Here is a 60948-nt window from a genome sequence, read left to right as displayed (position 1 = left end):
CATTGCTAGGTAACACTGAAAAAGTCAGCAAGAGTAAGCAGGTCTAACCAAAATAAACACTACCTATTTTTTCCAAGGGAAAACTAGCAGCAATAAAAGCCATTGACTTATTATTACACCAACAGTTAATTCATTTATTCTATAGGATTCATGTGTTTTATGTTGATGTATTAAATGCAGTTGGGATTTAAAGAGTAGTTTAGTCTAGATGAATACATATGTTTAAAACAAATCTAAAATACATAACCAACCCTTGGTGTAATGTAAAATATGTAATCGTGTTAGAAAAGGGCTGTAATAAAGGAAGTATTCAATGAAACCTTGCCCAGGGCTGCAGTCTGCCCCTGGATCAGTTCGGCTATAAATAGACACAGTGACTGTTCTTGGGCAGACCACTGTACTGTGTGCTGTTTGTATGTGCATGCGAATGTGTGTGTATATCTTTAAGAATTCAGCTGTAATTTGAGCCCCGGAGGAGAAAGAGAGAGGGTGCCCCCCCCCCCCCACACACACACACACACACACAGCAACGCCCCCATGGATTCTATAATCGAGCGTCGAGCTGCAGGATCCGCGTTAATGCACGCGTCTCCTCGGATGGGATCCTCGGTAAACACCGCATAGCTGCCTCCGACGCGGAGCTCCAGCCCTGCATCGTCCCCCACAAGTTGTTAGCGTGTGTGCGTATGTGTGTATGTGTGTGTGTGGAGCAAGAGGCGGGCTTCTCTTGTTTATCAAAAAATGACTCGACATGACTCGAAATACACGGAAAACGACCCTGGGAACCGTAACCGGCTGCGAGAGTGAGGCGCAGATCATCTGAATGAAAGTCAGAAGGTAGGTGATGTATTTCCTCCTCCTAGAAGGCTGGTCCCAGCCACCAGGCCAGTGTTGTTTTTCCCAACACATTTCCCGTAGCTGTGGCGTCAATTGGCCTTGTGCGTGTGCTATGAGATGCCTTGCGTAAAAGAACCAGAGTTCCCCTATAACAACATTATTTAGCGATCCTCCTCTCTAAAAGGCAATCCGGTGATGCACACGGTTATTTTCGTTTCATCGTTTCCTCTTTAAAACAGGTCCAACCGTCTTACGCAAGCGCACCTTGGTTGCATGATATGGAGCTTGCAAAACAATCTTACAGGAAAAACCTGTTAATTCCAATTCACTGGAAATACACACCACTTCCAATAAAATGTAAAGGCATTTCTTCAAAGCAGGTCCAAACTAAATCCTTATCAGACAACACTAAAACAGTGGGTGCTGGATAGCACTCATTAGTTTGGAGTTAAATACTCTAAAGTTATTATTTCCACCTTGTTATAACTAGATACATCTGCCCGAAGGACTGCTCTTTGTTTTTTGGAAATGGGATTTTCAAAATAATGGTTGTTGTGATGCCTTGCATGAGCCTTGATTGAAGGTGTATGTCCTTGTTTGTTTATTAGCACTGGTCCACCTTGATTTTGACATTCATGTTGATTCACTGATTGAAAAAAATGATAAGATCTTTGATAAAGAAACACTTCACAAGGCAAATGTGTTAGAAAGCAGATTGTTTAAGACTGCTGGTGCTTGGTTCACCATGAATCTTCTGCTGTTTTGTATCCTTAAGGCGACCTCTGTAACCATTTGCCCTTGGCAGTTCTGCATGGGAACTTGCACAACTACAACATGTGTGCACCTAAAATGACCCCACTTTGTGAGAATGGCTTTACTTATCCAGATGTATCTTCAGTTATAGATTGTAGAAGTGTTCCTCTCATAACAAAAAGTATGTGTGCCTTGCAGCATGCTACAATAAAGTACTTCGGATGCATTACAGGCAGGGACTCTGGGGAATTGGCCTTTCAGTTCCCTGATGACTTTCTCTTGGCAAGTGAGGTACACACTGTTTGTCCTCAAGCATTTATTTCGCGTAGCAAAGGAACAAAGGCTGATATAAAATAACCAAGGCCAGAGCTCCAGGGAAAAATATGTGTTTTATTTTAGGTTGCCTGTCCTGGGATATATGCTGTGCGTGGGAGATGTAAATACGTCTATAAAGTTAACGGACTTGGCTTCTTACCAAGAGCTTGCGCAGCCGAATCAGGCCATATGCAAAACAGCTCCCGGCAACACTCATAAAAACAGTTCAATGGCTGCAGAGGAACTCTCACTGACATACATTTATCGGCTGCATGCCATTGTGCATGCAGAGCTGATCACTTTTTTTCTAAATATAGATATGACGAAATAGATCTATAGCTTATTTGAGGTCAATGTACAGATTTCTTTAATACATCATTATCACTTCAAGGCCTAGTTTTAGAATCAAATAATTGTCAAGATCAAATGGATTTTATTGAACCCCCCCCCCCCTCGCTAATGACCCTTTATACCATATTCCACTCACAATTTCCAAAACATTGATTACCCGTGTCCATTTAAAAGGCTCTTACATAACAGCTGGGGTACAAGTCTCCAATAGCTGTTAGCATGCAGTACAGCTGTGTAATGTACATGTATTTCATGTTGATGATGTGATGGCAATATCTACCCCACTGGTCATGGTACATGTGTTGTGGTCTTAGAAAAGCTACAGTAAGCATTTCCAAAAATGTCAGCATAGTAAATATTATCAATGTTTATTTATTTATAGCCCAATATCACAAATGTTACATACACAATATTATATTTGATCCAACACTTAATTTGATCAAAAGCAATAACTTGCATTTACGCATACTGGACGAATACAATGAGTAGAGCTTTTGATTTTGTTTCTTTAAAATGTCCTTTTGTACACGGTGGGATTATTGCAATCCAAATAATGGAGCAGCTTTAGTGATGCTCTGACTAATGGTGTGTACAACTCAAGCACGTAATCGCCACATGGGACATTTAGTATGGACCTTTGTTCATGTTTGTAATGAGACGTAAAAAGATCCTCCAAAGGTTGAAAGAAAGCTACGTTTCAGCATTCAGTATTAGACCTGCAGCTTTTTGCTGTAGAGCTTCCTGGGGAAGAAGGTGTGTGTGGTTTTAGAAGGTGTGTGTGGTGTGAAAACACTAACTGCTTTCAGCACACGGTGTGACAGTGTGTCCTGATTCTTTGGTCTTCTTTCTGAAGACTTCCACTTCCTCTGAGAAGAGTTCCAGGAAGTAATACATAAGCGTATCTTTGCCAAAATGCAACTTAATACTTTGTAGATCCTTGTACAGGAGCTAAATATATAAAGAAGCTGATGGAGCAGAGTTATTGTTAGAAGTCATAATCACAAGTCTAATCATGATTCTATATACAAATCAATGATTTGTGCTACAAGACAATACTTGCTGACGTCACAAAGTCTGCCACGTTATCATTTTGATTTGATTTAATTTGGGTCCTACAATCATGAGACATTATTACTTGCTAATTTAAGCCAGTCAGTTACATTAATATCAACTCACAAAAAAACTTTTAATTAGTCGTTTCTTCAAGACTTCTAATTGTAATTATAAACAAACTTTACCTATGAGCTTTAATATACCTTTTATTTGTTATGACCAGTGGCAGCCTTTCTTCTAGAGTTTAGCAAGATTGGAGTTGGCCTATAATGGTATAGGTTTTGTTTCAGATGCAATTCTGAATTCAGTAATGAAACAACAGAGCATGTCTAATTTCCCAGTTATATTTCTAATTGTTTCTTTGTAGCATTTATTTATCCAGGTAAAAAAATCCCATTGAGATCAACGATCTCTTTTACAAGGGAGACCTGCCACACATTGGTTACACATGTAACAGAAATACAACAGGAAAAAAAAGGACACATACAACATAATGACAGGGGTTCCATTTACAAACTTCTTCACAAAGACAGGTACCAGAACTATCAAATATCAATTCATCCAGCTGTGCTTTAAAATGATGCAGGGGAACCAAAATGTGCTTTCAAAATGTTTTGCAGAGTGTTCCAAGCTAGAGGGGCTGCACACATAAAAGCTTTAGTGCCTAAAACAGTCCTAGCACTTGGTACATGTAATAAAAACACATCCTGGGATCTTAGGCAATAGCTACTTGCGACTCTCTGTGATATCAGTGAGCAGATGTAAGATGGTAGTTTACCCAGCATGGCTTTATAAATGAACATGTACCAATGACTGAGTCTCCGAACAGTAAGTGATGGCAGACTTGCTCTGGCATACAGGGTACAGTGATGAGTAAGTGCTTTACAATTTGTAACAAATCTCAGCGCTCTGTGATAGGCGGCATCTAACTTGATCAGGTAATGGGCAGGTGCATTCATATATATCAAATCACCATAGTCCAGCACAGGTCAAAAGGTCACAGAGACTAGCCTTTTCCTCAAGTGAGAAACAGGACTTGTTTCTGAAAAAGAAACCTAGCTTCACCCTCAGCTTTCTAAGCAGATTATTGACCTGACGTTTAAAAGAGAGACAATCATCAAGCCAGATACCAAGTTATTTATAACCGGTAACCTCTTCAAGTACTAATCTTAACCTTCTTCTCTCCCTCAGTGTGGTTGGGTGGCCATGGACCCATTCAGCCTGCTCATCCTCACCATCGCGGTGATCAGTTTCTTCTCCTTCCAGTGGCTCTTCCACTGGCTCAGCCCCTGGGTGTCCTCACGCATCAGCTCCAGCTTCCTTAGCCTCAGTGACAAGCAGAAGGTGGAGTGGAACTCAAGGTGACCCGACAAAACCGTATTATCCCCATGAGTCTTTGTTCAGGCAAACTACATATTTCCTGTAACACTTACAGTATCTCTAAATTCCACTTTTCGATGTACGGGGCAGCAAGTCACCCTCTAAAATTTAACAAGATCCTATCTCAGTCTGACAGCAAGGCCAAGCCTGTTGTTATGTCTATTGCCATTATTAAAATGTTCTTCAATGAAAATATTAAGATGCGACAGGGACACAGCGTTCACTTCATTGTCATCTGTGGTCACGTAGCTGTTTAACTGCTATCCTGTTATGGGTACATTGCAGATACAAGCCATGACAACTACGTTTGAGTAAAAATATTGAGTGTGTGTATTGAGTCAGACAGACTGTGACTTGCATGAATCACACATTTTCTCTCAAATTCATTTTATTACTCATGAGAGCACTTGTGAAAAAGAAATTGTCACATGGTTTCTGAGAAATTGAGTGACTAGCGGAGATGGATCCAGGCTATATGGATTCCCGGTGAGGCCCATGACTTTACAGATTCTAGTGAAACAGTCTTACAGGACGTGTGGCTATCACTGTGGCTCTCTGATTGATTGCTGTAGGACTGTCTCACCTCCTGAGTGACTGACCTGGAGTCTGCTGCTCTGCCTGACCTTGCAGCAGTGTTTAATCTCTTTGTCTAATTGGTCTGAATCTGTGTGCAGCCGCGACAGGCAATCAGTTGATTCGCTGTGAGAACTCAGCGCTCTAAACCACAGAGCAGCTCCAAGGCACTATTCCTGAACAAAGACAAATACTCACTGTACTCTGAAATCAGAACAAAATAATCATGGCTGTGTGTCTGGGTTGTAATTCCAGGACGGTGTCGACGTTTCACGCGCTGTTGGTGGGAATCTTCTGTCTCTACATCTTGTTCTTTGATGATCCCGTCAATGAAGACCCAGTCTGGTGAGAATTTACTGTGAATAGCATGTTTTTAACCTTTGCTTCCCATACTGTTTCACTTAATATGTCAAGGACTATTAAGTTCCAAGAAGTTTGGTTCATGGAAACACCAAATGTCACATCTGAATGCTTCCTTAGTTGAAAACTAGCCGAGTATACTGTACATGTACTGTACTTCATTTTCTTTTCTCGACTCGACTGACTTTTATTTATCACAAAAGAACTTTATTTTTGTATAGTTTGGCAGACTCTTTAATATTATCTGCCTGGTCAGGTTAACCCAGAGACACTAATGCAACACTTTTTATAGAGACCTTCAAATAAAATGATCAAATGGATTTATTGTTTTTATATAGCAGGTTGAAGACTTAAAACATTAAATTAAATCAAACTTACTGTGACAATAGGAGGGTTAACAGAATGTACAACTGGTTTACAGAACCTGAAAACATAGATACTACATACATACCTAGCATTGCTGATCAAATCAAGACCTGAGCAACCGGTTTAAGATTGAATCAAACATCTATTTTGTCGCACATGACAGCCATAGCAACAGTAACCAAGGGGGTAAATACTTGGCTCTGATTTATAGCAATGGGAATTCCCCTGAAAGTTTGGAAGAGGTTTACTTACCTCAGGTTCTTTTGAAACCATACTGCTGACATTTTCAACACCTACACATATTAAGAGCTTTAAAGGGGCCATATGATGCTCATTTTCAGGTTCATATTTAATATTGTGTGTCTCTACTGTGACATGTTTCCATGCTTTATTTCTCTTATACTGCCTGTGCTGCAGCACCTCTTTTCTCCCTCTGTCTGAAACCAGAGCCCAGTCTGCTCTGATTGGTCAGCTGGCCGGCTCTGTTGTGATTGGTTAAATGCTTAGAGATGTCTCGCCCCTTAGCCTATCATGTACAATGTGTTGGAGCGCTAGCCAATAGAAGCGCAAGTGTTACATAGTGATAGGAACTTTGGGATTGTAGCCTTTGCAGACCATTTACATTCACAGAAAAAGCACATTAGAGCCCCATTGACATGTAATCACACAAACCTTCTCAAACCAAATGTGGTTTTTTTTCAATAGGGGAGATCCTACACTGGTGAAGACTAATGTTGCCATCACAACAGGCTACCTCATATCTGGTAAGAGAAACCCTCAGTTTGCCTGGGATATGTTTGAGAAAGTAGAAGAAGATGCATGTACATTGTAAAAAGATGTTGTAAACGTATTGCTTCGATAAATCAGTGTATTCTTTATTGTGTGGGTCAGATGCCAAACAGAAGTTTAAAAATCAAACACGTTCATAAAAAACGTTAGTTTACCCTAGTCTGGTCTTCAAACGTTTGGATTACACCAGTGACGTGTTAACTGTGTTTCCCCTGTGCTTCTGTTTTCCAGATCTGCTGCTAATATTTTACTATTGGAAGGCGATAGGCGACAAGTTTTTTGTAGTTCACCACCTGGCAGCGTTGTATGCTTACTACTATGTACTGGTGAGTGCCTTATTGTCCAATAGCAGAACATGCAGGCAAGATGGGAAGGAGACAACCAAGAGTGGGCAGCTGTGTCCTGTCAGGCTTTCACCTCAGATAGCCTCCACTCACTTAGATCTATGAGTGTTGTCATGCTGCTCATATCTGGTTTAGTTGAATATGTTCAAGGCCAAATTAATAGATGACTCACACCACCAATTGTACAAACACATCAGATGAGTACATATTATGGATGTTCAAAGCCCACTTTTTGAGCTTCTTCATTTCACAGGTCTTTGCTGTTTATGTACCTGTGAGACCTAGCCCGGTCCAGCAGGAGGCGTTGTTTCCCTTCCTCTCGGCTTTCTCAAGATATACAAATATTAAGTGAAGAGTGGCCAAAAGTGCCATGTATAAACACATTTTATATGGTGCGAATACTAAGAAATGTAACTCATAATCATCAGCAGTCGTAGCTAGCAAGTCAACCATTTTTGATAGGTGGTGCAGCGTGATTGATATACATGAAATTAGCTTTATTTATTTTTTAACTGCAGGTATTAGCCTGCTGATCCTTTCTCCTTTGAAGTACTAAGAAGCTGCTTATCGATGCTCCGTTTCTATACAGTTAGCTCTTGTCTAAACATGCAGATAGTTGATATGACTCAGCATTTCTGGGCAGTGCTGTTCACTCTTGGTTCAATCTGAAACCCTCTAGGTCAACAGGATCTGTTGATAATTATTATTATGGAAATGAATGACGATGGTATTTTTTGCATGGAATGCTCAATGATGGTACTGGCTGATGACCCCCCCCCCCCCCCCTACCTTTCCCTTACACTTTCCGTGCTTTCTCTTTGTTTTACTGACCCCCTTTTTTTAAGTTGTGTGAATCTGGCGTGAGCTTAGCGCAGCTTGATGCTAATCTGTAACCACTGTGTGCATGCTGGCAGCTCTGAAGCATTCTACAAAGGCAGGGTTCTTTTATTGTAACTGTGCATGCCAACAAACAGTATTTAACTCTCAACTACTTCCCTGCCTTTCTACATAACTGGCCTTTGCCTGTCTGTTTCTGTGTTAAAATCCTAGCTCTGCCTCTTCTTTCTTCCTTAAACTTTTCCTGACATTTCCTAAAGAGGAAACTGACAAAGCCCCTCCGGCCTCTTCTGTCAGATGTACTTGGAAAGAAAACATAATTCCATTTTAGCTTTATGTTGCATATAAACCTTTAAATCCAGATTTTAAATTGTACCCCCGTCTACTGGCTGGATTTTACGGATTTGTTTTTCTTCTTAAATGAGACACATTTTACCATGTGGTTTGGATGTCTGTCTTCATTGCATTGTTAATGAGGAATATTTATTTCCCACATTTCTGTGTGCAAGTAATAATAGGATTAAATCAGTGTCACATTGTTATATTAAAAATAGGATTAAAACTTTAAATCCAGCCGTTTATTTTGAGAAACAGAACAAGCCGCTGTATCTAAAACAGATAGGATAATGAGACAAAGTAGGCCATACTGTTACTGGTCACTCGTGACTGTTCCTCAGACGAGATCTGAACTTCATGTGGGACAACAGAATGAATGCTCCGCGTTTGTCACCTCACATTACTGTACTGAACATATGGTGAAACCAGTGTAAAAGTGGTCAAAACTTGAACGTTTTCATTTTATTTTAGTTCTGTACCTAGTCAAATTTGTGTAGTTGTCTAAGTCTTATTAGTTAATGTTTTGTGTGTGTTTATCTCAAATAAATTATACCTACCCAATATGAATATTATGGGGCACACAGCCAAATTAAGGCCAAATTAACTTGGTAAATCTGTAAAAATAAAGACTTTAATCAGCCTAATGTTATGAGCTTGTTGGCATGATACGATTCTTGACTAATCAGTCACTAATGTTTGCTCATAACGGTGTTCAAATAACCGTATGATTTTTTTAAATTGCAGCATAATCTGTATGTTGTGTGTGTAGCTAAATCCATAAGACAATTTTATAACTGTAAATATTAGATGCATGCTTTCTTTTGTTACGTTTTTGTTATTGTTGCTTCTTATTTACTTCAATTGTGGCATCTTTTTCTTTCTAATATATCTGTCTGTCTGTCTCTGTGTCCTGCTGACTTTAACATAAATAGCCCCTCTTTAAACCTCCAACATCGAGTCGGGTTGTGTCATCCCCGTTCATGCAAAAACTACCAAAAGGGTTGTGTGTCATTTAGAAAATCCAGAGCAGGTCTTGATCTAGATGGGGACCTATTCCTGCCTTGTCTGCTATATGCTGTTGTGTTGCACTGAGCAGATATGATGCCCAGTCACAGTATGGACTTACCAGTTCCTAGAGGTACTAGCATGCTAATGCTTGGTGGAAACTTCATTTCATATGTTACAAACAGTGCAATGCAGATGTGTGTGTCACATAGTAAGTATGTCTTAATGTACAGCTTTTGTTTCAGCTCTGACGGTAAGTCTCCTTGTACATGCTGTGAAAGCCAAATAACCTCCAATGTAGGTTGTTTGTGGGAGAAATTGAGTGCTGTGATTTTTATCTTAGCATTGAGTTTGACCTATGATTTTTATTTGTATGATCAAGAAGTAGAGATCCAAATCCCAGCACTCAATTTCTAAAACAATCTTATTGCCGAGCCGTTAACAGATGTGTCTGATTGCAAAATATTAAAACCATTTTAGCCTGCTTTATTTAGTTAATTAAACAGGGAAGGCCATGTTTACAAGATGAGGTGTCCTGAAATCATCTTGTTTGTAAGATCATCTTCACTGTCTTTAGCAGCAGCTTAAAACGTGTGAAATTGGGATTTGAAATGGAAAATAGAGCCTTGTGGGTTATCTTATAGAGGGCTCACTCAAGGGCGTCATATTTGCTTCTGGCCATGAATTTCTTAAATTCAGCGTTCAAGTACAAACCTGCTGACGATGATCTCATACAACATGGGATTCAGGCCCTGATAAGCTAAGCCATGACTTGTAAACATATTGCTTTTCCTCTGCATGGCTTCTGATTGCTCCTTCAAGTAGTGGCTGGCTGAGTGTGTGTATGGTTGTACATTATTTGTATCAATATTTTTGCTGTGTTGATATTTGATTATTAGAATAACTGCCATGCTTTGGGTTCTTTCTTTACACTGTTCTGCTGCATTATCGATGAAAATACATGAAGGCAATTGGCAGTAGTTGGCATATGGTTCGGCATAAAGATGCATTAGTCAGTGTCACTTGAATATATGAGGTAACATGACAAGTTATATGACGCAAAACCATGTATTGCCTCACTAAAAGCAACCCCATTTAGCATTAGTATGAATGTTGCTTCATGATCTTCGGGGATGGATCCCATGATTTGAATAGTCTTTAAAGGATGAACCATTTAGATTTTTGACAGTTGGGGCCATTATCAGGCAAACAAGTCAACATTCATATATTTAATATTGAGACACATTGATTATCATAAAATATGGTCTGGAAACTCGTGCTACAAAGGGCTGAATAGATGAGGAGAATTAATCATTCTGAAGTCAAATTTAAGGACCAGTCGAAATGTAGCCAAATAATAATTGTGAGCGTGGAAGCAGAAGCCTCTTTTGTTAGATTTGGCAAGTAGGCCTGTATTTGGACTTGAGTTTCCCTCACAGTAAAAGCATGTCTTGAAATCTGAAATATCATACAGTGACTTTCAGAGCAGGCGGAGTGTGAGCTTCCTGTCTGCTGATTAAAATGACTCGGTGTCTTGTGTTTTTTTTCCCTTTCATGTTTCGTTGTCTTCCTGTTTTTACCTTGTTCTTGCAGGGCTTAGGAATGTTGCCTTATTTTGCTAACTTCCGTCTGCTTGCGGAATTTTCCACGCCATGTGTTAACCAGCGGTGAGTACCTGCTTACTAATGACCTGGGCTATGGCTCTTAAGATTAGTATCTCAATTTACAAATGTTTTGCAGTTTTATTCATTAGAAGGTTTAAAAATGGTTAGGAATAACATGTAGTTAATCTACTGGTTCTTGCATGTTGTCTTTTGATTATTACTGTAGATACCAACTCCTTGTTAATCATGCTAAAGCTGAAGTGATAGTGAGCACTCTTTCCATCATTTTATATTTGCATCTTGTTTCCTAACTCTGTGTTGTGTTCCAGCTGGTTCTTTGAGGTACTAGGTTATCCTAAGTCCTCCCGGCCCAACATGGCGAACGGTGTTGTCATGGCAGCAGTCTTTTTCTTTGTCCGCATCGCCGTCATGCCGGTCTACTACATCCGTATGTACATGGTGTATGGCACCGAGGCCTTCTACCTGGTGCCCTGGGGGGGCCGCGCGGCCTGGATCGGCTCCAGCATCTGCTTGGACATCATGAACGTTATGTGGATGCATAAGATCGCCCGCGGCTGCTACAGAGTACTGCGCTCGGCACAAAGGAGCAAAGCCGGAGCGACTCAGGAGAATGGGAAGACGGATTAAGGGAAACAAGGTGTCAGTGGTGGGAGAACTCCACAGCAGAGACACAATGACATCATTGGCAGTGTGTGGATAGCAGTTTTGACTGTCAAACCTGCGAGGTGATGTTACAGGACCGAATGTAATGAGGGAATTATTTTGGAAAGCAAGCCTACCAATGGACTGTGTAACACACTAAGCCATGGAATGACCTGTTAGCAATATGAGCATTGCAAATTTCCTCTCCACCAAACAAGGAGTTCGTCCCGAGACAATGGATTACCACAAATCGTCAAAAAGTTTACTTTTTCTTTATGCTCAGCAAAATACTTTAAAATATTTAGGTTTTTAATTTTATTATTATTATTATTACTGCTGCCTGAGTCCTGGGGTGGAAATGATGGAATATGTTGATGGTAAAGCAAAGATTCAAAGGGAACATGGGAAACATTCTCTATAATGGTTAGTGCCATACAAACATCTTTAGAGGCCTGTTGAGGAAAAGGGTGAAGCACCTCTGTTCCATCCCTCCTTTGTTGGGACTTGACTCCCACAAGATGGGATATCAAGTGCAATCACAGAGGAGAACAGTTATTGAAATCATTGAATCACTCACCCACTGGCATTAGGTTAAGAGGTTTGAATAAAAGCCAGCCTAATAAGAGGTGTATTTGATATTGTGAGTCTTTCTGCATTTGAATGGTTTGGATTAAAGTGTTTTTTCTTTTGTCTTGCTGGGGTCAAGGCAAATGGTTTTTAAACAATTAAAGATACTGTTTTAATGACAAGGAGACTGATGTATGGAGTACCTTGAAAAGGGAAACTGAATTTCACTGCAGTGTTGCTGACATTTAGCAATACAAATAATAATATTAAGGCAACACCAGATATTTAAATCCACATGATTTAATAGGAATTGGAAACAAATATCACATTGGATACACACATTTACGTTGTTGACACTGTTTGTGGAAGCCGTCATTATATTTATTTCACATCGTGCGATGCATGTAAAGGGATGCTCATTCAGAATCAGTGTTGTAGACAAAGAGCAACGGCTTTGAAATGTTGGCAGTAGATCTGGCACTCCTCCAGTTTGGTCTGACCTTAGGTTTATGTAATATTCACACTTCCTGTTTATGATATCCTCACAAATTGTTTAAATGCAACATTAGCCACAACAAGCTGCATGCGTTTACCACGACAGGACGCACATCTAGGCTATCAAACTTCATTCTGTACATGATTATAATTAATTAATTTTACTAGATTTTGAATGTTAAAATGTTAGTGGTTTGGTCAAATCAGAGACAATAATCAGTATTTTAACTGTTGATACTTCTGTATAACATTTTGCTTCTGTTCTGTGTGATTTCCAGCTGTTAAACACCATGTGCACTTCCAGAGTTATTCATGAAACTGATCAAATATTTACTGTTTTGTTTTCAGTTGAGCATTGAAAAGTTATGAGGATTCACCCCATCGTTGTTTCTTAAGCGTTATTCAACCGACAAAGCAGTTAGTCGTCGTACAACACTGAACAAATCTGTACAAGGCTTTTCAGGACAAATGTATCATTTGTTCAAATTAAAAGATGGCACTTCATAGATGATTTACAACACTTGAATTTATATTGAAAATGTATCTATGAGCTGTACATCAGAAGCTTCTGTCAAATGTGTTGCTAGTTTTCAGAGTAGGCCTTGCTATTCAGCATTTGATTTTGTTGCCTTTTTAAAAACAACTTTCGATTGCACAGTGAATATTTGTTATACCCCCACAGCACAGTTTCCCCATGTTTGATGCCTGTCTAAAGTTATCTGTTGGCCTTTGTATTAGCTCCAAATGTAAAACCAAGCGACATGTGAAGGCTGGTTGTTTTAGTGCTTTTGTTTTGTTTTAAATTCAAATTACGTGCCAGTGCTTTAGCCATTGCTTCTCCAATATACTTTATTTTTCATATCCATGAGCATTTTCAGTGCCAACCATGGTTTGTTATGTTCTCACACACCTCTCACAGTGTGATGAGGCTCAGTGAGGTTTGGCTTGGTCAAAAGTGTGAAAGACTTTTACGCCATTTTATTACAGGCACTGTTTGGAACAGGATGGACTCTGGCTATATGCTATCTCACATCTTAGATAACTGTCAGGATGTGTTCATATTTCACTGTAAATTAAAGGAAATCATAAAAGGGTTTCAGGTCCGCATGCCACTTCTGTTCAGCTGTGGCTGTATGCATGGTCTATAAGGTCTTCTTCATGCACCCTCTATAACTGCATGTGGTATTGCATGGGGATCACTGTAAACAGATATACATTTTGCAAAACAACTTTAGTTTTTTCCTTTTCTTAGTACATAATGTTTACTTAAACGTTATTCTTGTACTGTGTCACATAATGTAATCCACAGATGATGATGATGATGACAGCATCATAGAGATATTTTGTTTAATATCCAGCACAGAGAGAAGTCGTTAGGGAATACTTGAATACTAATCGGCACAGTCTTTAACAATCTGGGCAGTGCGAATAAACATGAATACTATGAGCATCTAGCATTGTATCCGTACCATTGTCTTTAATTTATTAATCCAAGAGCAGATGCTGCGGTAACAGAGAGCGCGGTGTGGTGTCGGTGTTTCTGTTCTGAATGTCGTACGGGGCAGAGATGTGAGTAGACGGAGTGTTTAGTGACATTCTATGAATGTATTGGAGAAGAGAAAATATTTGTCATTTACATTTTCACTTGTTCTTTCCAATAAATACCAAATTAACTGATGTGATGTGTTTAATTGAAGTGCTATCATGTTGAAGCTTAAAACAAATGTATTGTCTCAATTTATTTTACAATATGCTTTTTAACTAAACGCAATCTTTTTATCGTCAATAAATATTATATTAAGTATTTTTTCTTTGACAAGTGCATGGCTGACTTTTTAATGGCAGCTATAACATTGTTTAGGAGGATACAAAATCATATTTTATTTGTATTGTAATTACTTTGTATTGCATTGACTTTGGAGACAATAATCAAACTGCCACTTTACAAAGCAAAGATGATTTAGATATATTTGAAATGTGTCCCGAAATGCTCAGAAAAGTAATTAAAGATATGGATGACACTTGGGAAAGGATGGTGCATTCACTGAACACTATACATTCTGCACCATGCTGTTAAAGGAAGGGTCAATTTGTCACACAATGCCACATAAATCCTAGTCTGCTTCCTCAAGGTGTTTATGAAAGTTTCCAGTAAAGACAATAGTTGTAATTTTCCAGCTGTTGACCTTCCCTGCCACACATATGTCTTAAAAGCTGGGAGTAACAACAATGAGATCATGCTAAATGTAACAAATACATTCAATGATGCCTAACCACTACAGGTAAGGAGCACCTAGAGGGCAGTGCTGCTATGCATTTATTTAGCAAAGATTGAAGTGTTACTTTTAAGTGTTGTGTCACTTCTTTCTCTGAAAAGAGAGAGTGGAATTCCACTTATTGTAGAAACGCTGAGTGCATAGGTGTCACGTCACCTTTTAGGTAGGATAACAGATGTCCTGCACCAAACCATAAAATATAAAGTGCTCCTAAATTCTGATAGTGTTCATTTTGCAAAAAAAAGAACAGGTTGGACCAAACTCATGTTAGTTTTCTTATAATTTGATTGTTGAAATACATACATATAAGGGATTCTGTTAATAAACAATCATATGTATCAACATTTAAACAGTCACCAGAACAGTTATACATGTTGTAAATAGAAGCAGCAGCTGTAATACACTTCTAAATCCACAGACAATCATAATTGAAAGTGTATTTACGCTGCTATATGAGTAATGATGCTGGCTCCGTAGATTGATCAAAGTGCAGATATGTGGCTTCCTCCGCACTGATAGGGCCTTATTCCTTGTAAACCTAAATGACCTACACTGACAATGTCTTATGAAGCTTTAGACAATTGTGGAGGAAAAATCTGATTTATCAAGTGTCTTCTAAGATCGTAACTTATTCCTAAAACGCAGACTGGAATGCTGCATTGATTTCAGTGAATTATAGTACATCTAGTTTCAGGCTCAATCTCATACAACTCAGAGTTTTACATATATCTTTACAAAATCCAAACTTTTCCAAATATACATGTTTTAGTCTTGTACTGTTGCAGTAAAGACACCCCTTGCCCCCAAAGCATCTCTCAGGCTCAAAAACCTCATGCTATTTTTATCTTTGAAGATCATTTGAGTCTGTTTGGGCTCTATGGTGAATTGTGTAACTGAATTATAGACAGGAGGACAACGCCTAACCCTTTATACATACTTTAAAAATACACTTTAAAATGTTAACATTGCTTTTTTTATCCATCTCCTATTAATTTACAATTTGCTTTTTTATTATCATTTAATATTTATTTGATTTTATCCTAATTTCTTGTTAAGTTAATTATATGATCACACTAAATATGTGTATTCACATACTTTTATTGTATTATTATTATTTACATTATATGTGTATGATCATTGTACCTGTGAAATGAATGCATACACTTTCCCGCCTCTCCGAAAAGCAACTTATTAGTTATTCCAGGAAAGGTTCACCTGAAGGCTCTCGTATCTACCCGTGAGCAATCTCCTCCGCAAGCCACACACACCAAACTTTATTTGAATCAAATTTGAGTAAAGGGCTTTTAGAACCTCCCACTATTGCTTTCTGATGCCACCCTTTTTTGTTGTTTGTGCCAACAGTGCTATCTTGTGATGATCATCATTGCAGCATAAAGTATTTTCTAATGATAACTAAGGACCCATTATTCTGTCATCTGAGGCCAAATGCAATTATGTCATTGAGATTGAGGCTATTTACCCACAGTCTGAAGAGCATTTTGACTTTAACATCCTGATAGGATTTATTATACTACTTTCCAAGAAGTCCAAGTCATCCACTGTATAGAGCAATTGACTCCATCAGCACTGCAGGGAGTCTGAGTCACCAAACAACCTTCCAAGAAAAAGTAATTAAACAAAAAACCCAGAAACTGTAAATGATTTTAACCCCACTGCAAGATATATTTTAGTGATTATAATTCACCAAAACAATTTAAGCCAGCAAAGCAGTTCAAATATGTTACTAATATATTAATAATATTATACTATATTATATATATATATATATATATATATATATATATATATATATATATATATATATATTATACTAATATATTAATAATATTTTACATACTAAATAAAATCTCTAAGTCTCTCTTATAATCAGAGGTGGGAGAATGACTCAGATCTTGTACTTAAGTACAAGTAGAAGAAGTACCAGAGTGTAGAAATACTGTTACAAGTAAAAGTCCAATTAAAAGGTTACTCAATTAAAAGTAAAGTATTAGCATCAAAAATAAATGAAGTACTCATTATGCAAATTTACCCATTTCAGAATAATATATATGATATGTTTTTAGTATAATTATTGATGCATTGAAGTGTTATCAAAGCTGGTGAAGGTGCAGCAAGTTTGAATGACTTTGTATATTGCAGGGTGGCTTGTGAATTTACTCCAGGTTTAAAAAGTAGCATAAAATGGAAATACTCAAGTAAAGTACAAGTATCTAAAAATTGCACCTAAGTAAATATACTTAGTTACTTCCCACCTCTGGTTGGAATATGCAACTAACTGTTCAATTACATTACATGTCACTTGTTAGATGCTTTTATCCAAAGCGACTTACATACTCAATACCATGAACAATACCCACAGGAGCAATTTGGGGCTAAGTGTCTCAGGGACACAACGACATGCTGAGTGCAGTGGGGTTTGAGCCTGTGACCCCCTGACCCCACCACCAAGGCTCTATCCACTGCTCCACACGCCTCCCCTTCAATTGGCTCTTAACAAATCAAATCAAAACGTATATAAGTGAATCACTAGCCAATCCATAAAATAGTTCCTCTTCCATCCAAATGAACTGAATCAATTCAAAAAAAATTATGGTGGGGAAACAACAAGTTCAATGCAGAATAAAACGAGCCAAATGTTCACTAATAACATTTACAATTACATCATGGGCTGAACCTATTTTCTGCAGTGAAAATGGCTCATATTAAATGAAACGTGAAAAGTTGGGAAATAATTTGAATGATAACCTGGCAAATCAGTAGATGGCTCATATAATGATTTGTTGATTACGTGTTTTGATATGGATCATTTCGCCGAACTTAGCTTGCTATAAAGATTTCTTCGAAATCAAAATAGAGGCTAGAGTGCATCCGTGTCCAGATAAGTTAACCCCCCCCCCCCCAAGTAAAAGTCCAATTAAAAGGTTACTCAATTAAAAGTAAAGTATTAGAATCTGAATAAATGAAGTACTCATTATGCAAATTGACCCATTTCAGAATAATATATATGATATGTTTTGAGTATAATTATTGATGCATTGAAGTGTTATCAAAGCTGGTGAAGGTGCAGCAAGTTTGAATGACTTTGTATTTTGCAGGGTGGCTTGTGAATTTACTCCAGGTTTAAAAAGTAGCATAAAATGGAAATACTCAAGTAAAGTACAAGTATCTAAAAATTGCACTTAAGTAAATATACTTAGTTACTTCCCACCTCTGGTTGGAATATGCAACTAACTGTTCAATTACATCACATGTCACTTGTTAGATGCTTTTATCCAAATCGACTTACATACTCAATACCATGGGCAATACCCACAGGAGCAATTTGGGGTGAAGTGTCTCAGGGACACAACGACATGCTGAGTGCAGTGGGGTTTGAGCCTGTGACCCGCTGATCCCAACACCAAGGCTCTATCCACTGCTCCACACGCGTCCCCTTCAATTGGCTCTTAACAAATCAAATCAAAACGTATATAAGTGAATCACTAGCCAATCCATAAAATAGTTCCTCTTCCATCCAAATGAACTGAATCAATTCAAACATTTCTATGGTGGGGAAACAACACGTTCATTGCAGAATAAAACGAGCCAAATGTTCACTAACAACATTTACAATTACATCATGGGCTGAACCTATTTTCTGCAGTGAAAATGGCTCATATTAAATGAAACGTGAAAAGTTGGGAAATAATTTGAATAATAACCTGGCAAATCAGTAGATGGCTCATATAATGATTTGTTGTTGATTAAGTGTTTTGATATGGATCATTTCGCCGAACTTAGCTTGCTATAAAGATTTCTTTGAAATCAAAATAGAGGGTAGAGTGCATCCGTGTCCAGATAAGTTAACGCCCCCCCCCCCCCCCCCCCACACACACACACACAGACACACACACTGACACGCTTTATAAGGAGCGGTTTGCACTGGGAATGACAGCAGTTCATTATTAGGACAGCAGAGAGTTTAGGCACTGCGCCTCCAACCAACATGTCTACAGACTATTCCATTAACGCAGAGGAGAGCCCGGAGCCCCGCAAGGCAGAAGTTAAAGGTAAGTTGAGTTTTTACTCTGTTGAAGGACTATAACTGACTTTACTAATGCATTGCTGACTGTTTTTCTGTTTCCTCCCCTTCAGGATGCATTCCCAGCTGGCTGCAGGGCACGCTGCTGCGCAATGGCCCAGGCATCTTCTCTCTGGGGGACACCAGCTACAGCCACTGGTTTGATGGGATGGCTATCATGAACAGTTTTGCCATTAAAGATGGTTCGTCTTAAAAATATTTTTTGTTCAACAGTAGTTATCTGTTGCTCCTTTAATGCATGCTCAATACCTGAACTCTCTCTTGCAGGTGAAGTGACCCACAGAAGCAAATTCCTGAGAGGGGACACCTACAAAGCTAACATGGATGCCAACAGAATTGTTGTGTCTGAAATGGGAACCATGGCCTATCCAGACCCGAGCAAGAACTTCATTTTCAAGTGAGCATCCTCTTAAAATAAAATAATCGATTAGTACAATTTTAGTTTTTGACTTTATTTCTTTTTCTGGCTACCCCACTTCTACTGCTTCTGTTTTTCTGTAAACCAGGGCAAATAGTGTACCTTATACTGCATTTTCTTGATGACTCAATGAGTTTTAGTCTAGTAGTAATATAGGTTAAAATCTTTATTGATCCCTTGGTAAAAATAGCAAGTTAAATGGCAGTATTTATATCAATTTTTACCAGCTGCAATGTTGAAGTGATGGACGTGTTAATTGTTATAGTATATATTACTCTGAAATAAATGGTGGGCTACTTTAACGTTTTGACTTTCTACTTGTAACATGTGGTATAAATAATTTTTTACTCAAGTATAACATCTGAGTTCTTCCATCTCATGGTAGCATCACAACAAATAGTCTTATTTTGTATTTGTCATGCATTTCGGTACAGAGCCTTTAGAAACATCTGTAATACACTTACCTCACAGTGCTGTAAAGTAAGATAGAAGAGGTCCTAAAGGATATGTTAAATAAGGATATTCACACTTAGGAAAAAAACCCTACTGTTCCCTTTCAGATTTTACATTTACGTTTAGATGCAATTGAGTCACACATTTCTAAAATACAGGACTTTTAGTGTGAGAAAATTTGGTCTTCTGCTTCTTCTACCACTTTCTAATATTCAGCATTTTTCTCCTTATTTTCCAGGGCGATCACCTTTCTCAACCACACAGTGCCCGACTTCACTGACAATGGAGCAAGCAATTTCATTAAGTACGGAGATGACTTTTACGCCACCTCTGAAACCAACTACATCCGCAAGATTGACCCTGTGACACTGGAAACTTTGGATAAGGTAACGTCAACGATCACTATTATCGTTCACCCACTTGCAAAGACTTGATTTCCGTGCTCATAAGTTACCAAACTCTTTCCACAGGTGGACTACTTGAAGTACCTGCCTGTAAACCTGGTGTCGTCCCATCCACACTACGACAAAGAGGGTAACGCCTACAACATGGGAACCTCGATAGCAGAGAAGGGCAAGACGAAATACACGCTGTTCAAGGTCCCTGCTGTTACAGAGAAAGGTATATAAATTTCACGGCCTGCTCTACTTTGCCCTGACACCTCAGTGTTTATAAGCCATATCAGCTGCGGGATACTTTGAAACAATTATACAAATGAACGAGGATCAGATTAAGAACAGCCATTGTAAAATGTGTTGGGCTATTGGTTTCTGCATTGAATTGAAATTCTCATTTCACACATGCAAACAAATGTAGGATGGCTTCCGTGTCTGCAGTTCCTCTGCATTTTAATATTTTTTTTGCCACTACAAATGTCATTTTAACTGCTGTTTTATGTGTTCTATTTTGCATATACATAGTTCTTCTACAAGTACATGCTCATAGTTATTTAATAATAATAATACTTTTTTTCCTGTTTGTTTCATTTGAATAAACACAACTCAAAGTGCTGCAGAATAAAAATCAGGGCAGACAGGGCAACAAATGACTCTTTTGCCCCTAACTTCAGACAAGAACTCTTCAGAGAAGTGGGCCCCCGCTCTGAAGAGCTCCGAGGTGGTCTGCACGGTCCCCTGCCGCTCCCTGCTCGCTCCCAGCTACTACCACAGCTTCGGCATGACGGACAACTACTTCATCTTCATCGAGCAGCCGTTTAAACTGGACATCCTCAAGATGGCCACTGCGTACATGAGGGGGGTCAACTGGGCCAGCTGCCTGAAGTTCTGCCCTGACGAGAGTGTAAGGGGTCCCTGTGATCTGTGTATAGTTCTTTTTGGTCCTGTGAAACCCAGAAATGTTGAGTATATGTGTACCCGGTTAGCTGATTTTGGGTTGAATTTAAAGCTTTATGGGACTCAACCCTGCCTTTTGTTTATACTAAAAATGTCAAATGGATTCAACATCCTCAATATTCCTCCAAAATTGTCCAAAGATTGGCCAAGCAATTTTTTTGCAATTGTCTGCTAATTAATGCATCTTATGCCAACTGTGCAAATTGTCAAATGTATGCAAGTTAGCATCCGGCGGTTTTTTGTGCTTGGGACCCGTACTATACATTTCTATCATAAAACTTTATGTACTCAACATTTCCTGGTTCAGACTGCTGGCAAGTAGACCTGTGACTGTCTTTCTAAATGTTTCTTTCTTCCACAGACTCTCATCCATCTGATAGACAGAAAGACTTGCAAATTACTCCAGACGAAGTACTACACCGGAGCGATGGTGGTCTACCATCACGTGAATGCTTTTGAGGACGACGGTCACGTGATTTTCGATGTGATCGCCTACAGTGACACCAGCCTTTACGACATGTTCTACCTGAGCAAGCTGAAGGAAGGGTTCCAAGATGAGAGCTACTCCAAACCAAGCTACAAGCGATTTGTACTTCCCGTCCACTCAGACAAGGTACGGAAACAAAGGTATCAAATTGACTACATCCTGACATTTTGAGAAGATTTCCTGCAACCCTGGATTATCTTGTGTTTGTAGGGTGTGGCAGTTGGAGAGGACCTGGTGAAACTCAAGTACACGACTGCCAGTGCTGTGAAGGAGAAGGAAGGCAAACTAATGTGCCAGGCAGAAGTGTTCTGCAAAGGTACACCACTCAAAAAAAAACTAAATTAAGTCATTATTGCTCATTTGGTCTTTAAAAGAAATGCATTTGCTCATATAAATACAACATTTCCCATCAGGCTTTGAATTGCCAAGAATTAATTATGATTTCAACGGCAAGAAGCACCGGTTTGTCTACGGGTACTGTGTGGAGGAGTCGGCGCTGGCTAAAGAGGTAAAACATTTTGTTTTTATTTGTATCCATCTTTGGGATTTTTCACAGTCCCATAATTGTTATGTACCAAGAGAGACCCATAACCTGCAGACTCTCATAGAAACTGAGATTTTAAAAGCTGGGATATTGGGAAACACATTATTTCTGGTGGAATTATTTTTGCAGCGTTAGGAAGCAAATTGCAGAACTGAGAATTAGCAGTTGGCACATCAGGAGACTTGTTCATGTGACAAAAACAATGACCCAACCACTTTATGGCTCTGGCTCTAATACCCAAACATATTTTACAATTTGATACTCTTGTACATGAAGGTACCAGAAACAATGAGAAGCAGGAACAAACTCAGTGAGGCTTTTGAAGTATTGAGTAACAAAGCTTCCCTTGCGTGTCACCGCACGCCTGACTCCACATTTTAGTGGAGGAACAAGCGGAAGGAACAATAAAAACATCCTGTGTCTGACAATTAGACATTCTTTGTTTATTCCCACTTGAAACATAATACCAACAACATAAGAGAGTTTGGGCTTTTCTTTGAATATACTGACGTTTGTAATATGGAATAAAAATCAGGAAAAACAAAAGCAGTTTTAAATGGTGAGGGAAAGATAGCAAAATAGGGAACCTCTTTTTTGGGGGGGAAATAAGTATGGCTCATTTGAGAGGTGAAGTAGGATGATCTTAGTAAAATAATAACAACATTACATACGCAAACAGGGAGGCAATCATTTCCATTGAGTCTTTATATATTTAACGACCTTGTCAGCATCATAAAACCTTATTTCAACAGCATTATACATTAATGGGATCTCTTCCACTGCCAGCTGAATGTAAAAGTTGGGTGAAGTCTAGGTTGTGGGATATCTACAGATTATCTGGCTCAACCAATTACCAGTCGTACATCCAGACTAATCTGCAAGGACAACATGATAGTAAAAATGCTTAATGCTTACTTAATGCTATATCTGCTCAGTGTCTGGGCCCCAGTACAAGCTGACAAACACAATCATTTTGCTGACTTTTCATGAATAAACTCAGCAGATGACCATAGCTCATACTTCTCTTTTTGGATTGCATCAATCAGGAATGAGAAGTGCTGACCGATTATACACATTATTTTTAAATCAAGCAAAGGTGCATATTTACCGACTCAATCAAGCATTGCTATAATGATTTCACAGAGATGCTCGATTGTGTTTTAGTTACAACATTGCACAGCAACAATTCAATGATCACCCAAATAAGATTTTTATTGTATTTTTGCATTAAGGAAACAGGGGTTTGAAAGTTTCTGATATCAAACCAGCCTGTCTCGAAGTGTGGAGTAGTCTTAATCATAGTAGGAGTTTTTTCTCCCTGCAAATGCTGCAGTTTCCTCCCACAGTTAGCCCAAAAGGCCTGCAGGTGTGAAAGCTGAGCTGATACTAGGAAATAATTGATTTATATTTGCAGTACTAAGAAGGTCTAGTTTACAAATGAATAACTATATTGCACGTATATGGCGTGGAGTTGGGGCAAAGTACATGCTGCTTGTCTAAAAGATTAGCTCTTTATGACCGCTTTGCTGGATGTAAGGCAGTGATGCACAACTGATGGGACGTGAGCCAAATGTGTTTTTCTAAAACACAATGATATAAATTGATTCACGAAGGGAATATCTCCTAATGTAAATAATCCTTTAAAAAAAAGTGTGTTTAACTAACCCACCCAAAGCCTGACCTGTGCCCCTGGTTTTCTTAATTAAGTGAAGTGGCCGACTGTCATTTTGCAAAAGAATATTAAATGATTAAAGAAATAGTAATATCATTAACATTAACAGGCTTTTTAAGTATCCGCTTATAAACATTTGTGATTTCCCTTTCAACCTAGCTCCGAACTGTGTTTTTTGGTTGTGTTTTTTTATGATTTAAACTGCAAATAATTGTTGTTTACAACCTTTCTGAAGGAGTTATCAGTGCTGGTTTGTATTGATTTGTCGTGAACTGTTTTTACAGCATGTTTTAATGATTTTCTTCATAACTTATCCATTTCCTGTAGATTGCGAAGTTTGACACAGAGACCAAGGAGAGGATTCTCTGGAGCGAGGAGAACTGCCTGCCTTCAGAGCCGGTGTTCATCCCCAGACCAAATGCAGAGTCAGAGGACGATGGTAATATACACTGTGTGATGTGCATTTACAATGATTTTTTTTTTTTGTCAAGAAAAAGTACATTTGGAAAACTGCCGTCATTTGATTCCTTAGATTTTCATTCTAACAGTATTCTCTACCTTTTTTAATTGCAGGTGTGGTATTGGTTTCAGTCATCAACAGCAACCCAGGCCAGTTGTGTTTCATCCTGTTTCTGGATGGCAAAACATTTAAAGAGGTAGCTCGAGCATACGTGGACGCTAAGCTCCCAAAGGATATGCATGGCTTTTTCATCCCGCAAGGAAATTAGTCAGTTGAACTGTGCTGCATGGCACAGCGATCGGTTTGAACACTGAAACTCACTCTGATGAATAATGCTTCCAGACAAAAGCTTGACGAAGATGCTTTCATGGACTAACTCATCTATGTAAGATTATAGGGGTTGTATCAAAACAAAGTTCCTATTGGTATGTTTGTTTTAAAAGGTGTGAATTTCCTAATAGTGTGTCAATCAAAATGCCATTTAAGCTTGTACATAGGCCCTATCACTGTTTATTATGTAGTCCATATTACTCTATTGCACTGCTTTGACAATCATTGTACTATTGCTCATCGTTTTTTAATAAAAAAGGCTCTGTTCTACAAGTTAAGAGATGTGCTTTCATTCTACAGTTACACTCCTAGGTTTACAGACACATGGTGAAAGAGAGAAATCACAGGTTATCTTGGTCTGTTCATGTTATCATGTGTTTGCAAAGCCCCTGAGAAAATAGATTCACAATCAGCTTGTATCAAAAAGTAGGTTGCTTTTCTGTGTCTGGGTTGTAGGTCTAAGGTTGACCACTAGAGGGCAACAATACCCATGTTTCTCCTTTTATTCTTAGCTGGGACAACATTCAAAAATACACCTGGACACTATTTATGTTTCCACCGGTAACATTTAATTGCATGTCAAAACTAATTTAGTGGACAAATGTGCAACATTGTACAGAAATGTCTTTGACAATGCCATACCATAAGCCCCTGAACGAGCATTAAAGAAAATACAACATGATCACTCCACTGCAAAATACTGTTCATTAACAAAAGTAAAAATGCCCAATCCTTCAACAAGTCATTTCTTTTCTTATAAGTTGATGTCGTAAAGAGACTAATGACTTCAGTTTTTAAAAATGTAATGAAGACAGACATTCTTGGAGTGCATTTCCACAGATGTGATAATCAGAAAAAGGCAGTGTATTGTTCTATTATAGTATTGAGGGGTGGTTTAAAAGGAAGGTTGGTAAATGTAAAATTCATAGGTAGTCTATCGAATCACGGATTTAAGCATTCTAAAAAAAAACTCCCATAAACCGGGGAAATTCATACATCCAATAAACAGTTCTATGCTACATTATAAAAACACACACACGTGTAATGGAGTGCAATCAATGTTCTTTTGTTCAAGCTGCAAATACATTCTTGATCTCTATATATACCCTAAACAAAGTCCAATTGTAAAGACAGACAGACTACCCCTTTTAAAAATGCTCAATGGTAGCGTTTAAACTTGTAAATCACATTATATGGACACATTTTGTACGTATAAAAACTTAACACCCTGTTTTTAATAAGCTAACTCCTGCATCTATTGCATCACACACTACAAGGCTGAAGACTTCTTCATCTACAGGCAATGAGAGCGTTGATATTTCATCAAAATGTCCTGTTTTTTGTCCTGACTTGGACTGACTTTTGTCCTGATTTGGACTTACATACACATATTTCAAATTCAATCAGTTGTATCTGAGATTTTAAATCTTTTTAATGAAACTGGAACACACCCAACTGCTCAATGGAGCTGTGGTTGCCATAGCAATGACTTCCTGATTGTGGGATGGTGGCAGTAGGATTTTGCCTTGTTTGTTCAAAGTCATTAGATGCAACCAGCCAATGAGAGGCCTAGCCTTCAGGGATCAGGTAAACGAAAAGTGGCGGTGGTTTGAGTCCATGAATGTGAGTTTAGCTGCCCTCAGCTTTCGCCTCCTCTTCTTTAGCTGCAGAGTCCTGGCTGTCCTTATTCTTTTCTCCCTCATCACCTAACAGAAGGACAAAGAGGGACAGTTACTTTAAGGTTATATGAAAAGGGAATTTTAAATGTTTTTTGGAGGCGCCACCTTTTCTAGATGATACATTTCAACAATATGCTTCCAAATTAGGTGTAATCTCACAAATTGTGAAGGTCAAACATCTAAGTGAAGCAACACTAATACAAAAATATGTTAGAGTAGAGGGAGTTTCATTTTTACTATGATGTTTCTCCCTCGGTGGTGAATGAGAACATTTATTTGTAATGTTACAGTACCACGCATTGCAATAAATAACCATTATAAAGCCATTATGTACAGATATTATGTCTCAGGATGTGTCACCCCCTTGTGGTAGAATACTGACGCTGCATACACTTGATAGATGCCATTAAAACACTTTTTAAAAACCTATTTAATTGTGAAACGTGGCCTATGCTAACATATGTCATACATCAGAAAGGCCCCTTCATTTCTAATGTTCCACCATGATACCCTCAGACTTTTCCTCACTTTTCATCACCTGCATGCTCCACCCATCGACACACCTGTTTCCCCTCACCTGCATCTCATTCCCTCATCACTCCCTCCCTACACATACCTCTCCACTTCCTTTATTCCCCTCAGATCCCCCACAGGGATGTTTCTCACCTGACTTGTCGATGTTGAGCTGTGCCAGACTCTGTGACAGGTCAGCGGGGCCCTCAGCCCCAGAGGTTGCTGGGATAATATGGATGGCGTTCCTGCGGCCAGTTCGTCGAGAGGCGATGAAGTCATCATAACTCGCCTCCTCATCCGTCATCGCTAACACCCCTCACCATAGCAGGGCCTGGCAGGTACAAATGACACACACACATTGATTTATGTTACATTTGAGGAAGACGACTGAAATGTTGAGAATCTGTGCAGGGCAGTCTGCACAATACAAGCATTATCTTTTTTTGTTGACATGAAGAAAGTGGCACAGGGGATTACCGATGCACTCAGTCAAACCCCCCCCCCCCCTACTATTTTATGACCACAACCCTGATTAACCTATTCTAATATGATTGAAGCAACACCAAATACACAGAGGACATACATTCTGCAGATGGAATGGAACAACAAATGATGGTGCTTTTCCAAAAATACACAATTAAAGGGGTAATTATGGCACAAGGGAGGAGAGGACTGTATTGAAATGTCATTCCGCTTGTAGTAGGCATGGTGCATGATGGGAGCTGTGTTGCTGCAGAGATTTAGGTTAAACCCCTCTGTTGACATTATTACAATCTACATCAATCTGCCTGTGGGAAGCTGGCCTTCAGCCTCCCTCCATTTTCACTCATTAAAATCTGTCAGTCTGAGTTTTTACCATTCATTTCTCAACATATGCTCTAATAAAACTTCAAATAAAAGCATTATTTTCTGCACTTTGTATCCCCTTGGACATACAAAGGGTTGTTTGATTTTTTTTTTTAAATGAACTCAGCTCCCACATCCATTTGTGGCTATTTCCAGAGCTGAGCAGGCTGCTATTGACCGTGGCTATTTTTGGAAACCTCCTATGTCATCATCTGAGCACGCTCCCACCCGGCTGTCATTCCCAAAATGGGGTCAAGACTGCAAAGAACCAACAGATGTTGTTCGTGTACAACTGTCAGCTCTCAACATGTTGAAGCAAGAGACACAGCATGCCTGTTCTCCAATATAAGAACTCAATTAGTGTTTTATCTTAAAAGGCAAACGTTTGAACTGAGAGTGATGATAATGGATTGCGGGATTTCGCAAGAAGATCCACAAGATAAAGACTTTATATAACCTCACCTTTAAGAACTATCTATAATGAAATGGATTAAAAGTCTCAAAGTCTTAGACACAATCAACTAAGCAACCAAGATGCAACATACTTATCGATAGCTTCAGAACACAAAGCTTAATGTTGAAATACAAAATATGTCGATAGAAAAAAATATATTTGATAAATATCATCATTACTAATTGTATAGTCCATCTGTTAGTGTACTACCTGTAATGTAGATATTTGAACTGAAGTAGTAGTACTATTTGAAGCTAAAAGTGGCAGCACATTTCTTGGCCTGTGTTTCCTTTGGTTATATTCTATGAAATATTAATCTACAGTTTACATCATTTAATCATGCTGTTGCACCCATGAAGTAACAAGGTCTGCGTGTGAGTCATTCTTATCAGGTTGTTCTTAGAACTTTGCTCCCAATTGAGAGCCTGAACAATACATTCTCCAAACAAATGTTACTGAATAATGCAGGAAGTCAGCATGCTCTGTCCTCTTGGTAAAAGCTCAAAAGCAAAAAAAACCTGTCCTGCTCTTCAACCAAGTTGTTCTGCCAAACAGACATTTATGTGGGGAGGGGAGTAGGGAATTGAGTCCCCACTAATTTATATAAGTGTTAATTTGGTCGACTTGGGCATAACTTGGCATGATGCCCAACACTGTCCCTCACACACAAACATATACAAAGTCATTAGTATATGTCATTCAGAGACATTTACTAATTGTAATCTTCACTATATCAGTATTAGTATCACCAATATCTGAATACAATATATAAAACATGAGTTATTTCCCCAGCATTATATAGGATTAGTGGTTAATATATTAAATGCCCTTGCCACGAGCCCTTGCCACGTAATGTCATTAGACCATTGAAAAACTTTATTTTGCTATGGTTTAAAAATAATTAATGTCTGCACATGTTTATCATCTATTATGGGCTAAATAGGATAGCCTGTGTTCGTGCGTAATTGGGTTTTCCAATAAATTATTGTATTGTTGACACAGTGAAACATAACCTTTGCATAAAAACATGAATGGTGCAGGAAGATCGACATGTTCCATTATAAATCCACAGCCATATGTCTTTCCCTGATGACAAAGACTCCCATAGAGCTCTGCCAGTGCCAGCAAACGCATCATGCATATTAAGTTCACATTAAATTACGATGCCAGGCATGCACACTCTGTTCCTAAAAAATATAATCCTTATTATTAATATTATTATCTGCAGTGTACCTGTTTGGGTTAAAAGGCTTCCCAATATTCGCAAGGGTCAATCACATCAATTGTTATGCCACTCCGGTATTCCCCATGTTCAGTGAAAGAGGATTTACCAACGTCAAATAAATGCCAGAATACAACTGCTTCCGGATAAGATTTCAAAATAAAACCCTTGTTTTTTTAACCATGTGCAACCAGGAGTAAAATAGTATTTAAAAGTCAGGGCTTGAAAACAACTTTTTGCAGCACCTAGGGTATTACTGTTTTTGATTATTTACTAATGGTTATTACTTATGCATATGTTCAACACTTTGCAATTTACTGGTTGAACAAAGGACCTAGGCTGAGTTAGAAGGCTATTTTTGTTTATTCAGCTGAACCCCTGATTGTCACTAACCAAACAATTTTGAATGAAAGTCAAAAAGGTCAGATGACAGATGAACAAGGCAGTTATTGTGTGTGTGTGAGAGAGGGATGCACAGACTAGTCAGTGTTTGAAAACAGTGATCGTGTTGTGATGAAAGCAGAAAGGGTTTAAGTAACGCTTTGACTGTGGTCTCATAGCATCTGGCTGTGAATTGCTCCATTCAGATGACACATGTGCTCAATATGCCAAACTGGGAACTTCCGAGTCCTCTGGGAAAGTGTCCGAGCCAAAAAGAAGCTAGAAACTAGTTTTATATTTAAGGAGATATGATCACCGTTATCTTCAAATGAGGTCTGTCACAGGACAAGGTTAAAATATAAAATATACAAAAATACCAATTGGCCTTATTTTATAGACCACATTGTATTGGTGTGTAGCAAACATGTATAACAATTTGCGTAATACTTCCATATCAGGTTTTTTATATTTGTATTTGTATTTGTCTGTTTCATTACGAAAATATTTAATTCACATATTTCCAAATAAGTCTATTCATTACACTGTTAGCTTATATTATTGTTCGAACCTTGCAATACTATAAGTAAAATGAGGAAGGGTTTCTTATGTCAACAAAATTGCAAACTTGGTTTATTTAAATGCATTATTTGGGAAGTATGATGATGGGAACAGGAGAACAGCATGGATGTAGAAAAAGAAGAACAGCGGTTTCCTCCGTAATACATCTATGGCTGCCTTCCACACCCATCGCTGTTTAAAGTGCCGTGTAGTAACAACCAATGAAATGGTCGGATGTTGGCAAATGAAGACAAATGAGTTGCTATTGGTAGCCAAAGATCAGTAATGTCAAGATAGTTCGTCCTCATCCCAAACATATGAAATCCAGTATCCGTTAATTTGACCTAAATTATAAAGTAACATATGTAAGAGCCTAATGAATCCTGAAAAATGAATATGAATAAGGGATTATGTAAAAATATAACGTATACGCATGCAACCCAAATATACATACATTAAAGAAGATATCATGAGGAAATCCTAGTAACATTTTCTGCTAAATATAAGACATAACCACATTGCCTACAAAAGAAACCTTCAAAGCAAAATGTAAAGCTTCCAAAAAGACCATATATTTAAATCTGCATTCTGTATTTCTGCAAAGTACATTTTTCTTGCATGAATTTATGTTATTTCACCAATTTAGGAGTATACCCTCCCTATTTTAGCGAAGCCGGAAGTAGGCAGTGGGGAATTCTCTCCCTTCAACTGGCTGCTTTTGATCGTTTGTAACAACAGAAACATCAGACAGCATAACCTAATGATGGAAGAATTTGAAGGTGAGAGAAATAACTCTCTAATATGTTTATTTGATCTGTTTTGTGGCTAAGTCGGACTCACAACCTCACGGTCTTTGTCCTCACACATGGGCGGGTTCCTTTTTGCTTTAGTTAACCCGTTTTTGTCAACGACCTCCTTTTTTGTGTGGGGTTTAGCCCAAGTAATGCTAGGTAACGACAGGGCCAAAGATGAAGCTAGCTACTTAGGATGTGATTCCTAAATTAGCATTAGGAGCTATCCACTGTTAGCATGCTGCTAACTAATCAAACTTGCCATAAATTAAATCGTTTTGTTCGTATTGATTCAAGACGCTAAATTTGGGCAGCAACTACCGTTACACTGATATACTGACGACATGTAATGTAACTACTGTTCTACTAAATTACCTTCATTTTAGTTTTCCCTGGCATTTGTATGTTAATGGAAGAATTCGTGTAAAATGAACTTATGTCTACCAAGGTAACGATGTATAGCATTGTGTGCAAAACATGATTTATGTGAGACATTTATTTAACTACCATGTATCAAATATGGTGAACAATCCCAATGTTTGTCTACACATTACCCTTTTATCACTTAAACAAATATGGCCGGCTGTGGTTAATTACTGTTCTTTTGCATATAAATCCTCCTTTACTGTAACACACATACATGTGTTTATTGTTGCAGATGGTGAAGCTCCTTCTGGAGAGGAGCTGATACAATGCAACACTTGTAAAAGATGTTTTTTCCCTAAAGTCCTGGTAAGAAATGATCATTTGTAATATTCTTAAAAGAGATTTAAAGCCATAGTGGCTCAGGAAGCAGGGCGTGTTCGATCTCATTTTCCTCCAGACTGCATGTACTTTCTCCCTAAGGCTGTGTGTGTATGACTGGGCATTCAGATCAGATCCTGAGTGAATGGGTGAATGCTGACATGTAGCTCTATTCAATGCATCTCCATTGACTGTAGCACTCCAAAGGAAGATACAGTGTTCTAGGAGCAGGCACATTTAGAAAATTATGCATACAAAATAATACTTAAGGTATTGTGTTATGCATGCACTAAGACATTTTCTAGCTAGCAAGATATCAGCTGTTTAGATGGGTTATTGGTTCCAACCCAAATAGCCTGTGAAGAGCTCTTTGTATGAGCAACAACAAAAAACAAAGCACTCAAAGTTTTCTTTGAAGGAAACTTGTAAGAGTTAAGACTAAATGATTGTAAACTTTCACTTATGATCTTTCTATGAGCTGAAATGTATTCTCAAATGTAAATTCAAGAGTACAAATTGTAGATAGCGGTTTCTATGTAATGCCATATGTACAAAGGAATCAAACATAACAAATTCTGGTTTTTACATTTGGAGCTTTCTCAAAGGTGCTACGTATAACAGTGAGATGCATCTCTATCAGAAGTTATACAGAACAGTACATACAAAACACCTTTTTATTACCCACGCTGTTTTGGCTCTCATAACGTTTTGTATTAAAAATGTTATAATGGCTATCCTTGAATTTTACACATTTAAAATGTCTGCAAATTTTTCTTAAGCTTTTAGAAACAGATTAAGTTTGTGTAGTCATTGTGTGTTTGTAAATCTCTCAACAGGGGAAACATGCTAAGATCTGCCAGAAGTCCGCCGCTAAAAGGAGGAAGGTTTTTGACTCAGGTCGACAGAGAGCTGAGGGAACAGACATCCCCACGCTTAAACCCATCAAACCAAAGGTAAGACTAATCCAAAGCAGAAGGATGGAAAAGCTAACTTTAAAATCCCCACACAGTTCAATCGGATTAGAATTAGGTAGCAAAAATGGCTTTAGCTTGTACATCCATCTGAAAACTCCCCGTGATGTCAAAATGTAAGCCTGAATACATTTAGACGCTTTCGATTGTATTTCAGTCACAAAGTTCAACTTCTTCAGGAAAAGTAAGTTGATTTTCTTTATTTTCTTTGTCCTTTCTTTCTGTTTAGTGGCCGAGTTAAGTCACTGAAGTTTTGTATATACTGATTTCTCGCTTTCAATACTTTGCCTAAATAGTCTTGAGGTATTTCAACGCATACTGGCGGTAGTATTGTTTTATAAGACCCTAATCTACAACAGACAATAAACAAATGAAAGTGCATCAAGGCCCTCCACTCATTGGGTGCCAGTGTGAAGTCTGTTGCATTGCAGTTAATTAGATTTCAACTCAAAAACACTTATATTTCTGGTGTTTTCGCTTCAACTAACTGCTGCACACTTGCTCTGCCCTCCACCTGGAATATCAATATTCCCAGTGATCATGTCATGTGATTCTCTCAGTAGTACATCATTACCACTTTGAAGTCCTTAAATAGGAGGCAATCAGTGAGTCGAGTCGTATAGGATTAACTAGAAATATACTGTAGCTTCAGTTCTCTCAAAGTCATGTTTGTTTGTGAGACAATCGTGCGTCATTGAAGACTGTGGCCGTTTCTCAATCTCGAGGATACTGGCTTCCAAGCCAATATTTCAAGGATACTACGTCATCGAGTGCCGCCGAAGGACTGTTCCAATCTCCAGCATACTTGGAATTCCACAGAGGCCGCGTCCTTGGTTTGGGGGTAATTTCGAGGCTGCACATGGCTAGACTTCGGGTCCTTAAAATCCCCACAATGCTTTGCGCACGGACCAATTTCCCCAAATCTGTGGCGGAAAATGTAAGGCGGGGCCTCTCATATGACGCACACCTGCACACTTGCTAGCCTGTTCCACTCTTCGTTTTCCGAATGCCAGGAAGGATTCTTGCCTAGCTTCTGAAGGAAGTGACTTGGAAGTATGCGACTACCAAGCCAGTATCCTCGTGATTTGAGAAACGGCCTGTAACTGCATAGGAGGAAGCAGGAAGTCAGCAGGGATATCATGTTGTCACAGAGACGACTCGGAGGACGCTCTCTGAACTACTTCTGTCAAAAATCATCAGCTTTAGATAAGACTCAGACTGCTACTGTGGGAAAACAAATATTTTCTTTTAATGTCAATGCAAAATAGAAATAAAGTGAATTGGTTATGACAGACAGAATATTTGCATTCATTAAAAATAATCCTAAGTAATTGGAATACCAAGGCTTTTATTTGTTTAACATGGAAAGTAACTAGAGACTGAGTACACAGGTGACTGTCACTTCAAGTAATGACTCCGTATAGCAGAGATGAGGTTTCCCATGTCAGCGGCATAGCTGTCTGGTTGTGGTTTTTTAAATGGCTGCTATAACGATGCATCTTGTCTGTGTGGCCTCCTGTCAGGCAGAACCCCCGAAGAAGCCGTCCAACTGGCGCAAGAAGCATGAGGACTTCATCGCTACCATCCGGGCTGCCAAGGGAATCGATCAGGTCTTGAAGGATGGAGGACCTTTACCCCCGCCTCCCCCTGCTACTTATGACCCAGGTAACATGTCGCTTTATAGAGAGTGGAAATAAACAAGAAACATAAGTGACAGTAATAATTAGAGCTGTATTATGGTTACTGTTAAGAAACTGTGTAAACTTGTGAACAATCCGCTGCTTTCCAGGGCCCATGATTAATGTTTTTTGACACATTAGAACAAAAAGATTTGGAAAGAAGTGGGAAATGGGATTGCCTCATTATGTGGAATACCAAATGTTTGTTTTTGTACAGTTCAGAGAAAATGAAAAAAAAAGTAAAAGGCACATTTTTGTCACATAGCTAATGCAGTTAAAGGTCGATTTTCTCACCCCCTGTTTTGTCTTTAGACTATGTGCAGTGCCCTTTCTGTCAGCGGAGGTTCAACGAGGGTGCAGCTGACAGACACATGAAGTTCTGCCAGGAGCAGGCGGCCCGTATGCCTACCAAGGGCAACAAGTTAGGAGAAGTGAAGAAGCCTGCTGCTCGCACACCGGTACACAACTGCCCACACTGCACCGCTTATTATACCCGCACTAATAGACACTTTGGAAAATAGTTGCATTTGGTAGAATTCTTTTAAAATGTTGAGGATGCCGGATCACATGTGCAAACATTTACCATTCATTCCTCATTTGAATCTGATGAAACATGCACACACTCCAAAATAATGAAACAAGTTGTGTTTACGCTGTAATTGTAATGACTGTATGTGTAGGTAGCTACACTCTCTCCCAAATACTTGGCTACGGCAATTCTTCATTTCTTGTAATTGCCAATTATCTTTCGAAGTGAGAACTGTTGTCTGGGAATCTTTAATTACTCCTTATCCGTTATCACCATGGTGAGATGCCCATTTGCAGCAGGTGTAGAATTACCAGTCACTTAGCAACTACAACACATGGGTGGGGGTTTCATCTGAAAGCCAATAAAAAAACACAGCAGGGTCCAAACCATTTTGATTAAGAGCCCTGCATGTTTTCATATCATTGGTCATTATGTCACAGTTCCCAAATGGGCCATGGTGGGATACATTTATTATATTCTACTAATGGATATGCCGTTAAGCTCAGTCAGGGTTTCTTTAATTGTCTCAGATATTTTTCCTTGCAACAGTTTCAAACATGTCGTTACACCTGTAAGTAAAGCCAAACCATTGTACACATTTGAAAGTGAGCGCCTGTAGGCTATAGTATAGTGATGATGACTTTATGTTCTCTATCCCTATTACTGTGTCTCCAGGTAGAGCCACTATGTTGATGCTTCACTTACCCTGATGTTCCGTTTTATGCAATTATTTATGTTACATTTCTTCTCTCTTTGCCTCCCCTTACTCCCTCTCAGACCAAGCCTTCAGCTCCGGTGAAGAAGGTGGCCTCTCCTGCTATGTCCTCCATCCCCTCAGCCTCCTCTCGTTTACCCCAGAGGTCAGGCATCGGACAGCCCTCTGGTACGAGTACAGCTGTGTCACATCTGACAGTTCTATATGTGTGTGATTTATTTTAACGCAGTGACTCAGCTTAGGATAAGTACAGTAAAATGCCTCTGGTTGACTTTCTCATTTTTTTTTCATCCTCTTCTGCTCTAGGGATCTCTTCTAGTAAGATCGCTTCTGCAGGTTCATTGAGGACTAATCCCTCAGGCTTGACAAGCCCTTCGTTAGGGTCAGTACACACACACACACACACACACACACACACACACACACACACACACACACACACACACACACACACACACACACACACACACACACACACACACACACACACACACACACACACACACACACACACACACACACACACACACACACACACACACACACACACACACACACACACACACACACACACACACACACACACACACACACACACACACACACACACACACACACACACACACAGAGAGAGAGAGATGAAGAGTTAATTAATCATTTGAATTTTAAACTTCATTTGAATTTTAAACTTCGATCTGTCTTTAAAAACACACGGGGTCTGCATTTTACTCATCGTTTTCTTTCGTCTCTTTATTTTTTTTTCTCAGTGTTGGAAGTAAGACCCGGGGGGTGAGCTCTGGCTACGGCCCGGCGAGGAACACTCAGTCTGGAATAGCACTCAACAAGAAGAAAGTAGACAACTTCATATCCAGGTGAGACAAACAGGGTTTATTTTTATAAAAACACAAAACAACCACCATAGTCTTGATAAACTATCCTGACCTCCTGTGGTTCGTTGGTGTATTGCATAAAGCTGTGTATCCTTTCAGTAACAGGTGTTATACAATGGATTTCTCATGAATGGCGCCTCATATGCACATTGCAGCTTGCACGCCATTAAGCTGTTTGCTTAATAAGATAACCCTACATTCTTTATCAAATCACCCTTTAGTGCTTGCATAGAGCTTAATAATTCCATTGTTGAGGTCTACTAGAATAGATTTATATTGGGCAATTTTCCAAACTCACATTGGTTTCTCATACAGCATCTCTGTATAGTATGTGTATTCACTCTGTCCTAAACGGCTTGTTGGCGCTCCTGCCCCCCCCTCCCTGTGAGCCCAGTGCCCGTCTGCAAGACAGCGACACACAGCGAAACCCAGCCCCAAGCACACCTGCAGCCTGGCTGGGAGTTTGTGTGTGTTCCCATGCTGAGTTCCGCGGTGTCTCGCTGTCTCGTCGACCCCACACCTGTGAGCCAGCTCACAGTGTCCTGCTCCTCGCCACAGCGAGCCTCGCAACGTCCCGCTGTGTGTGTGTGCATGCGTGCGTCCGGATTGGTCCTAACGTGACGGCTCCGCCGACATAACTATACCCGAAATACGTCACTATACCCAAGAAGTAAACAATAGGCGCGTTCCCACCGGAGTATTTTTTCCGTTTAGCTCCGTTAGTACCCCTTATGTCGCGCTCACACCAAAAAGAGTACTTAGTGCCGGGAACTTTTACCCCCACTTTTAGTGCCTGCTAGAGGTGGTACCAAAAAAGTACACATTTCTATGGGCTGGGCGAATTGCAAACCACGCCCCGTAAAACTCTGAAAAGTTTTGTGAAGCCGCCATTGTATTTGTGGCATTATCATTATTAGCATTAGCCCTGCGCACCAACGGAAAGACAATAACTTATGGCAACACAAAAAAAAACATGGGAGCGGTGGAGAGATGAGGAGGTGTCGGCGTTCCGGCGATTTACTCGGAAGGCCCGGCAGCTTCTACTGAAGCCAGTCCCAACTCCGGGGACTTCCGGGTGGCAGTATAAGCGGTGAAGTTTTTTGCGGCCTGCCAGTAAACCCAAAGCAGAAGAAGACGAAGTGACGTCAGCGGCTCATTTGCGTAATCTTCCCTCAGGGAAAAGTACTCCGGTGTGAACGTGACTGGTACTTAGTGCCCTGGGGTAATAAGTGCCGGCACTAAGTACGGCAAAGTACTTGGTGTGAAAGCGGCTATTGGAAAAAAAAAAAACTCCAATGAGGCGTTCTGGGGCAGCACAGACACGTCTTTTCTGTGTTAGAGTTTTACTCGCTACAGGGTGTACTTTGAGGGTCTGTGACTCTGCAGACCGTTCACATGCAGAAAAAGCTACATAACACACAAGGGGACGGGTCATAACCGGAAAAGCATGACATGGGACCTTTAAGTATTTTATGATAAAACTAAAAAGCCTACCTATACTATTATCACAACACTCAAACATTTGCAGGATTTGTTTACATGTATCGCTGGCTATCTCATATCGATAATACTTTTCAACATTATCAGCAGCTCGGCACTAACATGATGAAAAGCAGCTGAATGAACTTTGTTCTTACTTTGCTGTTTGGTCATCTTTCTTGGATTTCCCAGGAATGACAACGACGGCAGTGACGAAATCGACAACGGTGGAGTGAAGAGCAAGTTCTGTCGTTCCTGTGGGACCAAGTACCCTGTTGAATCAGCCAAATTCTGCTGTGAGTGTGGGCTCAGGAGGATGTGTATTTGATGCAGGTCAGAGGAAGGAGAAACTAGACGTATGGTGATGCACCGGGACTCAAACTAACATCAGAATTTCACCAAAACGTATCCGTCTATATTTTCACGTTCGGGTGTCATTCCACGACAGCAATGTGGTGTGACCAGCAGAATGTCCAACGCTGCTGTGTTTTCTTTTCCACCTGCTTCATATCTTCATGGATTTTGCTGGTATATTCCTCTATTCTCAATCTATCAGTCCTGCTGAATATATTCAATTTCTGATTAGTACACATTTACTTTTTCCAAAAAAAGTATCATCATCATAATCTACAATAAAGTTGATTGTAGGCTGATGGATTTAAAACTGAACTTGTATACAGTTATGTTATGGTTCATGATATCAGCAGCTTTTGAGAGGAACAAAACATATCTGTAAAAAATCTCAGTATGAATTGGTAATAAACCTTAATTTTATTGTCTTTGGACAATTATAAAGGGTTTAGCACCCTAAAAACACGAGCAAGTAGAGAACAGACGAGTAAGAGATCAAATTGAAGAGGCAGGTTGTAAAATGTAACCTGAGTCATTTGGAGGTGTTATTTCCCTGGTTTCTCTATCCCCATTCAGCCGTGATCTGACATGCACTCCTTAATCCCACTTGTCGTCGCTTCCTCAAAAACTGTTCCAATTGAAGTGCAATACGATTGACTACTGAGGAAAACAATGTGGTTACTCTAAAAGTAAGTGTGTTGTAATTTTGGATCACCTTGTCCAAAAAGGAGGTCACTTTACAGGCCCCGCTTGTTTCAGCTATCTTAAGATCAGCATTGTACGCCTGACGTCTCTAAACATAAGTAGCAAAAGTATTTTATTCCCCCTCATTTTATACAATTTATTTATTTTCTTCTTCCATTTCGCTTTTACTGAATGACTGAATCTTTTTTGTTAATGTCATACGGAATTAAAATGTGTTTTTGGATTGAAATGAAACCTTGGGTTGTGTTCCAGTTACAATGTCCTACTATTGAGTCAGTATTCAGTGCATTAAGGTATTGAGGGTCAAATGCTCTTTGACCCCTCTCCTTGATATTGGCGCACATTGACAGGTCGGGAAAGGCACAGTGACTAAGTATGATACTCTTTAATTCCTTTGAAAACTAAGAAGGTTGCAATTGTCAATAAGCCATGAAACGTAATTATATTATGTTACATGAATGACATGTCTGACAGGTGTGTTTCCTGTACTGCTCGTTAGCCTGGTTACAGTTGTGCACTTGACGGCATGTATTTCCACCATCAATAAAATGTCTATGAAGACAGCTGTGGGAGTTGTGAGAGTCTGTTTTAGAGACGGGAAAACATTACTGCTGTAACACTATAGAATTAAACAAGTTACACATACACCTTTACTTTGTTTTATAGATAAATATATTTGGAGTACATATGCCATATACAAAAGTAGTTGCAACATTTTACAAACAGAAATTAGCTACATGTTAATTAGTCCTAGGAAGAACATATCTGTTGGGGAAAAGGCTGCCTGCCAATATTATTTCTGGAACGCAAACCAACAAATGGTCTATTAAAAAAATAATGTCGAACAACAAATGTGTCAGTTAAGCATTTTGCTCCCCGAACTACTGTATCGCCCCAATAGGACTCTTTCATTCATTAGGCAGGCACCATTCATCAAATCACCAACTTTATGCGACAGGAAAGCTTATTAGACGTGTCCCATAACCGTCAGGTTTGTGTGTCGAAATCAGCCATCTGCGGCAGACTGCTTTTAAAATATCAATCACACTGTGATTAATGACACTGAATGATGAATCAACACAATGGCATTTTAAGGAGAGTACCAATGAGTTGACACACAGCCTAAAACAACTCGGAAACAAAATAACAAAGGAGCTTTAAATTAGATGTGTCAGGGCTGGTTACTGTGCCAAAGTGAAAGTAAAACTACTTAATATTTCCTGCTCATGCTTGATCTGGCATCACTGAGTGCCAGTAACTGTCAGATCGATTCGGTTAAAAACTGTTTGCAGCTTTAGTTTCCTTTTGGAATATTCCCACCGACCTCAAAGAGCTTCTTTGTACATTGAACATGGAGTCTGTAAGACATTCTTGTGAACTCTTCACAAAAGTGGGCGGTTAATAATGCACACTTGGCCTTCAGCACAGTGTGCAAGAATCCATTATGTCGGACTGCCTTGGAACTTCCAGTGGGCTTCATAGCTTGTGTTAGCGTAGCTTGCAACTGTATCTAAAAGAGTCAGTAGTCAACGTCCAAAACAGTTGCAAGAGAGATTTACTGATAGCTTAAATAAGATGGAAGATTCCACTTGCATAATCCAGTGATAATCCATGGTTTTGCTTCACATTGAGCTTGAGTTTGGTCTCAGGTGTCTGCTAGGATAGTGTTCAGCATCTGGTAGCAGTTGGTCATGGCAGACAGGATTGCCTCGGCTTTGCAAAGTTTTTTAATCTTCGGATTGTTTCTTCTCTTTCTCACTGCCTTTCTCCTCCTTAACCCCATGCTTGGTTCTTTGGTCTAGTAAATAGATGTCAACACACAAAAACAATGACATAAACATCAGTTATGCAAGTGCCTTTTAGTGATAAGCGCTATCAGAATGCAGTACACACATTATTGATGCATATGTATCCCCTTGTAAAACGATACACGGGTCTGTCCAGGAAAAATCAAAGTCTGACCTCTGATAACTGACTAACCACAGAACACCATCCTGCTCATGCCGTATATGGGATTTGATCAAAGTACAGTATGTCAATTCAAACCTCAAACCAAAACCTTCAATGGCGCATTGTGAGCCAGTATTTGAAACCTGTACTGATCTGGTGAAGCCTGAGGCAGAATTAGACTGTTTGCTCCACTGTATGACTCAGACAAAAACTATGATCTTGAATCATTCAGTTTGATCCTAGACTGTTCAAAATGAAGTACAGGTTCACAAAACATTGTTCTTTCAAGGGGAAAGAGGGTGGTGTTTTGAGTAAAATGCAAATTAAATTCCAAATAAATCACAGACTGAAAAATGGTTGAATCAAAAAGCCCCAAATAAGTTTTTTCATTTTGGTGCACAAAGAGGCAGAGAGTGACCTAACATTCTTCAGGCACATTTCCCGCTATGACTGCTTTCTGCCTGGAACCAAATATATGAGTGTACTAGGGTTCAAATAGGTTATTGTTTGGATACACTCACACAGGCTATATAACTTCACTGAGTCACCTTCTCCGTGGCAAACAGAAACACGACTGCAGTCCGCCAACATTAAAGGGCCACAACTCACATGGAGAAATGGAAAACATGTAAGCAGGTCACCCTCTGCTGCCCCTTTTCTAAAGATGAATTATGAAATCAATTATATTAACAAATCTTTACATTTGTATACAAATAAATATGCCTAGACTTACCGGTTTCTCATGACAGGGGCACCATACTGAATGTAGGACGGTCGTGACCAGAAGTTGTGTGTCAGAAATGTTTAAATTCTTCATTTTGCAGGTTAGGCTGTGCAAGGTGCTCACAATATCCTGCAGAAGAGAGGGCGAGGGGTCCAAATGTGAGTCATACAGTGCACGCCCTCAGTCAGTGACCACAGCCTTTTTCTGTTGTATGTTGAACAACCTTTGATCTGGAGAACAGCTGCACTATAACTGCTGACTGTGCAGCAACAAAATGATGGGCAGCCTTTAATCAAATCTATCACAAACTGTGTTGAATGAGACTGATATCGGCTCTCTTGGTGGTCTGATTTTAATGTACTTTTACTTGAATGTACACCAAACATTTCCCCAACATTTATTGAACAGTTTATTTTGACCTTTTAAAAAAAAAAATATATATTTTAAGTGTTACTCATTCACTAAAATAAATAATAAAACATTAAAATAATTATTTCTCACCGCGTTTTCTACCGTGCAGCCACGGATCCTGTGTTTCAGTGCTGGGCAGGATGAGTTTTGCAGCGAGGTTGTGATAATCGAATTCTTGAAAAGGATGAAAGCATTAGTGGTAAATATTAGATGTTATAAAACAGGGCAGCTAGTTTTAACTCTTAGCTTTTGTTAATTATGTTTGTGAAACGTTTTTTTATTGCTTTTTCAGGTCATTTTGAAGAAGTTGGTAAGTGTTCTTTTAATATCAAAAACACAAGAACATTTGTTTTAAAGTTTATCTATTCAAAGAACTTCCCATAGAGGACTCAAAATATGTTTTCCAAAAGCAAAGTCCCTTAGAAATTGGAGATGTGTATCAGAAAGTGTCCTCTTTTCCCGTAAGTGTTTCTTTCTTTGAAGAAACGTGTTAAAACCAGCTTCATTCCTCGTTCTGCTTTAGATTCCGTGCATGACTGGATGTCAATTTCGCAACCAATACCCCTAACAATATTTAAAAACAAAGGAAGCCGGGAGGGTTCAATCTGACTGTCAAATGGAGCACACAAAATTGTTAACATCTAATACCTAATATTAGGTTGCAGCTGCTTTTGTGTGATCCACATCTCCAGTGTTGCTTTTTAAAGTGCTGCTCTAACTTTTCATGAAGTATTTCCACTTCATTCTTAGAGACTAGATTTCGTAAGATAAGTCATTGAAGGATTTTGCATGTAACCTGGGTTCAATTTATCAGTGCAATTCATGAGAAGTATCCATTCAGTCAATCTACGTATTCAAAGTTTGATGGATCCATAACTTTAAAAAGAGTTTTATAATTAGAAGTAGTGTCTTACTTACTGCGTTGTTGATAACAGGGTGCACGGAGATGTAATCGTTTTTAACTTCTTTGGGAGTCCTTTTGTTGTCACAGGACAGCGATAGAGGTAGAAGCAGAAGAGCAAGCAGACTGATGCAGAGAAGAGGCTGATGGTGAGAGGGAGGTCAGACAACTCATCCAAAACATGTTTGCATGTTATTCAGTTTTTAATGAAAAAAAACCCACACACTTTGCCCTTAAATGAAATACCAAGGGGTATTGGATATCCACGGATTTTAGAAGGCTTTTTTCCCACACATGGCTCCATGATCAAAGTAAAACTATTATGCTGAGACCCTTTATAAAATGTACAATAAGAGAGATTTGAATACATGACAATGCTTTATAACCTATGTTATTGTTTTGCCTTGTTTAATCCCTGTATTTACCTGCAGCATCTTAGCTTACTTTTTCCAACCTCTTTTTTTATTTTAGGTGGTATTGCATTTTGTTAAAAAAAAACCCACTAGAATTTCTCTCCCGATCCCACAGCAGGACCAAACATCCCCAAGTTTAATATTTTAAGAGGAGAAACAATAACCTATAGGGATGGCACATGTTAATTAAGTGATGGAACTGGTAGAATACTTGACTTAGTGCACTTTGTACCCCACTTTTATAGGTGTTTTACTTTGTAGAATAATACATAACATAGACAAACATAATACAGTTGTACATAGGCCTACATTGGAAATAGTTCAAATTGACCCACCGTGACATTGTACGTGAATGCATCATCAATTAAAAATTCCAATAGTATAATTCCCTTATATCACAAATGTAACGTCTTTAAAACTTTTTAACCAAATGTGTATTTTTATATACAACCACTTTACATTTTAGTATTAATCATTTTGACATTAAAACATGTTGTAACCTTTTCCTGGACGTAAACATTGATTTCTGTGGAGTTTAAAGCAGTCCTACCCGAGATTGTCAATTCCTTTAACCCAGAAGCCAATTCCCGTAAATCCAAATCTTTCAGTTTCCCTCTGACTGGCCGATGGGAGGTTATAAACACGGAATTCCCCTGTTTGTAGAACCATTAAGTCTCCAACAATACAGCAAGTCCTCCAGAGGCTCAGCGGAGACGGACGGATGCAGGTCTCTTCGGTAAGTTTCGATACCGGTTCACTACACTGCTTTACATGGCACAAGCTTTACAAGAGTGCTCCACTATCCTTACACTAACACGAACCTAACTTCGGCTTTCATTCGGGTAGAATTTGACGTGTTAAATGTATGTTTATTTTCAGTGCGTCAGCGCTTTACGCGAGCTGAGTTGACCTACGCGCCTTCGCTTTATTTACTCACCATTGGTCATTCTTCATTCATACTCACCGCAGGCCAGAGTGGAAAGTGACCTTAGAAAGTGAAACTCTCTCTCGTGTCTTCATTGATGCTTAGTTTGTCTGGTTTTCACACTGAAACAACCGTAGTGGTCCTCCCGTGGTGCCAGTGGTTCCAGTGGATTTAGAGCGCAGGGTTTACTGTCATTCCCCACGTCCTGCGTAACGCAACAGCAGCATGTGATTTTACTTCCTTCCTCGCCAGCAGAGGTTTCACTTTACTGTGGAATCTTGACACAATAACGTGGAAAACGTGTCGATGAAGTTCCAACGTGACAGCAGTGTTACTTCATGGCAGTTTTTCATGTCAGACACACAGCACAATCCTCTAAACTGTTCGACTAATTATTGGAACCATTTATTCATTCAAATGCTCTGTTTCAGCAAACCCCTCCCACGTGGCTACACAGGTGACCATAATATGGCCTTAGGTGGAATCATCAGCCACTAATTGACTGATTTATTTTTGATTTATTCTCACTGACCACTCCTTCTCTTTGTTGTTACTCTTCAAATTGCTATAGAGCTTAAGCAGTAATGACTCAATATATAGGAATGTCTGGCACTGATAATGTTTCTGATACAATAACAGTATCGGTTGTTTCAGAAGGTTCAATTGTGGTTCTGCTAGCCAAGTCCATGAATGTTTAAAACATGCACTGCTCTACTGTGCTTTTTTGAAACTAACAAATGTTTGTAATAGAAGTAAGAGCATATTTTCTTGACAGAAGCAGTGTATAAAAGCATCCCATCTTAATAAATCAGTACACATGTGAGCCACAGATCCTTACTACGTTTTCTGCATAGTTGCAGTGCAAATGAATCACTAATCATATGTCACATTTGTTGACAGAAAAGTGACAAAGTACTACATTATTGGATGTTATCTCTTTGATCAAATGTTGCATAACTAAAGCAATACACGGAGGCTGTCATTTTTAATGAGGGCAGAGAGCATGTGTTGGCTCTATTTGTGTTTACCTTAGTTTGAAGAATGCATGCAGGAATGAGGCTTCATAACTTGGAAAGTGTTTCTATGTGACTGTACTTATTGACTGTTGCTGTTCCTACCTGTGTATTTAAATTGAGTTCAGATAGTTGCATTGTAAACATTGCAGAAATATCAGTTTGTAGACAGTCTGTATTATCATGTATTGGTGTTCTGCTGGCTTGTTTAAAAATGTGCACATAAATGAAGTGTGTGTGTGTTTCAGGGTCGGAGCCTGCTGTAATTAAACACATCCATCAGATCAAGACAGTGTTGTCAGGAACGGCACACCAGGGGACCGGTAACCATGACAACCGCAAGGTAAAACAAAGGTGTTTCTTGGTGCGTGGTGATTCACTTACAAACTATGTGTACATTACCGGAAATTGTTATATAAATGTTTGTGGTTACCATTGAAGTGCCGATGCAAACGTTTACTCCATATTACCCGTTACTTTAAATGTTTTATATCCTTCTGTAATGTTGAGGGCTCATATTAAATATTGGAACAAGTATTGCAAATCATGGTTAAATGTTACAGCACCTTAGAGCTCTGGATGGCTGAGGATTTTTGATTAACTGACAGGAACGTTGTAAAGTATTTCTAGGCTTTCAAATGCATTGAACATGAATGCCTCTAAACTGGTTGACCATTAAAAGAGGCCCTATTGTGCTTTTTAGGGGCTTTACAAACTTTTGTGTAAATGGCCTACAAAGGCTAAAACCCCAAAGTTCACTCCAGAGTTTCTGAGGTTGCATTTTAACCCATGGTCCTTTGTTACCAGGATATTGATCCCTGTGCAGGGCAGGCTCAGAACACAAACTTACATTTCTGCATAAATACTTCAGCTGTGCACAGTTAAATAAAGTTGTGGAATGTGTTTTTTTTAACAAGGTCTTTAGCCAAGGCAAGGCAAGTTTATTTATATAGCACCTTTCAACACAAGGCAATTGAAAGTGCTTTACAAAAAATGAAAGACATTAAGAAAATGGCATTTAAAATCAGTCATGAAAAAGAAAAGATAATAAAATAAACATTAAAAGAAAAAATACATGGATAAAAGTTACAGTGCAGTTTAAGATGTGAATAGTTCAATTAAAAGCAGCGACAAAAAGAAAGTTCTTCAGCCTGGATTTAAAAGTAGTAAGAGTTGCAGCGAACCTGCAGGTTTCTGGGAGCTTGTTCCAGATATTTGGAGCATAATAACTGAACGCTGCTTCTCCATGTTTAGTTCTGACTCTGGGGACAGAAAGCTGACCCGTCCCTGAAGACCTGAGAGATCTGGATGGTTCATAATTTAGCAGGAGGTCAGAAATGTATTTTGGGCCTAAACCATTCAAAGCTTTATAAACCAGCAGCAGTATTTCGAAATCTATTCTTTGACATACAGGAAGCCAGTGTAAAGATCTGGCTTTATCTGTTGTTGTGAGCATTGCAGACTGAAGCTCTGCGCTAACTTTTAAACGTTCTGCCTTGGCTCCAAAAACCATTACCTCAGTTTTATCTTTGTTTAATTGGAGAAAGTTCTGACACATCCAGTCATTGATTTGTTCAATGCACTTACTCAGTGTTTGAATTGGAGCATAGTCTCCTGGTGAAATTGTTACGTACATTTGTGTGTCATCCGCATAGCTATGGTAACTTATTTTGTTGTTTTTCATTATCTGAGCCAGTGGTAGCATGTAGATGTTAAAGAGAAGAGGCCCCAAGATGGAGCCTTGAGGTACCCCACATGTCATATTTGTCAACTCAGATATGTATTTACCTATAGAAACAAAGTTGTTTCTGTCCTTTAAGTAGGATTCAAACCAATTTAGAACTGTTGCAGAAAGTCCCACCCAGTTTTCTAGTCGGTCTAGTAATATGTTGTGGTCAACGGTGTCAAACGCAGCACTGAGATCTAATAATACTAACAGTGAAGTTCTGCCACTGTCTGTGTTTAAGTGGATGTCATTGAAGACCTTTACAAGAGCAGTCTCAGTGCTGTGGTTTGGACGAAAGCCTGACTGGAACACATCCAAACAGTTATTTAAATGCAAGAAATTACTCAACTGTTGAAAAACAACTTTTTCAATGATTTTACCTAGAAATGGCAGGTTTGATATGGGCCTGTAATTGTTCATTACTGAAGCGTCTAGATTATTCTTTTTTAAGAGCGGTTTAATGACTGCAGTTTTCAGGGCCTGTGGAAAAATACCTGAGTGAACAGATTTGTTCACTATATGAAGTAGATCTGAGGCCATGCAACGAAAAACATCTTTGAAAAATCCTGTTGGAATAATATCAAGGCAGCAGGAGGAGGATTTCAGAAGTTGAATAATGTCCTCTAGGTTTTTATCATTAATCTGATGGAATTGTGTCATGATGTCTGAATTGATATTAGGTGGACATAGGGACAACAGATTTGCTGTACCTGATGCAGAGGCACTGACTGCTTGTCTGATTTTCTGAATTTTGTCAGTGAAGGAGGCAAAATCATTGCACGCCCTGATGGATAGAAATTCAGAGGCTACTGACACTGGGGGACTAGTTAGTCTGTCGATATTTTCTTCCCAGTCACTTCCTTTACCTTAGTTGGAGCAATGGCATCTATAACATTTTAATTTTTGAATTAAAATGATCTACTAGCTCATTTACTGAGATGTTAGCAGGGGCAAGTGTGGAAGAAAAATTCTGAGTAAACATTTCCCTAATATTTTCAGTTAAATATCGCTTTGTGGTTACCTCTTTTTGAACATTTTTGTGAACAGAAATAGAGCTCTCAAAGAAAACACAGGAATGGTCAGAGAGTGCAACATCAGTCACCACAACCTTAGAGATATTCAGACCCTTTGAGATAATTAAGTCCAGAGTGTGCCCCTTATTGTGCGTGGGCTCTGTCACATGCTGAGTCAGTCCAAAGTTATCAAGAACACAAAACAGTTCTTTAGCCCCTCTGTCCTGGGGGTTGTCAACATGGATGTTAAAATCACCAACAATGACTAGACGGTCAAACTCAATACACACTATAGACAGCAGTTCAGTCAAATCATCAAAAAAGCTTGCACAGTATTTGGGTGGTCTATAGATATTTAGGAACAGAGCTCGAGAGGAGCATTTCAGCTGAAGGGCCACATATTCAAAAGAAGCAAAGTTCCCATAAGATGTCTTCCTGCATTGAAGGGAATCATTGTACACAATAGCAACTCCACCTTCCTTCTTATGCATTCTTTCCTGACTCATAAAACTAAAGTTGGGAGGTGTTGATTCGATAAGAACAGCTGCACTGTTATTTTGTTCAATCCAAGTTTCCGTTAAAAACATAAAATCGAGATTGTGCTCAGTGATAAAATCATTGATTAAAAATGTTTTACCTGCCAAAGACCTGACATTTAATAAAGCTAGTTTAAGTTTGTTGGATACACTATCGGTAAGATTTTTTGTGACAAGCTGTGGCTGACATGGAATCACTGCTAAATTTGATAAACTCACACAAACGTTTGAGGACTTCCTCTTTCTAAGCTGATTCACCGCACTTAATCTATTACCTATCAACACAGATATCGGCAAAAACTACAGGCAGGCAGAGCCCCGGCATGTCCTGGAAAGAGTTGAGAGTGCCATACGCCCTTGAGCCTGGACCCAGCACATATCAGTAAGAGATGGTTGCGTTTTGTACACACACATCCTTATCAGGCTTCGGAGACTGCAGATGCTTTCTTGAAGGGAGGGGAGGTGGTTGACGTAAGCACGGTGATGGAGACGGGGGTGATGGTGCGCGTCTCTGCTTCTGTGATTTTGGTGGGCGTTGTTGAAGGGCGGGGGTAAAGGACATGCCAGGGGGCGGAGGTGGCTGACGTAGGCACGGTGATGAAGACGGGGCTGATGGTGCTCGTCTCTGCTGTGATTTTGGTGGGCGTCGTTGAGGAGCGGGGGTAAAGGACATGCTGCCAACCCTGCGTATAGCCTTAGTTTGGTCTTTGAACTCCAGGAAGGAATCAGTGCCAACCCCTCTGTATCTCCTTCGTGTGTTCAGCGATCTCCAGGAGGGTGGGCGAGGGTGAAAGGGTGAACGGAGAGTAGAGAGAGCTGTGGGGTGAAGGAACAGTATCCTAGGGGGGGTTTGTGGGGGTGAAGGGCGGGGAGACTCCTCCATTTGTCTCTCATAATCAAGACATTCCTCAGGCAGGTGCAGTGATAGATTTTCAAGGTTTTCTGAGCGATGTTTTGTGTCTTTCTCTTGTTTTGATTCCTCTTGTTGCTTGTCCTTGGCAGAGGGAACCGATTGATGACATAGGCAGTTGAATACGTCAGAGATAAACAATTTCACTCCTGACTTGTTCAAGCAAACTCCATTTGACTTAAAAAGATGTCTGCGGTCCCAGAAAAAGTTAAAGTTGTCAATCAAATGGACAGAATGGTCAGTACAGGCAGCTGAAAGCCAGGTGTTCAGTGCAAACAATCTGCTGAATCTCTCCACTCCTCTTCTGACTGGCGGTACAGGGCCACTGACGAACACCTCTGCATTCAGAGAGCTGGCAGTTTCCAAGAAAAATTTAAAGTCTTTTTTCAGCACTTCTGACTCTTGTTTCACAACATCATTTGTTCCAATGTGCAATACCACATTCTTCACAGTCGGATGTTCAGCCCCAATAAGCAGGATCTTCTCAGCCAAGTCAGAGACCATATCCTTGGGAAAACAGAGTGCTTTGGTGTTGTTCTTACTACACAGACTTTTTACATCTCTTACAGCAGAGTCACCCACAATCAGAGTTTCAGACCCAGTCGTTAGCTTTCCCTCTAGCCTTTTACTTTTGGAGTAGCTATTGGTCCTTACCCTGCTGTGTGAAGAGGACAGGTTATCCAGGTCATCAGAAAGAGATCTCCGGTTCTCGGTCAGCGGAGCGTATCTGTTCTGGATTGGCATTTAGCTGTTGAGGACAAGAAGATCTGGTTAGGATTTTTTTTAACAATATTTAAAGACACCAGTGGTGAGGCGGATGTCGATGACAGCTGCTGAACAGGTCGAAAGTTTGGGAGGAAATTAGTGGGAATTGTTGAGTCTATTTTTGTCGTATTTTTCTGTTGTGGATCATTACATCGCTAGTGGTTTGTCTCGTTTCAGCTCATTAACTACAAAGCATGCATACTTCCTGTAACATGCTGACCATGATGAATCTGTTTCTCCCACTTTTCAGGAATCCTTTCACGCCATCAATATATGAAACTTGCTTCAGAGAGCCAATCCATCACAATGGCAACACACTCTGCTGTGTTCGGTAATAGGTGGATGTTTATTTTTCTTGAAAGAGGCGTCAACCCTTTATAAACAATGGTAAGTTCAGCAAAGGGCGGAGTCAGTTATAATCCATGTTACATCTGCAGCTTAAGTCCTTTTGGAATTTCAAATGTGTGGACGATTCAAAGTGAGTAAACATTGAGATTAAGCACCCATTAAGTCTGCACCTGGAGTAGTAGAAAGAATGATTATATCTCACTGCTATCACCTATTCATTATTTAATTCTTACTTTCATAAATAAATATCAGTTAAAATCCACAATTGTGTGTGTCTTCCTTCCTTGTTAGGTAGCTAGCCAGCCGTAACATTACTCTTATCATTGAATGTATAATATTAAACAATCCTGTTTCCAAATGTTTAAATGTTTCCAGGAAATAAAGTAGTAGACAATATTATAATTTGAACATTTTGTGACTGTTTACACAAGTTTTTCAGTGCCTTCTGCAACAAAATATTGATCACCTCATGAGTTTCTTTTTCTTTCATTAATGACAGCTATTGATGAAGCCATGAGTAGTAAATTGAAAAGTTTCTTGTCAGCAGTACAGATTATTTCCAGAATTATTACCGGTAGTCATTTCTTCGATTGAACTTTTGCACCCAATGTTAGTTTTGTGCACCCACCCATGAACTGAAGCAACTTTCTCACAGATACTGAGAGACAGACATGAGGGTGTGACATCTAGATCATTTCTCTGAACTGAGTTGCAACATATTTTATGAATCGGATATTCAACCAACGGTTTGGGGGTGAATCAAAAAGGAAATAAAAACAGGAATTTGTAACTTTCTCATACTTCCCTGTTTTATCTTAGTACAGATTCTAGCTTTAAGGAAGAATTCTCCTTCTAATGTCTGAATGGGAGCAAATCTCTGCTGCTAAAATCCAATATATGATGGAAATCCTTGAGTGGCTTATTCACTCAGTGTTTTGGAATAAGTTTAAGGTTTTGTTGTACACACACTTCAGCAGATATTCTCTCTTGCAGTGTGGTTTCTCATTAAATAAAGCATTTGAGATGCTCAAGCAGAAAACTTTGCCACACACAGTTATGTTTGCCACTAACAAAAACTCCTGCATAATAAGCCTTCCCATATGCTCCTCTGTGTTTACCTGCTCTGCACTCTAATGATGCTGCTCTCTGATGCTGTTGCTCCCCTTTCTTTACCGCTTTGGCTTCACTTCCCCGCTGTGCTGAATGCCTTCTTGTTCGCTTCCTCCACCTCCACAGCATCCACCTGTGTGCTCCGTTCTTCCAATCCCTGACGTGGGATTGGCGGTGATCTCACTCTGTGCACATCTGCTGCTCAATACTGTATGTTCTTATGGGGAGTGATGGGATAGATATCCACAAAGATTTGACATGTATGTACTGTATGTGGTGTAAAGTTGCTTCCTTTTCTTTCTAATTCTCAGTATTTCCAAACGTATGCATTGACAACATCTGTCCAACGAGATTAATAGAATTGGAAGACGAAGGGTGGAACCTTTAAATATGTATACTTTCAAATACTTATTTTCCATGGTATCTATTTCACACATCTTCACAGGGTTACAGTGACTACCCAATGCAGCAGCCCAAAGGGAGTGCAATTATATATAACGCTTTATATAAAACATCTCTAAGGACAGGCTTTATCGCAGCTGTGTTTCATGTGTTGCAGCAAGAAACTCATATTTGTGAGGGTCTATTTACATTATAAACTATTTTCATTGCACGACCTTTGGTACTCACTCTTATCAATGTGGGTGAACATTCAATACCGAGGAGTACATAGTGACACATAAACAGGAAGTCATGTTGTGGCATCTTTCAGGCACAAGTGGACAAGGAGAAAATTGGTATTTAGATTTAAAATATAATAGAAAAAAACATTGAAATGTAGTTCAGCTCAGTGGCACCATCTAATGGAAAGTCTTTAAACATGTGTACACAAAAAAGAGAAGAAGCATGATAAGAAGAGTACGATTTAAAATATGTTATAAGAAAATCCTGTAATCAGTTATATATATATCTATATATATCTTTGATAAAGCTCAGATTGACGTCACTTGCTTGACTTTTAATTTCCTCTGACCTTTATAACGCTTGTTAGAAATCAGTTCCCAGTCTATAAACAGGCTGCTAAACAGCAGGCAGAGATATGCAATATAATCTCTAAATGCATTGGCAATATGGAAGAGATTTTAGTATGTATCTTTCAAATTCAGTTTTGGCTGTAATGCTACAATATGGGATGATGGAATAATATAGTATAATGTGTATGTTTTGTCCATATGTGCAGGCTAAAAGCAGCAAACAAACAATTCAATAAGGACATTAGTGCAGAAGTGAAAAGAGAACGATTTCAAACAGGAAGTGAAAACCTCCTGCTGTAAACAAATGAAACCTGACAGATGACAGATGAATAGTGGTAATTAACAAGACTCTCCGGCAGTCAGTTTTCAACACAGCAATGCTTTGGCTATAGAGGTTGCACAGTAAAGCTTCAAAACCAACAAAGTTATACACAATAACTACTGAGTTCAAGTGTGACTGATGACCATGCCAGAAAATATGGTTGATTTTAACTTTTGTAAACCTTTATTTATCTAAGGAATATTCACTGAAAGCAATCCTTGTAGTAGCTTAGAAATATAGTTCTAGGTACATAAATATGGCTCAACTCAAATATAACTCTATAAAATAATAATATCTTTACAAATACATAAATGAATGGGAAAGTTTGAAATAAATTATAAAGGATTTTAGATGCAAATGCCAACTGTCTTTATTATTGTGTAACATGTATAAAAGTTGCATGGCTGTTTTTCTTTTACTTTTATATGTATTGTGGCTTTTTTTGACTCCATTTCCATACACATTTGAACACTGAATACCCAGTATTTACTTGTTTGCACAGCGTCCCACAGCTCATGTGTATACCTCTGCAGCATCTCTTCATCCCCACCCCTTATCTTATTCAACACAACACAGTTTGGTGGTAAATATACTATTTTGCTGTGCCGCTTATAAAGATGAATAAAACAAAAATATTCCAATATATTATTATTGCGTTTTCTAGAAAGAACTGATCGCTATCCATATAATTGTACAACAAGCATTTCCAAACAGCAGTTTATTACACTTTCTATTGTGAAGAATAGAGAATAACGAAATTTGAGGGTACATTATTTGATTAAAAAAGAAAAGAAGAGACAAGAATCAGAATTAACAGGAGACAGAAACGACACTGTGTGCACATTGGCCATATTTCAACATGATGTAGACATTTTAATGCCTCCAAAGAGAGAACAAAGTGAAAGAAATGAAAAAGGAGAGCGCAAAAAAAGGAAAAGGAAAGGAAGAAGGAAATAAATCCTCAATCTGTCCGAGCCAGCAGAACTGACTGTGCAGAATATGATATAGCAACGTATCTGAAATACTCAGCAATTCTTGACCTTGGGAAACCAGGTTTGTGTGTGTGCTCGTGTGTTTGCAAACTGAAGGGGATAGGGGTGGAAAGATGATGGAGGGCAGGTCAGGTGATATTATCATCATCAGAACCCAACAGGGATCTGGTTGCCATGGAGTGTGAATATGTGCAGAGGGGGGAAGGGGCGGTGTATGACAAGATGGGTGGGGTAAGTGGCGGTGGTGTTGAGGGGAAACATCTGTCCACATATGTGCACTAATCTCCCACATAGGAATTGAATCACATCCTTATAAGGTAGCCTAATTATATGATGAAACCAGAATTTGGCAAAGGGTTAAAGATGTATTGAGGGTATGGGACGAAGGGTCAAGGTCAAAGTAGGCCTAAATTATTGCTTGTGTGTGTTCTAATTGTTGCCAAGGATGACCTTCGAAAGTAATGACATGCACACAGCACTTGCTATGATGTAGAATTTGGAGAAATGTCAGTCAGAACATTTAATAAAATAAAGGTTTTCCCGTGGAGGTACACTGACACACACCCTGTAAAAAATAAATCACAGTTTAAATATGCTCATTAACACACATTAAATGCATGAGACAACTCCCAACCTCACCACTACGAGCCACCTGAAGATGGCGCTCGGTATCCTTATATGATGGCAATGTTTCGCGCGCGCATGTGCGTGAGCGCGTGCGGGAGCTAGTCAGGGAGCTGCTGTCTGCCTCCTCTCCGGCGGTGTTCCTCCCCGTCGCTGCAGTGCTTTGCTGCTCTCCTCTCTCTCCGTCTCTTCCTCTCTTTCGTTCTTTCTCGCGTTTCGCACCCAGCGCTTCGCCTCTTCCTCCTTTGTCTCCTCCACATCCCTTTCCTCTTCCCTGCGGATGCCTCAGCCTTGCACCCCCGGCCCAGGATCCCGGCAAATGGTCGCTCCATCCCCGGCAACTCTGGAAGCAGGACGCAGCGAAAAGGCGCACCAATCTGTTGTGATCTGATCTCAGCACATTGCGGATTGACTGGAAGGAGAGGCGAGCCAGGGGCACGAGGGAAACGAGGGGAAGCCGGACGCTGACACTGCACAGGATCTCATTTCGGTAGGTCATCCCGTTATGTTCCCTGCTGTAGACTTAATGTGATCGGGCAGACAGCAAGGAGGTGACAGGTTTGTGTGTTTAGTCTGTTTTCATTCCCCAAAGTGGGACGTAGTTTGGCGATGCGCAGGAAATTACTTCTTGATCATGCATGGTGGGTGATTTCGGGAAAGTGCTGGTGCCCTGCTTTTGATAACACGCTCCTCTCAGACACAAGCGTCCGGCTGTGCTCGGATCACCCAACACTCTACAGATATTTAGCTCCAGCTGACCCACATTCCCCATTGGTTGTGCGTAAAAGTGCTTTTAAGGTGTGAAAAGCACCGTGTAAACAAAAAAGGTTGCTCTCCATAGCCGGATGATTTGTTTGGTGAAGTCCATTGACAACCAGAAGTTAACTTGTTGTTTCCTTAAAATTATCTGCACAAGATATTATGGCCTAGTATGGATTGGAATATGATTTATTACTGGGGCCAAACAGGTGCCTTGGGTATTGTAGGGTAGATTATTGCTTATAAATCTCTGTCCACTGATGCTTGTTACGTTTTTTTTATGGAATTGCCTTTTGTCTGTGAGGTGTGGGAGCAGGAAAGGTGATACAAGGATAAGAGTATGGGTAAGACTACGGCTGTACTTGGGCTTTCATCAGTAGACTTTTGCAGGAGGGGGGATTGTGCACTGGCAGTTTGTCAAGGGCGTATAATATATCCAGCAGATGATGTGGAGGAGAGGAGGAGGAGGAGGAGGGCTGGGGTTTCTGCTGTTAGGCATGCTGTGGGTTCATGTTCATCCGAGAGCATGTCAGCACTTGGACAGGTGCATGCTGGACAGAGGAAGCACAGAGAGGGAAAGAGTGCGCTCAGGTATATCACATTAACTCCTTTGTCTTTTGTCAGTGTTTGAAAGTATAAAACTTTGGGTTTAGCACTTCAGGTGAGGCAGCTTCCTTTGTGGCCAGTTAAGCTTCCATGTTCAATACAATCCCCTCTAAATCCCCTTAAACTAACCTCTGCTGCAGGAATATGGGAATATAGATTTTCTCTCTATTTTTCCACCTGCATGTTATCCACTTCTCCTGTTCTTTGAGGGATGACAGTATAACACTCACCTTGCCACACATCTTCAAAAACTTGGATGGATTTAAAACAAGAATCACTGTGGGAACTGTCTCAAGCAATCCCTGTTTCCCTCACACACACTCTCACCCCCTCTAAATGTCCTAAAGATTAGCTTCTTTTATGTCCAGTGAATGTCTCCAGTGGGCATGAAAAGCCTCGTCCTTCATCGCGGACACAGATTAAGCTAATTCACACAGCAGCGCAGGCCTAATGCCTAATCACTATGCTGCGCCGGCAGAACAGAGCAGCCTTTATACCGAGGTAGTAGAGAGGGAGAGAGAGCAAAAGGGGGAAAGCTAGCCGCCGGTGCCTATTGATCGGACAGAGGGGCTACTGGCAGGCTTCCACAGGATGGACTGCTGACGACAGTCCAAAGAGCTGCTGGGATGAGCTGCTGAGGATAGGGAGGGAAGACTTTGAATTATAGTTATCCACCCTGAAGCACAGCAGGGTCAGAAATGAAAATACTGTAACTTTTTAGTTTTTATTTGACAAGTGGGGCGGGGTTTGGTGCATTGATGTTGTGAATTTATCATATCTGATACAGCAAAGATGTATTTGTATTCCCCCCCATGCTCTAGGCCACTTCTCGACATGTGAAATGAGCAAAGATAGAGATCAAGAGAGGTTGGAACTCCTCTTTCAAATGGCTGCTTTGATGTTTGGCCAATTGTGTGCTGAAAGGTTTTGCTTCAAAATCATCTCTCCGGGCTGCAAAGTAGCTCCGTTTAGTGTGTTATGCTTTAGAAAGCGGTGCAGTAACTATGGTATATCGACATGAAGACTAGTCAAATGTGTCAGCCCACAAATTTGATCTTCTGATGTCATTTTTATATCTTATACTTAATAACAGGCTGTAAATCGTTCACTGGGATGGCACTGTTTTCGTCCCTCTCACTTGTTCACAGGAATTTTCACAATTCATTTGAAATGTAAGACAGCATCAGCAGCAGGACCTGGAGCACCTGTCAATGAGAGAGTCACTGAATTTCAACCAGGTCCAGGGGGTCTTACACTGAAACCTGACCTTTGACCTCACCTCAAAGTAGACAAGTTCAAAAAGTTCTTCCCCCGAGTGTCACTCTGTACTTTTATTATTTGAACACAGGCACATCCTTTCCCACATCGCTGTTTGGAGGACAATTCGACTCAGAGATTTTAAACATGTGGGAGCCCAGTCTGTCTCTCCAGTATTGTTTCATTTGTTTCAAAGACCCTGAATATTAGATTAGCTGACTGTTTAAAATGCACAAATGAGTTTCCTCCAGAGGAGCTCTGGGGCCTGGTGGCACATATGGCACATCTTTGAGGTATGACACAAGCCCAGAGGCAACATCTGATGCTGCTGGTTTGTCAACATGAGATGGGGAAAAAGCTATTGTTGTATTGACTGCATCTTTTATAATCACTCAGAAAGGAAATTCACAACCTTATTTGCCTTTGAACACACCAAAAATAGCTTCATTTTCTCATATACTTGTGTATGTTCATGTCCTTTCTATCTAATATTACTACTTGATTAAAGAAAAGAAAGCAAAATAAGTCAAGAGACAAAAGTAGAACTGTCAAGAAGAGCCAATGGTTTGATGTAACACTCTGATGCCATCGAGCTCTCTTACAGTATGTGCTACATGATGTTCGTGCTTTCTTCCATATGTTCACTAAAATGAAATGTGAATGGGCCTCAGGCAGACGGCTGACATTTGGTCCATACTTGCCGATTGCATTGATTGCATATTCATCGACACAGGGCGGGTGCTAATTGACAGCCTTGGCGTGCTCATCTATCGGCTGGCTTGATGCTTGCGTTGGTGACGGGTTTCTCATGAGCTTGTTTAATGACATAAAGAACGCTGATGTGCCACGGCTAATGGACACTTTTACGATATCCCCATTACTGTGGAATTGTTACAAGATTACATACATGTTATGCACCATTAAACCCGAGATATCACTCTTCTTTCCTTCAAGGGTGCTGTGCAGGGCACCCAATGTGGATGTCCAGGTAACAGTGGAGATGTTACAATTGTATTTATCATTAAAATAGATTTATCATGGCTTTGCTCTCACGCAGTGGGAATTTAGTAGCTTTCTTTATCAGGAATGTATCCACCCATGCCGTGAATAGGTTGGTGATTCTTTAATTTCTTACCTTGTATCCCGCAGTTTGAAAGATAGACACTTGACTCGCATGTTTATCACTTGAGAGACCTTGAGCAGAATCCGTCACAGCTCAAAGGATGTTGGCTGTCGCTGAACTTTTGACCCTTTTTGCGAGGGAGGGTGAGTAATGTTAGTTTTAGGTGATCAGTTGAATAACCTTCTGTTTAAAAAAACAAAAAATGGACACCATGCTTTTTTCATGCTTCCCAGCTCCATTAGTGTATCCTCGCCATCTGCTGACCTTCACATTAAAGCCACAGAAAATGGAAATAATTATTTGTAGTTTAGAGGTGAAAGGAGTGGGCAGTGTCATTACATTAATGCAGATCGGACTGGAACGTGCAACCGGCATAGTTTGCCAGTTTTAATCTGCACTTGCACTTAGCATTCAAGTGGCTGAAAATTGCAGAATTTAGGCAAATGCGATAAAGGACAATGACTTATGTTGCCCACTTTTGGAGAGAGGTGTTAAGACTCAAGGCCCTGTCAGCTAGCTTTAAGGCTTCATGCACAAACGCAGGGTCAAGCTCAGGCAGTAGTTGGAGATTCAGCTTTCGATAATATCCCTGAGCATTTTCCTATCAGTAATTCATCACACTCCTTCTTACAAAAGTCAGAGAAGAAGAAAAGTTGTCCAGCTTTAACAATGCTTTGGATTTATGGCTCGATTTCCACTGATTCCACATGTAGTAAAAATGTATGGCCTCATGGTACTGCAAGGTGGTAAAAAGTAAAACAATTGACTGTGTGTCAGATATGTTTGTGATAAATGAGAGCATGGTATTTGAGGACAGAGAAAGACACACATATAGACATGGAGACAGATATAGAGAGAAATGTGTGTGGATGCCTCCGTGCTCTCCTCCCATCTTCTAATGAGCTCACTGCAGATGGGACTCTCTCTGTCAGCCAACTGTCCTCCTCTCCCCCCAAACTCCATTATTATTCTTCCTTCCCTTCAGTCTTTAGTGCAAGGGAAAACAAAGAAACTAAAAAAAACGGAAACAGGAAGGAATTAAATGATTTGTTGTGAGAAAGCATGAAGAGAGAGGAAGTGGTTAGGATTCAGGTGAGAGAAGATGGAATCCACAGGAAAGGGGTAAATGATGGAAAGATGTGGGGGGTTAAAAGGAGAGCTCGTTGGGGAGTAAGAGAGGTTTCTGTGCAGCGAGAAGAGGAAGAAGCAGCCGGCAGAGTGAGAGACCAGGAATCGTCAAACGCAGGAAGTGACAGAAAGGTGTGAAGGAGAAAAAACACAATGTGACAGAGAGTTGCACCATGCTATATTAACTGAAAACGCTGCATTTTAACCTAATGGTATGTATTCAGTGCAGGGCCTGCAGTGAAAGCAGTGCGTCGGCGGTTGCCTAGCCATGACATCACCTCTGCGCCTGCCACACTGTACTTGTTAAACTGAAATAATAATTGGATCAGCTAGCCAGGTCTGCCTGAGTTAATTGGGCATCAAAGAGGAGCCATAGCTGGAACACAGATCATCATGATTTCCCTGAGTGAAAATGTAGCCCAGTGTTGGATTGTGCATGTGTGTGTGTTATTCTGATCTTTATTGCATCCTTGGCAAAGCCGTCATAGCTCAACGAAAGAATTTAAAATCATATTTAATTGTGACCTTAGAACCTCGAATCAAAATGTAGATTGAGTGCATTGTTAAACTCCCAGTAGTAAGACAGGGCCCAATAGGGTCTGGTCTAATATAGATGGACAAAATCGTGGGGGTTTTGCAACAAGTGCATCAGGTGTGAGGAGAAATTGTTAAAGCTGAAGTGGGATTTACAAGGAGCTGATAAAAAAAAGAAAAAAGCTTTGACATAATGATACGTTACATGGCAGGAAGCGGAGAGGTGTATTGTTGTTGCTCTTTGGACGGCAACATAGTATTATCTTTCTGGCTGGTCAAGTGGGAAATAACGTGTTTGATGAACACCTGCGCCCGAATGTGTATGCAAGTATGTGTGTGTGTGTGTGTGTGTGTGTGGCATTTCTTGTCTTTCCTTGTACGCACAAATCATTGCTTTTCTATCTACACACACACAGTGTCATTGATGTCAAGCACAGGAAATAAGGTCCCCATAATATCATCTAATTGGAAAGCTACAGTAGAGAGCTTTTCACACCTGCTGCCTTTGTGTTTGTATTCCCAAACTATAGGCAAGGGGAAATATTAGGTGCAGCATTTGCCACTTGAGTTTTCTTCCGAGCTTCATTTCAGAAATAAAAGTATGGTCTATGTAAGGCCTTATCTTCAACTATGTATTAGAAAGTTACCGTAATGC

At 39.7% G+C, this 60948-nt stretch overlaps 5 protein-coding genes and 1 long non-coding RNA gene across 9 annotated transcripts in view; 4 read left to right on the top strand and 2 right to left on the bottom strand.

Moving 5' to 3' along the window:
• Positions 1-506: 506 nt before the first annotated feature.
• On the top strand, positions 507-14305 carry tlcd4a (TLC domain containing 4a). The gene is made up of 7 exons (XM_079661750.1): positions 507-837; positions 4501-4670; positions 5518-5607; positions 6694-6752; positions 7009-7103; positions 10893-10966; positions 11233-14305. Exons 2-7 carry the CDS (start codon positions 4516-4518, stop codon positions 11549-11551), a joined length of 792 nt encoding a protein of 263 aa, XP_079517876.1. The 5' UTR covers positions 507-837; positions 4501-4515; the 3' UTR covers positions 11552-14305.
• Positions 14306-18840: 4535 nt separating this feature from the next.
• bco1 (beta-carotene oxygenase 1) lies at positions 18841-25000 on the top strand. The gene is made up of 11 exons (XM_079661479.1): positions 18841-18974; positions 19060-19188; positions 19274-19403; positions 20116-20263; positions 20348-20498; positions 20947-21176; positions 21591-21842; positions 21927-22032; positions 22130-22224; positions 24260-24371; positions 24506-25000. Exons 1-11 carry the CDS (start codon positions 18911-18913, stop codon positions 24658-24660), a joined length of 1572 nt encoding a protein of 523 aa, XP_079517605.1. The 5' UTR covers positions 18841-18910; the 3' UTR covers positions 24661-25000.
• Positions 25001-25268: 268 nt separating this feature from the next.
• Positions 25269-27218, bottom strand: pkia (cAMP-dependent protein kinase inhibitor alpha; the record flags this gene model as incomplete). Its single annotated transcript, XM_079661482.1, has 2 exons — positions 25269-26428; positions 27068-27218. The coding sequence occupies 2 exons, from the start codon at positions 27216-27218 to the stop codon at positions 26352-26354; spliced, it is 228 nt and encodes a 75-aa protein (XP_079517608.1). The 3' UTR covers positions 25269-26351.
• zc2hc1a (zinc finger, C2HC-type containing 1A) lies at positions 27116-39792 on the top strand. Of its 2 annotated transcripts, XM_079661480.1 has the most exons (11): positions 27116-27252; positions 31022-31154; positions 31825-31898; positions 32747-32863; positions 33039-33065; positions 34405-34546; positions 34873-35018; positions 35867-35972; positions 36111-36186; positions 36572-36676; positions 38366-39792. In XM_079661480.1, exons 2-11 carry the CDS (start codon positions 31136-31138, stop codon positions 38499-38501), a joined length of 948 nt encoding a protein of 315 aa, XP_079517606.1. In that variant the 5' UTR covers positions 27116-27252; positions 31022-31135; the 3' UTR covers positions 38502-39792. The 2 variants fall into 2 exon arrangements, with proteins under 2 accessions (XP_079517606.1, XP_079517607.1); XM_079661481.1 differs by lacking the exon at positions 33039-33065.
• Positions 39793-39874: 82 nt separating this feature from the next.
• Positions 39875-45011, bottom strand: LOC307026244. Its single transcript, XR_013804363.1, has 5 exons — positions 44566-45011; positions 43233-43358; positions 42405-42488; positions 41913-42032; positions 39875-41027 (listed from the first exon to the last, which is right to left on the bottom strand). It is a non-coding gene; the product is annotated as an uncharacterized lncRNA (long non-coding RNA).
• A 9636-nt stretch (positions 45012-54647) lies between these two features.
• Positions 54648-60948, top strand: part of ctnnd2a (catenin (cadherin-associated protein), delta 2a) — a 224573-nt gene continuing 218272 nt past the window's right edge. For all 3 annotated transcript variants that reach the window (XM_079661477.1, XM_079661478.1, XM_079661476.1), the window contains exon 1: positions 54648-55376. The gene's annotated coding sequence lies outside the window, so the exon portion shown is untranslated. The remainder of the gene's footprint in view (positions 55377-60948) is intronic.

This window comes from Notothenia rossii (assembly GCF_949606895.1).
Source record: "Notothenia rossii genome assembly, chromosome: 12".
NCBI classification, from domain to species: domain Eukaryota; kingdom Metazoa; phylum Chordata; class Actinopteri; order Perciformes; family Nototheniidae; genus Notothenia; species Notothenia rossii.
The sequence above is the reverse complement of the archived record's forward strand: the minus strand, read 5'-3'. Positions and strand labels throughout refer to the sequence as shown.

What these genes read in the sequence shown, in the direction of transcription:
- tlcd4a (XM_079661750.1), top strand. Translation starts at nt 4,516, where the DNA reads ATGGACCCATTCAGCCTGCTCATCCTCACCATCGCGGTGATCAGTTTC. An exon ending in AAGGTGGAGTGGAACTCAAG is followed by an intron (nt 4,671 to 5,517) that starts GTGACCCGACAA and finishes TTGTAATTCCAG; the next exon opens with GACGGTGTCGACGTTTCACG. An exon ending in ACGCCATGTGTTAACCAGCG is followed by an intron (nt 10,967 to 11,232) that starts GTGAGTACCTGC and finishes GTTGTGTTCCAG; the next exon opens with CTGGTTCTTTGAGGTACTAG.
- bco1 (XM_079661479.1), top strand. Translation starts at nt 18,911, where the DNA reads ATGTCTACAGACTATTCCATTAACGCAGAGGAGAGCCCGGAGCCCCGC. An exon ending in CAGTTTTGCCATTAAAGATG is followed by an intron (nt 19,189 to 19,273) that starts GTTCGTCTTAAA and finishes TCTCTCTTGCAG; the next exon opens with GTGAAGTGACCCACAGAAGC. An exon ending in CCCTGCTGTTACAGAGAAAG is followed by an intron (nt 20,499 to 20,946) that starts GTATATAAATTT and finishes CCCTAACTTCAG; the next exon opens with ACAAGAACTCTTCAGAGAAG.
- zc2hc1a (XM_079661480.1), top strand. An exon ending in GTTCAACTTCTTCAGGAAAA is followed by an intron (nt 33,066 to 34,404) that starts GTAAGTTGATTT and finishes GCCTCCTGTCAG; the next exon opens with GCAGAACCCCCGAAGAAGCC. An exon ending in CCCTGCTACTTATGACCCAG is followed by an intron (nt 34,547 to 34,872) that starts GTAACATGTCGC and finishes TTTTGTCTTTAG; the next exon opens with ACTATGTGCAGTGCCCTTTC.